The sequence below is a fragment of the Garra rufa genome, chromosome 8 (genome assembly GCF_049309525.1).
Source record: "Garra rufa chromosome 8, GarRuf1.0, whole genome shotgun sequence".
NCBI lineage: Eukaryota > Metazoa > Chordata > Actinopteri > Cypriniformes > Cyprinidae > Garra > Garra rufa.
The window spans coordinates 37,155,981-37,228,069 of NC_133368.1; the positions used below are offsets into that span (position 1 = coordinate 37,155,981).

The following is a 72,089-nucleotide window of genomic DNA, read 5'->3' on the forward strand; positions in this document are numbered from 1 at the left end:
TGAATCAAATGACTGTTTTCTAAATGGCTTAGTGAATCAGTGATTCGCTCAAACCAACGCGGATTCGGATTCGAACACAGAAACGAAACAAAAACATCTTGCTCGTTTTGCTGAAGGAGCATTTATGCTCGCATATCTTGAAAGTTATCAGTTTGTATATTAAAACGTATTCATTTATAATGTTGAAAATATATATATACAATGATTGATAAGAACCAAGTGCAAAGCCACTATGTTCATGAATGGAATTGCATTCGTGCTTGCAAAGATGCTTCCAGAAACGAATTATTACACGTGTTCTAAGAGTGGGTAAAAGAATAAAAATACGAAAATACTTTCTTCTCTATCTAAATAATTGATTAAGCTGCTATTTTAAATAACTTAAGACGGTGTGAATCTGACCCTTTCTTCTGATAAACTGCAGCGTGAACAACGACGTGCGCGTGCAACTTCTCATTTCAAACTGAACTGAAGCGTCGGGAAACACTGAATACCATATAAAGCGTAGAGACAGCCTGTACTACACAAAGCACAGCAGAAAGACATTTTAGGAATTAACTTATAACCTAACGTTTCTGCTGGCGTGCATGTAAACGTTTTAAACAGTGTTCCAGCCGTGCATAGGCCTACAACATATCTCATGGTACTACCGTGTGGACGATACTACCATTTCAAAAATGCAATGGCACCCCGGGTATTTTTAAGCTTTAGTATTGCGATACTACCGTAGTACCGGTATACCATGCAACCCTAATTCAAACTTATTTTTTCATAAGAGTGGGCGTGGCCATTTGTAAATTTTATGGGTGTGGTTTCCGGTCTCATCCACCTCCAGCTATTTTTGGCTGTACAAAATATTTTGCTGCTTGATATTGTAAATTGTTGTGCATTACTGTATTATTTTATTCTATTATCTTAATTATGAACACACTGTTTTGTAGTGCCAACCAGGCGCGGCGCCAGGATTTAATCTTTGGATGGGGCGTAGTAATTTTGGGTGGGCCTTAATTTAACTAGTCAATATCTTCAATATAATATGTATATAACAAGCAGGTATACACAAACTATACCAAAGTTAAACTCCTTTTCCCTATTTTTGGATTGTGAATATTGTAGGCAGCAGTGGCGCAAGCACTGTTAATTCCCTGACCGTTCCATTCGGAACACGTTATTCTTTACCGGAATAAAATGAAACAGGAAGAAAATTTTAGATCCACTTCTTAACGTTGTTTATTTTTTTCCCAGCTTTCAGTACAAAATGCAATTAAAACAATCCGATGAGACAGTGAATGAATTTGCATTTTAAACACTCGGTACATGTTAAGAGGCAGGTTATGATTAATCGTCTATCTGCTTCTTTTGATCATGAAAAAAAAAATAGCGCTGAATGAAACTAACATGAACAATTTTGAATGGAATGAATGTTCAAAGTTAAATAGCATGCGTGAAAAACTGAACTATTGTGGGAAGTAGCCTATACCACATTTTTAAAACACAGGTGAAGTACATTCATAATCAAATCATATAACAGACTTTTAGCATTTAGAATAAGGAAAAAAACAGGCTAATAACCAAAACCTGCATATCGAACAGAGTAGCTAAACATCCGTGTCCTAACGAGACATTTTGACTTTTGAAAATCCTCCATGCCAAAGTTTTCACACTGTTTGGCCTAACAATAGCACCCAGATCACAAAAACAAAAAGGTAAAAATAATCAAAAATAAAAACAACAGGTGGCAACCAAGGAAGAAGAGAAACTTATGATCCTCCTCTCCATACTGTCATCAATAACACATCCCTGTTATGTGTTTCACAGAAGTAGTCGGCGAGGTCGCTTTTAAATACATCAATAATTTCATCGAAATCAAGAGTTGATGTAAGATCCCTCTCGAATGTTAGCAGACAGAGCGAGTTTAGGCGTGAGGTGAGCATAGAGCTCCTGCTGGCTGTTTTTATTCTCTTCACGCTGGAGAAGACACGCTCAACAGTACATGACGTCATTGGTAGCGTGATATGAGGGAAGACTTCTTCACTGCACACATCCAACACATCAATGAGAGTTTTAAAAGTTTCTCAGGGTGGGCCCAAACGCAAGTGGGTGGGCCCAGGCCCAGTAGGCCCACCCACAACGCCGCAGCTGGTCCCAACAGTTTTACTGTTTACTGCACGTTGTTATTCTTCTCATTATTTCCCTATAGCATTAAAGATACCGGAAGTCTCGCTTATAGGCTTACTTCCGCAATGAAAAATAAGGTGGATAGCATTGCTGTTAAAGAGTAATTAGCTGATGAAGTGGATTTACTTAGTGTAAAAAATTTAGTTAACTATAGTTACCATGTGAATTGTAATGTTCGAAGGTAATGTCATAACATATGTCAGTAGACTGCGAATTTACAAAGAGCAGTTCATTCATAAATTTGACTTTACCTTCACGCTATAGAAGTACAAACCGGAAGACAGAAGACAACGAGTGCATATCTATGTAAGGTTTATTGAGGGTTTGCACTTAAGTCACGATTTGATTAGTTCCCTGAATGCGTGGCCATACTGGCGATACTCAGATGTAAACAACAGCATGGATTGCACGGTTAGGCTATTGAATACGGTGTTCTGCTAATTTATGCTGTCTAAACCACAGAAAAAATGTGTGGAAGCTGCTAAATCATATAGAGAAGGACATAGTAAGCAGGAAAGGGAGCAATATTTTGACAAACTAAAGTTAATATGTGGTAAGGATATGTACAAGCATCCTAATATTTCACCTACCTGACAGGAAATGATAAGAACAAACACGAATGTTGTCAAGATTCTTGCCCTGGAAATCCTGGTTCAGTTTGGCCAACCAGAAACACCTTCCAGAGTGTCTATAGTCTAGCAGTCTATAGTACTCTAGATGTTTTTGTTGGTCCGACCGATTAGTACAGCCCAAAAATGACAATAATGGATAATTTTCAGCAGCAATAATCAGCTAAATATGCGTGTTTCGTTCAGTGCCACCAATATGGCCAATTGATGCAAGTTGTGAAAACACTATAGTGCACACTACTGCCATGCACTATTTTAGTGAATGAGTAGCCTAGACTAGTAAGCATTTCAGACCGATCAAAATCGAGGATGATTGTATCATCAAAATGATGATGATTGTATCATCAAAAATGTGTGTGTGTGTGTGTGTGTGTGTGTGTGTATATATATATATATATATATATATATATATATATATATATATATACATACACACACACAATAAACTTATACACTTATTAAAATTTTATAATATATGTATTATAATAATGTACTGTAAAGACAGATATCTGTGCTCCTCCTGTTGGCACTCATTACATAGCACGTAGATGGGGCTTCAGTGCGTTTACTCTTCTAATCTGTCATTCCCAATGATAGGAGGTGGGGGCGGGGCTCAGAATGCTTTGAACACAGATGCGGAGCGGCTCTTCTGCTCTGAGCGCCAGTGAGACGAACAGCACCATGACTGCGAACGCATACGACGTGATTGTGATTGGCGGAGGCATCTCAGGTTAGTGGCATTAAAATAGCGCTTAAAACTTCACATAATCTCATTGCAATTAACGCACTCTTGAAGTAACTTTATATCACCGAAGATTACAGGCTGCTGGTGGTAATGCTGAATTATGATCATCGTTATTGAGTAAAATAAGGCGAGCGACAGACCCGTGCTGAACGACTATTCCATTTCCTAAGAAGCTTAGACGCCGCGTAACACTGTACTATCGCTGCGTTTTAAAATTATAATGCATATTGACGTTTTAAATAGGAGTGTGTTAGTTTGCTAGAAGGACTGGTTAGTTCTGCAGACTTCTAGTGAATTTGTTCGCAGTGTCACCTGAGCTTGCTCTTCTACTTCCGTGACATGATGATTATTTCATATTCATAACGCCAGAGGCAGAGACAGTTAGGTGACATGCAACAGTGTATCCTGGTAGTTGTACTGTATATAACATGCACCATTAAACTTTTTCATGCTTAACATCAAGATTTTAGTTTAGTTTAGTTTAGTTTAAAATATACGCATATGTATAAGAGCAAGTGTATATGTGACCCAGCACGTGTCTATTTGTAGCAATAGCCAAAAATACATTGTATGGGTTAAAATGATCGATTTTTCTTTTATGCCAAAATCATTAGGATAACCAGTAAATATCATGTTCCATAAAGATATTTTGTACCTTTCCTACTGTAAATATATAAAAACTCATTTTTTTATGCATTGCTAAGAACTTTATTTGGACAACTTTAAAAGCAATTTTCTCAGTATTTTGATTTTTTTGCACCCTCAGATTCCAGATTTTCAAACAGTTGTATCTTAGCCAAATGTTGTCCTATCCTAATAAACTATAGATCAATGGAAAGCTGTTTATTAAGCTTTCAGGTGATGTATAAATCTCAATAAAAAAATGACCCTTTTAACTGGTTTTGTGGTCCAGGGTCATATATTATTTTAAAAATACATATTAAACTTTACTAGCTCATTTAGAACGGTCCTGCAATATGACATGCATTTATAATATTAGTCTAGCATCTCTAGCATCTAGTCTAGTCTGCATGTATAATACTAATTATAGAATTGTATATATTTTTTGTTTGTAATAGAATTAGATAAATTATGTCATCATGTCAACTACCTATTCTTATTACACATTCTCTGGAATACTTTATTCTGATTGGTCAATCACCTCATTCATCAAATATTTCTGAATAATGACCACTAATGTTGCATAACTGATCATTCATCCGTGTGCACTTGTTTTATGTCTTTAATCATTTTAACTGAATATTTTAGCTTGATCAATATTTCATGTCTGTATATTTATTTGAAAAAGATGTTTAGACATAATAGCCTTTTAGATGCAACAGGTTACCAAGACATGGGTTTTTCACACCTAAGATTATCTTGTGTGAAATGGCATTGTATACTCAATTTAAAACTGTTTTATATTTTATCATTTTATAATTATTATACATTATACATATACTTTTTCAAAATGTATTTGTTGCACTACAAGACCAGTCAAAATTAACTAGAACGCCCAAATGCTGTTCAAAACTGACTTCTAAAAAGAAAATTTCTTAAAAATACACCAACTACCCACAATATGCTACAGTCCTTGCATGCACATACTTGCAATTCTCTGTTGCTCTTCATAGCCGATGCTTAAGCCATACAAATTCATTGTGAAACATTGCTTTGAAGAATGTATATACCTTAGGGTTAAAGGATTAGTTCACTTTCATAACAACAATGCACAGATAATGTACTCACCCCCTTGTCATCCAAGATGTTCATGTCTTTCTTTCCTCAGTAGTAAAGAAATTATGTTTTTTTGAGGAAAACATTTCAGGGTTTCTCTCTTTATAATGGATATGGATGGCGTCCCGAAGTTTGAACTTCCGAAATGCACTTTAAATGCACTTTAAATGCAGCTTCAAAAGGCTCTAAACGATCCCAGTCGAGGAGGAAGGGTCTTATCTAGCAAAACGATCGGTTATTTTCGAAACAAATTGACAATTTATATACTTTTTAACCTCAAATGCTCGTCTTGTCTCATCTCTGCGCAGCGCATGCGAAGTCTGTGTGATTCAGATAAATACAGTTAGGGTACGTCTAAAAACTCCCATCTCGTTTTCTTCCCTAACTTCAAAATCACCTTAAATCGCTGAAAAAGTACCGACATAGTGTTTACAAAGTGAACATACAAAGAAACTCAAACTCCCTTTACAAAAAAAGGTAAAAACAGCATTATAGGACGATTTTGACATTGAAGACATAAACGAGTTGGGAGTTTTTAGACGTACCCTAACTGTATTTACCTCAATCACACTGAGTTTGCATGTGCTGCGCAGAGATGAGACAAGACGAGCATTTGAGGTTAAAGTATATAAATTGTCAATTTGTTTCGAAAATAACCGATCGTTTTGCTAGATAAGACCCTTCCTCCTCGGCTGGGATCGTTTAGAGCATTTTGAAGCTGCATTTAAAGTGCATTTCGAAAGTTCAAACTTCGGGGCGCCATCCATATCCATTATAAAGAGAGAAACCCTGAAATGTTTTCCTCAAAAAAACACAACTTCTTTACGACTGAGGAAAGAAAGACATGAACATCTTGGATGACAAGGGGGTGAGTACATTATCTGTACATTGTTGTTATGAAAGTGAACTAATCCTTTAAATAAGATGAGATAAGTGTAGTGTAAAAAGCCTAAACCTGTCAATCACAAAAATCCCAGTGAGAAAAGTAGTGTGCATTGGCTCTGAGGGAGATTTTAGTGTTATAACCCACACTTCCTTGGGAAGTTTATTTTGCAGTGAGTGCAAAAAGATTTATGAATATATTGCACTACAATAGGGTGCAGTATTGATTAGAAAACACTACGTGATAAAGATTCTGTTTCAGCCAGTCCTAGAATGAGACCTATTTTGTGTGGAGAAGTGTGAAAGCGGCAAAGCGCAGCCTAATGTCGTTACAGTTATGACCTGACAGGAAATTCCATTTACTTTGTGCAAACTGGCTAGTGAATATGCATTATAATATACAGGCGTGAAATTTAAACCCATCTCAAAGGGAGTGCATGCTGGATGAAATATGGCTTATGTAAGAACGGCATTCTTGGAAACAGAACCGAGCAAAACAGCATCAAGATGTCCTCCCGATAACATGCTAGAAACATTCTTTCTAGTCATACAGATGGGTTTTGATTCTTAATGTTATATGCAAGAAGACCACAAAATCAAGTCAGATATTTTAACCTGTATGCTGTAGTTAATTCTGTTACTATTTGCAATGTAGCTCACAGTTTAATTACTCTTTATTATAATAGGCTACTAATTAATCAAACTCAAACTTTGTTTCAGAAAATATAGGTGTGTGCTGTGCACTCAACCAGTCATACTACTCTGCCTGAAAAAATGTAATGAATGTAATCAGCCACTATTATGTAACAAGGCCACACATGGCACACTATGGACCCAGGATCACCCAATCCATTGCTGAACCTTGATTCCTTGCCAAGTTTATAGGAGTCAATGCTAAACAGACTGCACTGTTGAGTTTGTAAAACATGCCTGCGTGCAAGATTGCACGTCATTAGTAGCGTCAGGCTAGTTACATATTCACCCTCTGGTCAGAAGTACAGTGCAATTCATGCAATGACATGTACGTTATGTTTCATCATATGCATGATCTGATTTTGTGCAGTATTGCATTTCAAAATGTTGCAGTTTACTATATTTGACACATGGAGTGAATAGAAAGAAACAACAGATGTTTCCTCTCAAATTGGCTGTCATTGTACACCCATTGAATATGCAGATGTTTTTCACCTGTTGGCCTTTGAAGGAGATCAGAGTTTCTTCTTTTTCTAACCAAACCTCATAAAGTGGGTTGAAAAGAGATGCAACATTGCTTCAGGGACCTTTTAATAACGACCCAGCACTCCTTGCAAATCCAATTACTATTTGCAAAGCCACTGGAGGTGCTCAGGGAGACAGCATGTTGGCAGAGGTGGTAAACAAAACTGACAACTCATTTTTATGCTCCCTGGGATCCAAGAACACACGACAGCAAATGTGTATTTGTGTCTGTTGTCAAGTGCCACAGGGGCTGTGCTTGACATAGAAGAGACAACTGATGCCTTTAAGCTAAACAATGGAAATGACACCTTTACTCTTGTGACCTATTGTTTCACGCCAACAACGGAATTAAATTGTCAGGGTTTACATTTTGTTTCCGTGTTTAAAGAAGAAGTGTGTCATTTCCTGAAGCTCAAACAGAGTGCTTGCAACGCTAAGGTCATGGGTTCTATTTCCAGGGAAATGAAGAATTTGAGTACAATGTTTTAGTAGCTTTTGATAAAAGTATATGCTATATACATAAGTATTAGTGGCTCTTTTCCCTGTGGAAATGTTGCTGTCATGATCTTAGGATATTTTATATGGTTGTCAGCATGTTACCATTTGGTTTTTAAAGGGATAGTATACCCAAAAATGAAAATTCTGTCATTTATTTCTCACCCTCATGTTGTTCCAAACCCTTAAGACCATCTTCAGAACACAACTTTTTGATGAAATCCAAGAGCTTTCTGATCCTGCATAGACAGCAACGCAACTACCACGTTTAAGGCCCAGAAAGGTAGTAAGGACATTGTTAAAATATTCCATGTGACATCAGTGGTTTAACCTTAATTTTACAAAGCTGACTAACACAGAGGAGAAGAAATTGTTGAATAAAGCCATTATTTTTGTTTGTTTTTTGCACACAAAAAGTATTTCCATAGCCTTATAAAATTAAGGTTAAACCACTGATGTCACATGGACTATTTTATCACTTTTCTGGGCCTTGAACATGGTAGTTGCATTGCTGTCTATGCAGGGTCAAGCTCTCAGATTTTATCAAAAATATTTTAATTTGTGTTCAAAAGATGAACAAAGGTCTTATAGGTTTAAAACAAGAAGTAATTGATGACAGAATTTTCATTTTGGTGTGAACTATCTCTTGAAGTTGTTCTGGTTGCCAGTTGTTAGATGGTTCCATACTTGCCCAAAGCAAAAGAGCCCACGTCTCTATTGTATTCGGTCTTTAAAGGAGAGTCTCAAGCCATATATATATATAATGTAAGTTTATTGAATTTTTGCTCATTTTAAAATAAAAATCTCAAGTCAAGCTGCTTGGAAAAGGTACAGCATACCTTTTTTCAATACGTCCTATGTTTGAGGTCTCATAATGGTCTATAGCACAAATTGCTAGGCAAAGTATGTCACTGCTCAGAAAAACAACCCAGGCTCATTGGAAATACGTGCCTCTATATAAATGTCTGCAGTGCTGTAATTGCAGAACTTACTGCACGTTTCGCGGCAGTTTCAAAGTGCAGTGTCCAGGGAATGACGCTAAAACACACGTTCGTTTACAGAAAAACACATAGTCAATCCCCAAACTCATTCCATTGGGTGAACCATTGTTGGACTGGTCTTAGATAGCACCACTCAGTTTACACTTAAAGGGACAGTTCACCCAAAAATGAAAATTTGATGTTTATCTGCTTACCCCCAGGGAATCCAAGATGTAGGTGACTTTGTTTCTTCAGCAGAACACAAACAAAGATTTTTAATGAAAACCGGTGCAGTCTGCCAGCCAAATAATGGCAGTGGATGGGCACCAGACCTTTGAAATAAAAAAATAAAAAAAACATGCACAGACAAATCCAAATTACACCCTGAGGCTCGTGACGATACATTGATGTCCTAAGACACAAAACGATCGTTTTTTGCGAAAAACTGAACAGTAGTTATATAATTTTTTACCTTTGATACACAGCCACGTCCAACTGTCATGAGCACAAGTTTAGCATCAGGCACGTTACATGTGTACGCACTCATTGTTTACACAGTGCACAGAGATTGTGGGTATAGCGGCTATTCAAAATGGTGATTACTCGCGCTTATCCTGATTGTTCAAACCGATTTAAAGCTAACTGATTACGAAGTCTCGAAATTTTCACCGATTTCCCCTTATGGCGTTTACGTATACTATGGCAGAGCGTGCACACGTGTAACGAGCCGGACAAAAAACTCGGGCTCATGACAGTTGGACGTGGCTGTGTATCAAAGGTAAAAAATGATATAGGTATTTGGCTGGCAGACTGCACCGGTTTTCGTTAAAAATCTTCGTTTGTGTTCTGCTGAAGAAACAATGTCACCTACATCTTGGATGCCCTGGTGTAAGCAGATAAACATCAAATTTGTATTTTTGGTGAACTAAGGGAAAGTATTTTTACATAAAGTTACTTGTCTCTTTGTGCTTACATGTAGACATAGCTGTCAGAAACACAAGCATTAGGGAGTTGTTTTGCTCAGAACTCTAGTAGGTATTAGCAGCAGCTCTCATGGGGTGTACAAGTGGAGGGCAGGAATTCCACATGTAATTGCGGAGGCTGTTGACGCTGATGCTTCCTGGTGAGTGTCCTGCTCTTGCTAAAGAACTTTGGCATTCCTGTTTTGGAAGACAGCCAGAAAAGGCCGGATACATGGAGATTCACAGGCCTTTTCTGTGGATTCTGTCAGAATAAGTCACTTTTGCATTGTGTTTGTGTAAATACGTGTACGTGTCTTTATGTATACTACCATAAAGACATGATGTTACAGAAGATTTGGATTTTAAATAAATCCTTTGAACTTTCTATTCATCATCAATGAATTTAAAAAATGTGTCATGGTTTCCACAAAAATATTAAGCAGCACAACTGTTTTCTAAATTGATAATATGTGACCCTGGACCACAAAACCAGTCATAAGGTTAAATTTTACAAAACTGAGATGTATACATCATATGAAAACTCAATAAATAAGCTTTCTTTTGATGTATGGTTTGTTAGGATAGGACAATATTTGGCCGAGATACATCTATTTGAAAATCTAGAATCTGAAAAAAAATCAAAAATTTTGAACCATGCAATGTATTTTTGGCTATTGCTACAAATATACCCCAGCGACTTAAGACTGGTTTTGTGGTCCAAGGTCACATATGTGACCCTGGACCACAAAACCAGTCTACCGGAAGTACCAGAAGTAGCACGGGTATATTTGTAGCAATAGCCAAAAATACATTGTATGGATCAAAATGATCGATTTTTCTTTTATGCCAAAAATCATTAGGATCATTAGGATATTCATGTTCCATGAAGATATTTTGTAAAATTGCTGTAAATATATTAAAACTTAATTTTTGAGTAATAATATGCATTGCTAAGAACTTCATTTGGACCTCTTTAAGGGAGCGTTTTTTTGTTGTTGCAATATTAAAATTGTTTGCACCCTCAGATTCCATGCCAAATATTGTCCTATCGTAACACAACGTACATCAATGGAAAGGTTATTTATTCAGCTTTCACTTGATGTATGATGTATAAATTATGTATTTTGTGGTCCAGGGTCACATATGAAAATGTTTCAGGATATTAAAATAAATTCTAAAGAATCATGTGGCAGACTACAATAATGGCTGCTGAAAATTCAGCTTTGCCATCATAGAAATAAATTCCAACCCCAAACCTTTGAACAGTAGTGTACAAAACACTTTGGTAAGATGTTCTCTTCCTGTCTGAGTTAAGAAATCTTGCTCAGAATTAGCTGTAAAATAAACCAAACCTTATGCTGTTGCATTTGCGTAAAGTTAAACTTTTCTCAACTTTTTCGCCTCAGACGCGGCTACATTGCCAGGGGTTACGGTCACTAATGTTTCTGTAAATTGACAGCTGTCTTAGACAAGACTTCTGGTTGATTTATCATTACAGTTCACAAATGTGTCAACATCTCTTCAAAATGAAGGAAACCTTGTTTATTCCAGTAATAAATACAGCTGTGAAACTCAGATCAGTGTAAACCAATTGCAAACATTGATTTTTAGAGCTCAGCACAGTTTGATGCATTTAGAATCAGCTGTGCTTTTATTCTTTAAGATGTCCAGTCACTATCTTTATGATCCTTTTAAAAAAACGTAGTGGTAAACCAAACATCTGTTCTTGGAAAAACATGTCTACATAATCCTAGAGAGCTAGGGAAATACTCAGATGCCTAAATGCCTTTTTGCAGTGTCCTCTAAGCTTGTGTAAACAAACGTCATTGGCCTGTTTTTTTTTCCCCCTCTGCGCCGTGCAGAGAGGAGCCTGACTCCAGCTTGACTGGCTTCGTTATGCAACTTAAGATAATACTGCTCTGTTCCTTTCTAAGATGAACAACTGTCCTTGGGGTTGCCAGGAGAACATGCCATTTCGCTGATCTCTCTGTAATTGCTTTTCAATAATGCATCCAAACGTCGACGTTGCACCCTTTTGGAGAAAGCAATTGCTTCTAGAAGAGCATTAAACATCAAGAACTGTGTCACGTACATGTCTTTTTCAAGTAATTGTTTGCCACATTATATTCAAGAAAACCTCCTTTCCTTTGTATTGGATTCTCTTGGTGCATATTTAAGCCATATAAAGGAACTGAGACAGAAAAATGAATTAACATTCCTGTTTGCAATGTTTACAGGTCATAGGCCTAAGCATGTTACAGCTGCACAGCTGGGGTTAGAGAGCGGCTTACTTTATTATTATAATACTGCTAAAAAATGTTGCTTCTCTAGTTTATTTACCCCGTTCGAATGATATTTAGATATTTGTACTGGACAACGACACATGACGAATAATGAGTAAATATTTATTTTATGTAGTATGTGATATTTTCAAGTATCTCTGTAATGCTGTGAAGGTAGTTAACTGTTTTTAGGCTCAGTCACGGAGATGACTCAAAATATTGATTAAAGCAATTGGGTAAATTTAAGCCTTTGACATTGAAAAACAACATAGTATGGTGATTAGGGTTGTCACGATACCATAAAAATGACTTACGATACTATACCAGCTGAAGTATCACGATACCAAGTAGTATCACGATACCATGCAGTATTCTGTTAATTTAAAATTCAAATCTACAAAATGAATAAAAAAATTCATAAATAAAAAGATGTAAATGAAAACAGGCAAGATTTTTCTCTGAATACTTCACTAATGTGAATAAATGACTGGCTATTGTTATCCATGAAATCATGTCAACAAAAGTCATCTGAGCACTGCACAGAAGCTTCATAGAGTGACATTTAGATGTGGTATTTATGCATTTAGACTGTACTTATAATTCCATAAATAATGTTATAAGACAAATGTTTTAAATACAAAACTCTGAATATAGAAATATGTTGGAAAAGAATGGAACATGACGGGAAACTTAAAACCGCCAGCAGATGGCAGCAGTGTTCATGATTGAATCACTGAGTTGTTCAAACAATTCTTTCAAATGAATCAAATGACTCGTTTTTATGAATGGCTTAGTGAATCAGTGATTCGCCCAAACTAACGCGAATTCAGATTCGAACACAGAAACGAAACTAAAACATCTTGCTCGTGTCTTATTGCTGAACTGTCACGAGCATTTTTGCTGCCATATCTTAAAATTTCCAAGTTAGCAGCTTGTATATTAAAACGTATTAATTTATAATGTTAAAAATACATATATATAAAATGATTGATAAGAACCAAGTGCAAAACTACTATGTTAATGAATTCCATTCGTGATCGCAAAGATGCTTCCAGAAACGAATTATTACACATGTTCTAAAAGTGGGCAAATGAATAAAAATACGAAAATTCTGTCTAGTAAAATATTTTGATGTTTAATAATTGATTCTTGGGCTGATATTTTTTTAAATAACATTAGACAGTCGTCTGAATCAGACCCTCTCTTCTGAAACTGCAGCGTGAACAAGGACGTGCGAGTGCAGCTTCTCATTTCAAACTGAACTGAAGCATGGTGAAACACTGAATAGCATATAAAGCCTATACACTGCTTGTACTACACAAAGCACAGCAGAAAGACATTTTGGCAGTCAACTTGTAATGTTTCTGCTGGCGTGCATGAACGTTTTAAACAGTGTTCCTGCCGTGCATACAACATATCTTATGGTGCTACCGTTTGGACGATACTACCGTTTCAAAAATGCAATGGCACCGCGGGTATTTGTAAGCTTTAGTATCGCGATACTACCGTAGTACCGGTATACCGTGCAACCCTAATGGTGATTATAATAAAAAGGTGATTATATAAATTGCCCTAACAATTGTAAAAAATGTCCATTCCTACCTTTTTTTAATAAACTCTTTCAAAGTTCTGCTCACTTTTGTCTTGTAGGATGAATGTTAAATGAGCTGCTTGAGCTGCTTGCTAAAGCTGACATTAGCATTTTAATTGAGAAATTCCTAGAGGGATGAACCACTGACTTAAAGGTGGCTTGTGTCACCTCCAATCTGTGGCTTGGTGACTGTTAATGTGTTGTGATAATGTGATTGTGCAATTACCACCACAGCTGACAGACATAGCCTCTTAAATGTGATTCATCTTGGTCTGTAATTGTAGGTTTTATCAGGGTCCGTAAGAGTGCAAACAGAGCAATTAGGTTTAGGTTGTAGTATTAATACAAATGGCAGTTTGTAATTTGATAGAGTTCTAGACCTGACCTTTCAAAGGAACAAAGTTGTAAACTAATCCTGGCCTATTTTGGAAAAGACATTTTCTATTTTGATGCAGAGAAAAAGGGGTTTGTATGTAAATCAGTATCGGTATAAATCAGTATTGCTGATGTGAGGTTAATAGGTTTTATAATTCTCAACGTGACAATGCTCTTGCCAAACTTGTTTGAATTTTCATCAGTTGCATGCATTAATATTTAAAATATGCATGCATATTTTTAGTTTTAGATTTCAGTATGGATGCAAATGATAGACTACTTCATGAAAAACAGTTTTAATGCTCATTTTCAGTTAAATGTACAGTCGAAGGTTTGGTAGTCAGCTGGACCATAGTGTATAACCCTATTCTTACAGGACAAATTGATGCGGTGTAAAATCCAGATCTGGCCTATAAGCTAGTATGTTGTCTGATTTACTGTCTTTACTTTTAGTTTGATGTCTTATTGAAAAGCCTAACCTTGTTATGTCATGTCAATTAGAGCAAGAGTGCACAGCAGATTCTTGTTTCCAGTGAATACAGGGAGGTAATTGGTATAGATTTACCTTTGCCAAGCGACTGCATCTTTATATGTACTGTTACCACGGAAACCCCATCCACCCTCAGACTCTTGTTTCCCAGTAAATGGCCCCTGAACTGGCACCAACAAAAGGAGAGAATCATAAATATGTTGGTTTGTCATGACTAGCTAGATCTCTAATAAAATTGTACATGACCAGAGGAAGTTTTTAGACCAAAACACATCTGCATGTTATTCAATAGATCCTCAATTATAGTGCAATAATGAAGCACTGCTTGTGAAAAAATCATCATTAGAATAGATATATTTCTTGTTAGTACTTGCAAAAAATTCCCCAGATTCACAGATCATTTGTTTTTTAATTTAGTAATTTAAGTTTATTTATTTTAATCAAAAATAAATTGTAATCTTTTCATTTTGATGCTGTTTAACATCATATTGTTCAGTTCAGATGCAACAACTTAACCCTTTAATGCATGGTGTCCACATATGTGGACAGTTAATTTAACTCAATTTAGTGTTCATTAATTATGGTAATATTCTCCAAACCACTTCAGGGCAGTTTCAGTAGATGGACAACAATATTGTAACAGTGGCTACTATCTTCCATTCCAAATATTCATTGGTTTATGACATCATTAATCCAAGATGGCTGACAGAGGTAGCCATGTGCTAAATGCCCCAGACATATCTGTGAAAAACTTTTATACAAGGAGGTCAATTTGAGATAAAAAAAAATATCAGTGTGTACAGTAAAGTATGATGAATATGTTAGTATTTTATAAACTAAAATATAGAGTAAAATGTAGTTTTTATTCACCAAAAACCAACTGTCCACGTATGTGGACGTCATGCAACAGAGGAGTCAGATTGCATAAAGTCTGATTTCTGTAATCTGCTAGTATATCTGTTCTATTTTTTCCAAAGATGTTATGAGTTGTCTTATATTGTAATAAAACAGACATTTAACAAATATATTAACATAACCATTTAAAATGAATTATCACAGTATTAAATGGAAACTTTACACATATATATGGAGACAAATTTGCATTTTGCCTGCCAAACAGGTACAGCACAGGTCAAGGAGTTAGTACAGAAAAATAGAAAATAACTCAGATGACAGTGGAAGTAAGATAAAGATGAAATTATAATAAATTCTGTTTTTGATTCGATTTTTATATTGCTAATAGGTTTCTGCATACATATAACTACCGTTATTGTTCTTACAATATGTGTTTTATTGTTATTATATTGTAATATTATTGTTTTTATTAACTGACCTGATATAAATAGCATAACATGCCATTAAAAAAACACAATATTCCATATTATCAGCTGTGGCTTTATGTCCCATTTTACTCCTTTGTTGCATGGTGTCCACATACGTGGACAGTTAACTAATTTTTGAATAAAACTGAATTTAAAAAAAATGAAAATGGATTTCAATTTTAGCATCATATTAAAGTAATAAAAATAATCATGAAAACATCTAGATAATGTTTTTCATAATTTATGCATGAAAGGGTTAAAGGGGACATTGAATGCAAAATCAACTTTTAATCAACTTTTACATGGTCTTTGCATATAAATGTGTTTATCTCATTTTTTTTAATCCCAAGAAACCTAAACCTTCTCAATTATCAAGTCGTTTTGATTTTGTGAGCAGCATGATGCTCAGGCCCCGCCCACAACTGCTGATGGACTGTCCCATATTAGCAAATTTCCGCCCTCAGCCAGTTCTACACTGAAAATGTCCACCATTTTCTACACACTCATGCAATGCAGGTGTTTTGTAGTTGGATGTTAAAGTGAACATAAGAGTCTTCATTTTTGATGATAATGTGCCACAGAATACACAAAAAAAACATAAGAGAGAGGCGGGGTGAGCAGTAGCTCATTATCATTTAAAGAGACATGCACCAAATACAGGTCGCTGTGAACACAGCTGTTATTGACAGGGAAAAGGGGGTGTTGTTTTACTCTATCATTGAGAAATTTTAATAAAAGTGTGTTGCAGATATTTCATGAAGACCCTAAAGAATCTTGAAGAAATTGATGAATGGGGAATGAATTGAAGAAAACAAGTTTCTGAGTGTAGAAACAAGCTCTCTCCCAGAATTCTCTTTAAAGAAAGTTTGACCTTTTCCTCAGTTATTTGACAATCCAAATGGAGTCATTTTCTTTCTTTTACTGTGGTGAAAATTAAATTATTTATCATTTAAAATGAATTAGTTTTGCTAAACATACATCTTGATATACAGCAGTGATGTATATCGTAGTTCAGGCTTTATTTAGACCTACTTCCTATAAAAAAAGTAGCTAGCTATGCTGTGTGTCATTTTACACATTTATTACTGTATAATTTGGCTGAAAAGCTAGACTTTTCATTACTCCTTGGCTTATTTTGCAATCTTTATTTCTAAGCCTGGGTGTTTGGGTAGCAGTATCGTAATTCATGGCTTGATCTTTTAAGCTTATTTGGCTTGGCAGAACGTAACCAGATTGACCGCTTAAACTTGATTGTCTGCTAGATTTTCAGATACCGTTTTAATGTCTCTACAGTATTTTTGACCAAATTTAGTCTTTTTTGTTTAAATGAGCTGAACTACAACTTTGATACTCAGCCAGAAAGGATAATTCATCCAAAAAACTATCATTCTGCCATTATTTATTCACCTTCATATCATTGTTGAAATAAAGGAACTGAAGAACAAAAGGAATGATGTTTGTAATGACTATAGAACAATTATTTGTGTTTTTTTTAGGTTAATGCACAGTGTGTTTGATTTAATGGATGTGTGGTTAAAGCGATAGTTCACCCAAGAATGAAAATTCTGTCATTAATTGCTCACCCTTATGTTGTTCCAAACCAATAAGACCTTTGTTCATCTTCGGGGCACAAATTAAGATATTTTTGATGAAATCCAAGAGCTCTCTGACCCTGATAAGGTCAGTTTTTTAATGAAACTGAAGTACAGATGAATTGTTTGCACTAAGATCAGTAACATACATTTAGAAAATATATAAGGGTGGATCTTCATTACACGCTGTTTTTAAAGATCTGTAAAAGCACAAGACATGACAGTGAAGGCTGAAAACAGAGCATGAAGTTTAAGTGAGGAGGACTAGAATTGTGAAATACTTGAATCAACATATAAACTGGCAGGATGTCCAACTAAGAGACGCAGTTGAAAGATGCACAGATGTGGGCCCCTACCGGGAGAAAAAACATGAGTGTAACCAAATGCATGAGTACTTAGTCCAAAAGTCAAAATATTTTGCAGACCGAGTTGAAGAGCGTGACCTGTGTGAATGGCCCCGAGTCAACAATTGTGGTCTTATAAAAGTCAAGCACGAATCAGTCTTAAGCTTGACCACACTGGGATGTTTACTGTGCTTTTACTGTTACTGTCTCCAGTGTTTATTGTAAACATGTTGTTTTTAACAAACAGCGTTTTTGTATTCAGTTCCATATGTGTTTGAGGTTGTTTACTTGGCAGTGGCAGAGTCGAGTCAGTGTGGTCCCTTCAGTGCTGCACTTGAGTGACAAACACCATAGCTACTATTGTGTTTCTGCCAACTTCAAGTTTTTTTCTTCCTTTCCTGACCATTTTATGTCTAAGAAAGAAGAAAATATATCCTTCCAAGACAGCCACACATGAGAAACCAAACTTTTTTCCCATTAGAGCTTTTTGCTAAAGGAATATTTTTACATTTAACCAAGCAGTGACATATAGACAGAGATAGACATCATATAGAGCTCTTAGATATGTTTCTTTGTGAGTATGACTTTGTGTGACACTGTCCCTCATATGGTAGCATCAGATAGACTGGTAATCACATGCCAGTGTGAATTATGAGGTTGTGTTGGATTGGTTCTCCATCTCTTTGGGATGAGACTTGAATACCTCCTACTCATGCCACCTGGTTAAATAATCAGGTTTCACTGCAGCGTATCTGACTGCGAGCTTATAGACATTTAGTCTGCTTTGTTCAGACTAGCTTTTTTCTCTGTCTGAATGGTGGAAATATGTGTTTTGTTTTCTCCCATAATTTGGATATTAATGTTACTCCATGTAATTTTTTGTATTGTCTGACACTGTGTCCAAATGCACTTAATTTGGCACACCTTATTTTGGTAATCGAGTAATTGGTCGATTTTTCTCATGATTAATCAAGTGATCTGATAATTATAATATTTAGATTATAGCTTTATATTATAATAAAATAGACCGCTAACAAAAGCCTTTAAAATGACTTAAAATGCATATACACTACCAGTCAAAAGTTTTTGAACTGTAAGATTTTTAATGTTTTTAAAGAAGTTTCTTCTGCTTACTAAGTCTGTATTTATTTGATCCAAAGTACAGCAAAAACAGTAAAAAAATGTTTAAATATTTTTACAATTTATAATAACTGTTTTCTATTTGAATATATTTTAAAATGTAATTCATTCCTGTGATCAAATGTAAGTTTTCAGCATCAGTACTCCAGTCTTCAGTGTCACATGACATGCTGATTTGCTGTTTAAGAAACATTTCTATTATTTAACTTTCGACTGGTAGTGTATAATAGCAACGAGGCAATACTAATTTTTTCAAATAAAGTATCAAAAGCAAGTAATCATATGATTTTATTAAACAAAACTGTGAAAATTCATAATGTCTTATAAACCATAAAAGTAATGTACATTATATTCTGTTAAAGGTGTGCTGACGATTGTTTTTACATATTAATACGCAATCTAATCCTTGTTTATTATTGACTAAACAACAGTTAATTCAAATATCCACTTAATCTTTATTATTTGGCCATTTCTTTACAACAGAAATGCTACAGCCACTGTCATTTTATGAATAAATGAACATCAAAATGTGTCAGAGTGAGGGTTTGAGCTTTTATTTTGAAATCGTGATGAACAGTTAGCATATTGGGAAAGATAATGATGTATTCTCCTGTGTTTACATTTGTTTTATAAATGATTTGCCTTACATGTATGATGAAATGGCACATGTTGCATTCCCAGATGAATGTTATAATGTGCAGAGATGGAGATTGAGACGCCCCACACATGTAAATGAGAACTGTCTGTATGGAGCAGCATTTACTGTGAACTGAGCCGCTCTCAGACGTACTTACGTAACCTACTCGCATTTAAATAATTAAAGTGCATATATTAAACCTGCATCGCATATATTTATTTAATCTACTACTTCTGGTAGTTTGCCGGTTACTCGAGACGTGCAAATTGCAGTCAAGGATTTTTTTAAAATCAAGTACTCGAATCGAGGAATCGTGACAGCCCTAATGTGTTTTTGAGCATTGTATATGCATAAAGTTGTAAAATGTTGCTTATTTTCACCTTGAAAATCCAGCATCATGGTGAGATGTTATGATGGACATGAGCAGAGACCAAATGACCAGTTTTTATCCTCTTTTTCCAAGCTGCGAGTCTCTACTTGACATTGTGCCGGAGCATTTCTATAGTAACTGATGGATACATGTAATATTGGCTTCACTGTCTGAACAAACAGATCAGATTTAATCATTTGCTAAATGGACAGTCAGTCCTAAATATTGGATTTAAAACCCGAATTGCCTTTGTGCGTAGTATGAACAAAGCCTTAGAGGTTCATATTGGAATTTTATAGCTCTGTGGCTGAGCCAAAACATCATAAAGTAGAACAATCATTTCAAACTTGTCAGGTAGACTACACAGCTGTGTCCATGTTTTGCAAGCCTCTGCAGTTTCTTTTGTATCTGTGCTGTTGCTGAAGTGTGCGTTAGAAGGACTGTGTGATGTAGGTCACTGTCGGACACAGGACCCAAATGATGGAGAGTGTTTCAGATGTTTGGCCCTTGTGTTTGGGTTAGCTGTTTGTCTGGGTGTCTGCCACTTTCTCCGCTTATCAAAGGCAGTTTGTGGTATTACATAAGCTTCCAGGGTCATGCTTTGACCTCAGATGCCCTCTGCTGCATTGCCACATCACTGTGGCTGTAAGCACTCAGAATTTGATAAAACAGGTAAATCTTTTTATTTATTTTTTGTTTGACAAGCAAGCCATGTTAAGCAGTGACAGGACTATTTAGATGTGCGATGTGGTTAAACTCCATCTGAAACTGTATTGCACTTTTATCTAAATGATTTTAATATTAGCTAGTTTTAATTCCAGTATGGTAAAAAGTCATTACACCATAATGAAATTCACAGGAGCAGTTTTACTTCCTCTGTATGGAAAGGAAGTGCTTATGTGTGTGTGTTCAGAGACAGGAAACTCCTGGTGTTTGACTTGTGATTTTTGCTTGCAGGGAACCAAGTTCTCACTTGTGGCTTCTAGTTTTGAGCAAAACATTGGAGGAATTGTTGATTTATTGCTCTGACACTATAATCACTGCACAGCCTCAGGGTTTAAACACGAATCTCAGTGATTACAGGGAAGATGCAAAGATTTATTAAAAGATATGAGTGGTTTTATACTCATAGGGTTCCCTAAGGGACATCTTAGATAATGTGAAGATTAATTTTTTTTTGCTTTCTCATTTAGCCATGCCACAAAGCCTTCAACTCTAAAGCCAGACTCTAAGACTTTCTGGCTGGTTGATGGAGATATCACTGTATTATTGGCCTAGTGTTGTGTTGTCAGTATTAGATTTGTTGATCATGTTCGTGGGTTTGTATGTCTTGAAACTGTAACACTTGACTTTCTTTAATAGACTAAATCTTGTTATTGTGATATTGGACTAAAGTATTTATCTTGCATGCTGTAATAGATAAGGTGCTGTCGAATTGCAAGAATGACTTGTGATAGTTTAGGAGGAGGCATCATATGAGACTGGAGTAATGGCTGATGAAAATCAAATTGCTTTGTAATCACACGAAATAAATTACATTTTTAAATATGTTAAATTAGAAAATAGTTGTATTCAATTGTAAAAATATTTCACAATATTACTGTTTTAACTGTGGCGCAGATAGACTTGTGGGCAGTGTGCCGACCAGTGATGCGCGGGTTGATCCAAAATGAGCGGGTGCCCGCGGTTACGAGTCATCCAAAAATATTTTTAATTCGATTCGGGAAAACGTCCCCCCCCCACCCCCCCGGGGTAAAACGCCCCCCACCTATTTTTCCCAAAATAAAAACTAGAGGGAGTCAAGATACATTTTCACAGTTGCTATGCACTACGTTGACAACGGGGATAAACAAATCTACTTGGAGAAGCTGACACCAGCGACGTGTTTGAACGGAAGAGGATTACATATTAAGTGCTATAATTTTCAGATATTAGTAAACAAGTGTTTAAGAGAATATTGTTCTGTAGGATACCACAATGATGTATGATAGATGAATAGTGAAGTCTGTAGTTTGAGAGGATATGTTATTTATAAGGAATATAATTGTATTTTAAAAATTAAACATTTTTTAAAAGACATAGCTTGTGGGGCAAAACACCCCCCAGAGGACATAGTTTCTCTCTATCATAATTACTTTAATAACATATTTCTCTCTATCAAATCCTTTGTTTTACACTTAATGCAGTATAACTAGGTGGTAAAATCAAAATATTTGAACAAAATTTAAAAAAAAATTACCTCAACATACTTGTTTGCATGGCTTAGTTATATGTATAAATATAAATGTTAAAAAAATTGGATATTTTGGACATTCCTCAAATAAATATTAATATATATACATGTTGATACATTACTTGCCTTTTACTTTTAGAGATTAAAAACTGTAGTCTGTTCATTTTGCTGTTGATCTATGAAGCAGCTGGTTGGTAAGAAAGGAGGCATTTTACCCCACTGCTGGGCAAAACGCCCCCCTTTGTACAAAAATATATTCAGTCAAAATACTAATTAATTATGAAGGCTGAGCAATTTTAATATTTGGTGAATAACTCCTGCCATAGTCACTCAAAACCGGGATGGCAATTCTAGTCACATTTATGTTTTGTTTCACTTTAATGTCACATTTTCCTTAAGGGGGTCGTTTTCCCCCACTCTACCCTAAACCTTTGTAATTTATATAGTACTAGACACAATACATGAAATGTATGAAATACATAGGCCTACACTTTATTGGCTGAATAATATTTACCTTTTGAATGTTGAGCGTTATTAACTGTTGAATAAATGCTGACGCGGGACAAAATGCCCGATTTCCCAACACGTTGAACTGAGCAATGCCGTTGTACCATTTTAATAGGCTACTTTTAAACACATATAGCTCAGTAATGTCAGCTTTATGTATTTTCTGAGAGGGGGTGGGATTTTTGTTGGGAAAGTCGGGGGAGAGACGCACACTTCGATTAGACTGGATAAACACAGCATCTTAATTGTTAAAAAAATGGTATTCCTAATAAATGTCTCGAATATTTTGATTATGTCCAATGCTTCTCTTTCTTTTTGGAATTATTAGACACATTTCACTATAGCCGCTTTTCCACTATCGGGCCGAACCGTTCTTAGAACGGTCGGGTACAGTTCCAGTTGTGTTTCCACCTGAGCCTGGTACGGCACGGAACGATTACAAACCGTTCTCGGCCCGGAATTCTCGGCACGGTTAGACAACCGTGCTGAACCGGGCTGATAAAATGCGTTTGCATGGCGTCGCCACTCTGTTGCTTGGCTACCAGTTTCTCTATGGCAAAGCGGGAGCGCAGTAAACAGATATGGTAAATATAAATACAAATGGCTGAGACACTTTGGTCTGTGGATGAAACATTTGCTCTAATATTGATATTTGGGAAGAAAGAAAAATTCAACAACAGCTGGAGGGTGCAAAGAGAAACGAAAAAGTTTTTTTTTTTTTTTTTAAATTATAGTGCAGTGTCTTTCAGAGAAGGGCATTAAGAAAAGTTTCAAAACAGTGTCGGGAAAAAAAAAAAAAAAAAAACTCAAACATACATATCGCGTCCAAAAGGACAATAACAGTAGAAGCGGGGCTTGCATTACCAAGGCAACGACTGACGCATTTGTATTTACATTCCAAATAGTTCCGTTATCTGCACCGCAGTGGAAAATCAAACCGTATCCGTGCCGACTGGCCCGAATCGGCACGGAACAGAACGGTTACGCATTGAGAACGGTTCGGCCCGATAGTGGAAAAGCGGCTTATGTCTTTTCAAATGCTAGGTCTGTTTAATTTCCTTAATTATAAAATTTCTAGCACTATTTTTAAACGTTTATTCAAGCAATAATATATAAATTATCTCATGTATATGCTTGTTTAAAATCAGGGATTAAAAACGAATTCCAAGTAAAAACTGTATTTTTTCTTTACATTTCCAGAGAGCGAAACGAACAAAATTAAACATTACTTAATAAATTCAAGGCACTATAATTTCCTTATTCATTTGATACAACTATTATAGCTATACAATTAATATATATAAAATAATATTATTTTGTCATATTCCTGAGTTTATATATGAAAACTTTGTTGTGTTTGTATAAGAAAATTTGTTAACCTAGCCTATTAAGTTGATTTAATATTCTTGATAATTTTTAGAAGAAGTTAAAAGTTAAGAATAAAGGAATTAGCTTGTAGTCTATATATATTTAGGGCTATAGGCTAATCCTTTTCTTAACTTTTATTACACTGTAAGTCGAAATAAAATAATTCTTGATCATATTTAACATCGGAGAATCACTGACATAATTTAGAGTACTTCGAAAACGAAAATATTTAAATCTGTATAAAGGAAAGACAAAATTAATCACAACAAGAACAATCTGTAGTTTTCTTGTAATCAAGAACATTTCTTTTGACAAAATTACCTAATTAATGCCGAATGATGTTTGACAGTGAACGCATCTCCACCGCATATAGCCGCATATAATCGCTGGTGTCAGTCGCAAATATTAAACATGCGGGTCGGGTACAATATTTACTTCTTTTTTTTTTGCGGTCCGAGTTGCGGGCGGGTTAGTTGAAAACGTCGGTCGGGTTCGGATTGTTTATACATTGACCCGCGCATCACTGGTGCCGACATATATAGGTTTATTTATTTTTAAACATATGTGTTTTTGTTTTCTTAATTATTTTTGTGGCAGTTCCTGGGAAAAGTTTGCAGGGCAAGTGAGAACTACAGGCCAAACCAGGTCTGTCTTTAAAAAAAATAATAAAAACATTGTTGAGCCCTTGAGCCCTGCAGATTTCCACAGAGTTGGAAACGCCCACCATTCACAGTTTTGCACATCTTCTACTCCTTGCGTGTTCATCAGATGTTGTGATTCATTTACACTGCCTTGGCGAAAATATTCATACTCCTTTCATTTTGTTCATGTTTTGTTATGTTATACTGCTTTACTTTCTTTTCTTTTTTTTTACATCAATTTACACCTCATGCGCCATAATGACAAAGCAAAAACAGAATTGTCACAACTTTGTAAATTTATTAAAAATGTAAAAAAATTAAATGAATACATTGCATAAGTATTTATACCCTTAGCTCAGTACTAAACAACCTTTACAGCCTCAAGTCTATTTGGGTATGATGCGACAAGCTTTGCACATCAGCATTTGGCAATTATCTGTCATTCTTCTCCTAACCTCTTTGTCTTTCAAGCTCTGTCAGATTGTATGGGGGCAGACACATTTTCAGGTTTCTCCAGAAATATTTGACTGGGTTCAAGTCCAGGCTGTGGCTGAGCCATTCAGGGACATTCACAGAGTTGTCTAAGCCACTCTTGCTGTGTGCTTAGGGTCATTGTCCTGTTGGAAGGTAAACCTTCTGCCCAGTCTGAGGCTCTGAATGCTCTGGACTGAGTTTTCATTGAGGCTATCTCAATATTTTGGTTCCTCAGTCCCTTCTACTGAAAACAGCCCCACAGCATGAGGCTGCTACCGCCATACTTTACTTTTGGGATGGTACTCTGTAGGTGATAAGCAGTACCTGGTTTCCTTCATGACGCTTATAATTGAGGTTCATCAGACCAGAGAATCTTCTTTCTCACAGTCTGAGGGTCATTTAGGTGCTTTTTTGCAAATTCCAAGTGTGTTTTCATGTGTCTTCACTTAGAAGAGGAATGAGTCTTGCTACACACCGCCATAAAGTCCAGATCAGTGGAGTGTTGCAGTGATGTTTGTCCTTCTGTAGGTTCCTCCTATCTCCACATATGATCATGAGGTTCAACTAGAGTGACCATCAGGTTCTTGGTCACCACTCTTACCAAAGCCCTTCCCCATCAATTGCTCAGCTCTAGGAAGAGTCCTGGGCTGCGTTTCAAAAAGCATTGTAAGCCTAAGTACACTGTAGACCCATTGCCACCAATCAAGCTATAATTAATTTTAAGATGCTTTAGGGAAAGGCATCCCTGGTTGTTTAAAAACTTCTTCCATTAGGGGTTACAGAGACTACATGCTTCTGTGAACCTTTAATGCAGCTGATTTTTTTCTGATGTCTTCTCCAGATGTGTGGCTTGATGCAATCCTGTCTCTGAGCTCTACAGCCAGTTTTTTTTTTACCTCAGGGCTTGGTTTTTGCTCTGATACGAATTTTCAGCTGTTAGGCCTTTTATATTGCGATGTGTGTGCCTTTCCAAATCATTCCCATTCAATTGAATTTGCCACAGGTTAACTTCACTCAAAGTATAGGAACTTCTAAATTTGAGCTAAATTTCAACTTTCACAGATAAGGGTATGAATACTTATGCAATGGAATCAATTAAGGTTTTTTTTACTGTACTTTTTTACTGAACAGTTTTAAAAATAAGTATTTTAGACTAGACCGCAGGCTACTGGGTCTTAGCCAAAGTAATAAGCTGTGCTCATACTGTTGACACAAGTTCAAATTCTTTTCCTTCTCTCTCCTCATCATTTCCTGTCATCTCCTAAATAAAAACAAGACCAATATAGCAAATATTTTTACATTTGTCTACTAAATCTTACAGTCTGCATTCTTACATTTCCAATTCACAGGTCTGAGTGCCGCCAAGCTGTTGGTGGAGAGCGGCCTGAATCCTGTGCTCCTGGAAGCCAGAACCCGTGTTGGTGGAAGAACCTACACTGTTCAGGTAAAATACTAATCTGAAGCAAATTAAATCACTTCACTGAATGACACTTGGTTTGTTTTTACATGTGTGATAGGAACATAAGTCTGTTGACTATTAGGGGTGTGTGATATCTATTGTCTATGATAATTGATGAAATGTAAGAATTTGACAAAAGATAATGCATACATCCAATAAAGTTAGAAGAGGTGCCCCTAAAGTTAAAAACACCCCTTTTTAACCTTAAATCTTTCTGCTCAAGTCAGATGTTTGCCACCACAGTGAGTATGTCGAAACATGAGTAGAACAGTCGAAACCGAGTTTCAGGTTGCCAAGTGGGACTATGCCTATACATGGAAGAGAATCTGCTGTCTTTGCATGCATATTCTAACACTTCCTTTTTGTTTTTCCTTTTTTTGGTCTCAGTGTGGCTTGTAGAAATTTTAGTGACTATTTCATTATGAATCTGACACAAATTTTGTGTGTTTTCAGAATAAGGAGGCCAAATGGGTGGATCTGGGAGGTGCGTACATTGGGCCCACTCAAAACCGCATCCTAAGAATAGCCAAACAATACGGCGTGAAAACGTACAAAGTCAACGAGGAGGAGTCTCTGGTTCACTATGTGAAGGTAAACCTCAGCGAAGGCCTACACATATAGCAGCTTAGACTTATTACCAAATCAACTGCAAAATTCGAACAAGATTTTTCCCCTGCCTCAAAATCCAGCTCTCTTCACAGCCTCAGGCCAGAGCTTCGGCTAATAATATGGCCTTTTGTTTGAGCACACTCATGTCTTAATGCACAGGAAGTCAGAGCTAGCCCTGGTGTGTTCAGCCGAACAGGACTGAATACAGAGTCCCTCCTTCACATTAGTGTGCTGCGCTCAAGCCTGGAGATGCTAATCGCTGCCTGAAGGAAATGTGTAATATGGTTTCAGATGCTTGGAGTGGGTAAGAAGGGCGGAACTCAAGAAACCAGCCTCCCCTCCTCCTGCCCCATATCCAATTTGAGTAGACGCATCACTGCCCTTAGCACATGCACGCTGCATGACCTTATTAGATTTGGCTGTAGATTCAGTGTCTTTTCTGCTTTCTATGTTCATATATCAGAAGAAAAATGCAGGTTGTTTTAAAGTTATCATAGTAAATCAAAGGGATTCTTGAGATGGAGACCAGCACACTGACAAGCTCACACATACTCAGGAAGGCGGTGTGCATGAAGGGAAAGGTCATGGTAGAGATTCATTGGTGTGTTCAATGCAGATTATGTGAGGAAGGAACTGGATTCCAGTTTCTGTGGAAAAGGCCTTTGGCATGTTTCCCATAATCCTTCACTTTGCCCAAGAAGAATGGTTTACTGTGTACCACCATACCATCACATCTATACATTTTCAATGTATATATTTTTAAATCAAAATTTTTATTTTTATTTTTATTTTTATTTTTGATTTAAAAAATTTATATTTATAAGATTTTACATTTTTATATTGCTTTCGGAATTAGGATTAGGAAAGGATTAGTTTACTTCCAGAATCCAAATTTCCTGATAATTTTCTCACCCCCATGTCATCCAAGATGTTTATGTCTTTCTTTCTTTTTTGAGGAAAACATCCTAGGATATAGTGGACTTCAATGGGAGTGAATGTGTTGAAGGTCCAAATTGCAGTTTCAGTGCAGCTTCAAGGGGCTCTACGCGATGCCAGCCGAGGTCTTATATAGTGAAACGATCTGTCATTTTCTAAAAAATGAATAAAAATAAAATAAAATAAAAATGTAAAGTATATACTCTTGCACTTGCATCTTGCACTAGCTCGACTTCATGCATTACGTAGTTAGGTAACATAGGCAGAAGTACTGACTGAGTGATTGCGTAATGTGTGAATTTGCAGATGTGCATCACAGAGCTAGTGCAAGATGAGCATTTGTGGTTAAAAAGTATATAAATTTTAATTTTTTTAGAAAATGACCAATCGTTTGGCTAGATAAGACCCTTATTCCTCGACTGGGATTGTGTAGCGCCCTTTCAAGCTGCATTGAAACTGCAACTTGGACCTTCAACCTGTTGGCTCCCATTGAAGTCCACTTGAAATCTAGTTTTGTGAACTGAATTTAACAATTCGTTGAAAGCACCAGGCTCTATTGAATAATTAGGGACTTTTCTAAAGATTTTCAGCTAATAACTCTGAAACAGAAGTTGCACTTTAGATTGTAAGTGCCTTTACTGTCAGTTTGATCAGTTTAATGCATCTATCGTGATTGAAAGTATAAACAAAAACGTACTGCCCCCAATTTTGAACAGTAGTGTACGTGTCAGAAATGTACTTTTTGTATTCCATAGAAGAAGGTAAGGATGAGTAAATGATGACAGAATTTTTATTTTTGATTTAACTAACCCTGTAGTGTATACAGTTGAGGTTAAAAGTTTACACCCCCCTTTCAGAATCTGCAAAATGTTAATTATTCTACCAAAGTAAAAGGGATCATACAAAATGCATGTTATTGTTTATTTATTACTGACCCAAATAAGATATTTCACATAAAAGATGTTTACATATAGTCCACAAGTATAAAATATAATATAATAGTTGAATTTATAAAAAAATGACCCAGTTCAAAAGTTTACATACGCTTGATTCTTAATACTGTGTTCTTACCCAAATGATCCACAGCTGTGCTTTTTTGTTTAGTGATAGTTGTTCATGAGGCCCTTGTTTGTCCTGAACAGTTAAACTGCCTGCTGTTCTTCAGAAAAATCCTTCAGGTCCCTCAAATTCTTTGGTTTTCAGCATTTTTGTGTATCTGAACCCTTTCCAGCAATGACTGTATGATTTTAGATCCATCTTTTCACACTGAGGACAACTGAGGGACTCATATGCAACTATTACAGAAGGTTCAAACACTCACTGATGCTCCAGAAGGAAAAACCATGCATTAAAAGCCAGGGGATGAAAACCTTTTTAATTTGATGATCTATTGATTAATTTGATGAACTATTTCCTTTAGCCTCTGAAGGGCAGTACTAAATTAAAAAAATATGATATTTAGGCAAATTAATAAAAATGTACACATCTCCATTCTGTTCAAAAGTTTTCACCCCTGGCTGTAAATGCGTCGTTTTCCATCTGGAGCATCAATGAGTGTTTGAAACTTCTGCATAGAGTCCCTTAGTTGTCCTCAGTGTGAAAAGATGGATCTAAAAATCATACAGTCATTGTTGGAAAGGGTTCAAATGCACAAAAATGCTGGAAAACAAAATAATTTGTGGCGCCTGAAGAATAGCAGGCAGTTTAATTGTTCAGAACAAACAAGGGATAAATTCAGGATTTTATAAATTCAACTATTATTTTCTTTTGTGGACTATATGTGAACATCTTTTATGTAAAATATATCTTATTCAGGTCAGTACTAAATAAACAAAAACATGCATTTTGTATGATTCCTCTTATTTTGGTAAAATTAATGAACATGTTGCAAATACCTTTGACCTCAACTGTTTATACTGTAGGCTATATATTTTTGTTTGCTAGCATGTTTTTGATCTGTTAAGTTACTATACAGTACCTCATATTCCTGCTAGAGTTATTTCTGTAAAAATTCAAACTGTTTAAAAAACAACCCTTGGTTCCCGACTTCCCATTCCTTGGTTTGTGCAGTTTGACAGCACAATCATTGTCAAAGTCAATGTCAAACCAGATATTCCATAACAGGTTTTGTCAGAATATACCCAAAGGCACTAATGCAGAAAGAGGCAGAAAACCAGGGAGAAGCTATGAACCTATGTAGGCTTATCTGATTGATTTCAGGGCTTTATTTGTTGAAGAATGTATCAGCACGTATTCAGACATCTGTAAGAGACATGCTGTTCAGAGGCTCAATGATATTACTTGAAAATAAAAGAGAGGCTCAGAGCTGTCCTACACAATTTTTCACATTTTCATTTGGCTTCTTCGTGCTGTTATGGTCTGTCGCTATAGGCTGCTTTTTGGTACGTGTTGTGATTTAAATAAGCTGAATGTGACTGTGTCTGTCCTAATGATTAATGATGTGTGTATTTGTGTTAGTGTATGTTCTGAAGGAGCCGTGCGTCCCCTCTCTCCTCGTGCCATTATCTCCTGATCGGAGCATCCCTGTGGGTTACCATGGCAGCACTCCTCATCAAAAGACAATCGCTATCAGAATTGAGGGGACACGCTGTCTTTCTCTCTGTCTCACTCTCTCACGTTTTCTCACACCATGATGTCTGGCTCTGTCAATGGGATCAGGGGCGTTTCCCTCTCATAACCAGATCGCTTTAATCCACAGTCAGGTTTTTAGTGTTGAGCTATGCAAATGTTGCATCAGAGAGCATTTTTACTGGTAATTAACCCACTAATGAAGCCGGTGTACATTTTCCAGCTAAAACTGTGGTCACATTTACCACTGTTCTGCATATTTTGGTGGTAAAAATCCAGTAGGAATCCATGCAATCTGTAATTTGGCATCAGTGCGAAAGGTTTCAGGTTAGTCATGGGGATTTACTGTGTGGAGCAACAGAAAGCTGCTTGGTTTGAAAGTGACTTTTGTGAGAGCTGTGCTTTTTACAAAGCTACACTATCGAAAATTGACAAACCTTTTTTGTTTGTGAAAATTTGCCACAGTTCACCCATTACCCCCATGAATTTTCATTTTTGGATGAACTATTTCTTTAATTGTTACAGGTCACTAACACTAGCAATGAATGAATTAATCTTTATTGGTCTAGTCTGTTGTTAACTTTAACAACAGTGGCGTAATTCACCTTTTGATTTTACCTTGGATATTATCAGTGTTTTGCTGAACTGTGTCGTAGTTTTATGAAAGTAGTTTTATCAGCTGCTCACGTAGTCGGTTGAATCTGCTGCTGCACACTTTGTTGAAAGTTTTACAACCGCTTTTATGGTATCACCTGTTACACAGCAATCATGTATTGGTCTTGAGCCAGTATTAGCCAATAAGGGCCTTACAACGAGCAGACCATTTTATAATTAAGGTGAGCGTGCAGCCAAGGCGCCCATGTAATCAGCTTTTCTATAGCTGTAATCCTAAAGGCCAGACCCAGTTTCCTCTGCCTCGGTCTGTGAGTGCTCTTTCAGGCAGCTGTAGCATATCAGTATGCTTATGATTGAATAGTTGGGCAAAGGGAGTGTTGTAAAAAATAAACCGCCTGTACAGTGTTTGCATTGCTGTGCATTTACATTAGCGGTTTCTGTGCAAGACTAATAAACCACATATGCTTATTGTTTACTAATGTCGTTTAACTACTTGGAATTGCACTGTTATTGGTATTATTGCAGTTAATTATAATGATGTGTAATATGTGTATAGTTTTACTGCTCATAGCTAAAGATTGGTATTTCCAAATTTAAAAATGCTGTAATTTCTAAGCAAAAATGTATCAGTATGATACATAATATTGACATTTTATGGGTTAAATGTAGATTAATTTTGCCATTGTTTAAAGTAAATATCCATTTTATATAAAGATACAATTGAGCTCAAAAGTTTACATACACCTTTGCAGAATCTGCAAAATGTTAATTATTTTACCAAAATAAGAGGGATCGTACAAAATGCATGTTATTTTTTATTTAGTACTGACCTGAATAAGATATTTCACATAAAAGACGTTTATATATAGTCCACTATTTACAAAAATGGCCGTTCGAAAGTTTACATACACTTGATTCTTAATACTATGCTGTTACCTAAATGATCCACAGCTGTTTTTTTGTTTTGTTTTGTTTTGTTTTTTAGTGATAGTTGTTCATGAGTCCCTAAAGACCCAAAAATTCTTTGGTTTTTCAAATTTTTTCTGTATTTGAACCCTTTCCAACAATGACTGTATGATTTAGAGATCTATCTTTTCACACTAAGTTCTCTACAATCAGACATTGGTACAAACTGCTGGTTTCGTCTGGCCAGAGGAGAACTGGTCCCCCGACTGAGCCTGGTTTCTCCCAAGGTTTTTTTCTCCATTTCTGTCACCTGTGGAGTTTTGGTTCCTTGCCGCTGTCGCCTCTGGCTTGCTTAGTTGGGGACACTTTCCAGCGATATCATATACTATTTGAACTGAACTGGATGATGATATCACTGAATTCATTGATGAACTGCCTTTAATTGAAAATTGATTATTTACAATAATGCGTTACTTACACACTATGGTGCTGTTTAAATACTGTGCAGTTGCTTTGACACAATCTGTATTGTTAAAAGCGCTATATAAATAAAGGTGACTTGTTTCCTTCTGAAGCATCAGTGAGTGTCATCTTTATAAATTCAACTATTATTTTCTCTTGTGGACTATATTTAAACATCCTTTATGTGAAATACCTTATTTAGGTTAGTACTAAATAAAAAATAAAATGCATTTTGTATGATTCCTCTTATTATGACCTCAACTGTACATTAAAAATTAAGCAATGCTTATTAAATAGTGTAGGACTTAATATCAACATAACATAAAAACAATTAAAACCTTATCTGTATCAGCTAATATTGGTGCAAAAAATGCAAAAACATTGTGCACAACTGCTTATTGTTACGTTTATGTCTGTTTTTGTTCATTGGTTTCACCCATTGTCTCCCCCTGTCTATCTGTGTGTAATGGTTTACCCTCATCACCGTCATCTGTTTCACCTGTCTGTAATTATTAGTCTGTCTTTATAAGTCTGTTTGTATCTTGAGTTCAGTGTCGGTCTTTAATCGTTTGATGTCAACGTGTGTGGATGTTCTTCGTGTTCCTGCCTGTTATTCCAAGAAGATATTAAATATAGTGTTTATTGTAATCTTGTCTTTTGTCTCGTCCGTCCAGCACGTCACACCCATAACACTTATTTCATCAAAAGAATATATTTTCATTCTGTAAAAAGTCTATACTGTAACATGCAGGCAAACAGAATGTTACTTCGGAGGAGGATACATTTGCGTTGGACAGGATGTGGTCTCATTTCATTGCTTTAAACCTAGAAGGTGGGTGGCAGTGTGGATATAAAGCGGTATGCGGTTAGTTAGTAGAGAGGCTTAGGTTCTGCTCTGGCTGAAAGGATATCATAAGAGATGCACTCCATCTCTCTACCTCAATTCGGTCGCCATGGGAACAGACCTGTTGCTGGATGCTGAGCGATCCAGTGTCCTCTCCTGCATTGGTCTGGCAGGCTGGCAAATTATATGGAAATGTCATGGTCCCTTAAGCTGAACGTGTTTTCCTGTAGTGTTAGTTGGCGTAGTAATGCAGATGGCCAAGTCACATTAAAAAAGATCATAAATTATGAAAGAGCATTATACATATGGATTTTTTAAACCAAGAAGACCATTATATAGTAAGATAGACGGGTTCAAGCAACATTTCTGTAGAAATGTCATGCATGTGCCTCACCAGAAGTGTATTTTACATTTAAAAAATATATGTTTTATAATTCCTGTACCTCAAACCATGGAGCATGGCGCAAATGCAAAGGTCATGCAGAGAATTGACAGATTTCTTTCTATTTTAGTCACATACTATCTTGTTTAGGGCACCAGGTGAACCTGAACCGCCTGCTCAAAAAATAGGAGGCGGTGGTTTGCCATTTGAAGTGTTCAATCATTTATCTGTCCTACTAAGTGCATTCTAGTCCTACTCAAAAACCACTCTAGCTCTCCTCTGTGGGCAATAAAATGACAGCGTTTTCCAAAACGGTGTGCTGAAAATGCACAAATCACTATGACATGACAAATTGTTCGGAAGTGAACACTGGACATCAAACTCAGGGCTGCGTGAGAGTCCTTCTAGGTGACAGGTCTTTGATTTTGTCAGCAGTTTTGACTAGGTTGCCTCATTCATTGCTGCCGTATAGTAACCTTTAGCATGTTTTCAACTGTCCATCTAGAGTCTTCTTTATCAGAGATTATATTTTCATTATCATTATGGGTTTAGCAATCATTAGTGGCTTCATGTTAAAGAACAGCATATTGAAACAGCACTTTGATGTGTAGTTAAACATTAATCAATCAGCCCAACGGGGCTTATTTAAGAGCCCCACAGCAACAGAGCAATCCAGGTATGAAGTAATGTCTGCATATAGTTACCCCATTGGCCAGCCGCAGAGAATGATCATACTGACTAAGCGTTTCCACTACTGTGGGAAGCAAGCGATGTGTGAACAGCTTGTGTCATATAGCTGCTGTTTGCCAAAGACTAATATTGTCATTATCTGTGATTATGAATTTTCTTTTTACTGTGAAATAGCGTTATTATTAGTGTCTATTTATAGATGCTTCATCATTACTGTATATTTCACTCCAACCCTCTAAATGAGCATATATATCTTTTTCCTGCTCTTAATGAAGAAGATTGTCACATTTTATGTGAAAATCATAAAATCTTGCTGAGATTTGATAAGGTCGAGTTGTTTGTGATCTTCTGGTTATATTAACGCAAACTGTAAAGGCTGTGAACAGAGGCCCTCCATTAACTGATTTGATTCCAAGCCAGGCGAAATGCAGTTACGTATATTTTAGGCAGCAAAAACCATTTTCCATTCCAGACTAGTTACACTTCTAATGATAATGAGGTCATGATGGCTATGATAAAGACATTACGTCAACAATGACAAAATAATAATCACAATTTTCATTATTTGGTGATAAGGTAGTTACAGACACTGTTGTTTTAATTCCCAGGGCAAATCATATCCATTCAAAGGGTCTTTCCCACCAATGTGGAACCCACTTGCCTACATGGACTACAACAACCTCTGGAGGACAATGGACAAGATGGGAATGGAGGTAAAGGCCATTTTTATTCACAACTGACTGACATTTAAAAAAAGTTCCATTAAACTTTCTCCTGGAGACTTTCCTGCAAAATGTATTGAATGCCGCCACAGCACTGCTGCTGAATCTGCATCACAAAACAGACACTAAAACACATACAGTACTCTAATCTGATTCCCAAATGAATGACTCTCATGAGTGGATTCATTGTAGCGAATCAAACACATAGAGCGTGACAGTCTGATTTCCTAAACAAATGACTCTCGAGTTGGTTCTTTTTAATGAATTGAACATAGAGCACGACTAGTGTAGTCTGATTTCTGAACAAATTACTCTAATGAGTCTACTTTTTTGTTAATCAAATGCATACAGTGGAACACATGTAATCTGATTCCCAAATGAATGACTCTCATAAATCCATTCATTGTAGTAAATTAAACACATACAATGTGACAAGTATAGTCTGATTTTCCAAACAAATCACTTTCAATGTGTTTCATTTCAGTGAATTGAACACACACAGCACCACCAGTGTAGTCTGATTTCTGAAGAAATGACTCTGAGTATGTGCTTTGTTTGAATCTAACCCATACAGTCTAACACACGTAATGTGATTCCCAAATAATTAAATTTCATAAGTCGATTCATTGTTGTGAATCAAACACAAACACTGTGACAAGTATAGTCTGATTTCCCAAACAAATGACTCTCAAATTAATTTTTTTTTGTGAACTGAACACACACAGCATGGCCAGTGTAGTCAGATTTCTGAACAAATGACTCAAATGAGTCTGTACTTTTTGTGAATCAAACCCATACAGTGCAACCCGTGTAATCTGACTCCCAAATGAATGACTCTCACAAGTTGATTAATTATAGTGATTCAAACAAATACAGTGTGACCAGTATAGTCTTATTTTCTGAATTAATGACTCTCAACTATGACTATAAAAAAATATGTAAATGTGAACACACCTTTTCCAAGAATTGTTTTAAATTAATTTTCAAATTAAATTCTCTCATAATTTGGCAACATACTTTCATTCAGATCATTTGTTTCTTAAAAATAATCATTAATGGAACTTTTAAGTATCCGGAATCAGAATTCATTCAAGTGAATGAACCGACTGAGTGCCTAATCACAAATATGCACTTTAGATTCCTAAAGAAGCTCCATGGAGGGCCCCTCATGCAGAAGAGTGGGACAAGATGACTATGCAGCAACTGTTTGACAAGATTTGCTGGACAAGGTACAGAAAGGGAACTACAGTCGTGGCCAAAAGTTTTGAGAATTACATAAATATTGGTTGCTGCTTAAGTTTTTATAATAGCAATTTGCATATACTCCAGAATGTTATGAAGAGTGATCAGATGAATTGCATAGTCCTTCTTTGCCATGAAAATTAACTTAGTCCCGAAAAAAAACTTTCCACTGCATTGTTAAGAAGGCTTCAGGGCGTCCAAGAAAGTCCAGCAATCGCCAAGATTGTCTCCTAAAGAGGATTCAGCTGCGGGATCGGAGTGCCACCAGTGCAGAGCTTGCTCAGGAATGGCAGCAGGCAGGTGTGAGCGCATCTGCACGCACAGTGAGGCCAAGACTTTTGGAAGATGGCCTGGTGTCAAGAAGGGCAGCAAAGAAGCCACTTCTCTCCAAAAAAAACATCAGGGACAGATTGATCTTCTGCAAAAAGTATGGCGAATGGACTGCTGAGGACTGGGGCAAAGTCATATTTTCCGATGAAGCCTCTTTCCGATTGTTTGGAGCATCTGGAAAAAGGCTTGTCCGGAGAAGAAAAGGTGAGCGCTACCATCAGTCCTGTGTCATGCCAACAGTAAAGCATCCTGAGACCATTCATGTGTGGGGTTGCTTCTCATCCAAGGGAGTGGGCTCACTCACAATTTTGCCCAAAAACACAGCCATGAATAAAGAATGGTACCAAAACACCCTCCAACAGCAACTTCTTCCAACAATCCAACAACAGTTTGGTGAAGAACAATGCATTTTCCAGCACGATGGAGCACCGTGCCATAAGGCAAAAGTGATAACTAAGTGGCTCGGGGACCAAAACATTAAAATTTTGGGTCCATGGCCTGGAAACTCCCCAGATCTTAATCCCATGGAGAACTTGTGGTCAATCCCCAAGAGGCGGGTGGACAAACAAAAACCCACTAATTCTGACAAACTCCAAGAAGTGATTATGAAAGAATGGGTTGCTATCAGTCAGGATTTGGCCCAGAAGTTGATTGAGAGCATGCCCAGTCGAATTGCAGAGGTCCTGAAAAAGAAGGGCCAACACTGCAAATACTGACTCTTTGCATAAATGTCATGTAATTGTCGTTAAAAGCCTTTGAAACATATGAAGTGCTTGTAATTATATTTCAGTACATCACAGAAACAACTGAAACAAAGATCTAAAAGCAGTTGAGCAGCAAACTTTGTGAAAACTAATATTTGTGTCATTCTCAAAACTTTTGGCCACGACTGTAATTAAAATAAGGTATTGTTGTGACATATTGGCTGTTAATGGCATATCCCTTTGCCCACGGGTTTCTTGCAGGGCTGCTCGTCGCTTTGCCACTCTGTTCGTCAATGTGAACGTGACCTCGGAGCCCCATGAGGTGTCTGCTCTGTGGTTCCTTTGGTACGTCAAGCAGTGTGGAGGCACTATGAGAATCTTCTCTACCACCAATGGAGGCCAGGTAAGTCTTTATACAACAGATATGCTTATAGAAACTATAGGCCTATTGCATAATGTTTGTATACTATATTATCTCGGTTGGTTATTTCTCTGTCGAAGGGCAGATTTAATTATATGCCAAACATATTAACTCCACGACATTAACGCTTTCGCAGCATGTTTGTGCACATCTCTTTCGGCTTTTTCACGCCACCAGTGCTTGTGTTTACAGTATAATTAACATCTGTGGGAGAACAAGAAAAAAGCAAGCTGAGGGAGTGAGAGATGGGGGGTTTAGCGACCTCACACAACAGCGTGTTTTTTGAAATATTGGCAGTCCAGGAAAGCAGGTGGTAGAAATAGTGATATAAATCAAGCTGCGGCTGTTCAATCCAATGTTCCTGCCAAGTCCAATAGTCATTGTCACTGTTCAGCCTGTACCCCTAATTTAGTTAACCACTGCTCTCAAAATGGGTCTTGTTGCAAGGCAAAAAAAATTTTGCCTTGCAAAAGACTTTCTGTGGAAGAAAGAGAAATGTTTTGCTATTATGTTTACTGAGGAAGGGTTACATATGGTTTAAAACGATAATTTACCCAAAAAATGAAAATTCCGTCATTAATTACTCACTCTTATGTCGTGCCAAATCCGTAAGACCTTCGTTCATTTTCTAAACACAAATGAAGATATTTTTGATGAAATCTAAGAGCTTTCTCACCCTCCACAGACAGCAAGGGCACAGAAATGTAGTAAGGACATCATTAAAATAGTCTGAAATCCGTGTGAAATCCGTGGTTCCGTAAATTTACAAAGCTACTGTCACAGAGAGAGTCAGAGACGTGCGGATCCAATTGCAGCATTTATTAGAATCGTCAACAGGCCAGAATCATCACCAGAAAACAGGAACAACGTAGGTAATCCGGGAAACAGTTCGATAGACAGGGAATGGTCGCAATGGCAGGAAGCAGGAATCGTCAACGGGGTACACAGTCCAGAGTCATACACAGATAATCCAACACAGAGAAAAACGCTTAGAATTACGACCAAATGGAACAATAAGACTTCGCAAGGTGGCTGTGTGTGTGAGTGGCTTAATTGCAGTCAGACTGATGAGGTGCAGCTGTGAGATCTAATCAGTGCAGTGAGAAACAAGGGCCAGGTGAATGCAGTGATTAGTGCAGTGGCTTGTGGGGAATGAAGTCCATGAAGTGTGGTGCAAGAGTTCATGATGACAGGGAAGACCAGATACGTGACAGAGCCCCTCCCCAAGGAGCGGCTTCCAGACGCTCTAACCACCTTATACAACCTGGAGGGTGGTGGAGCGGAGGCGGAACAGGGGGAGGGATGGAGGGCCAGGTCCATGTAGGGGTACTGGAACCACGAAATGAGGCGGAGCCGACGGAGGGAGAAGCCATGGTGGAGGAAGGGTTGGCTCCTGCATGGGGCCGACCGACGGAGGTGGAGCCGGTGGAGCCCGAGGCGGAACCGGAGAGTCGATGGTCCTGGGCGACACAGAGGATCCGGAGGGCCAAGGCGGAACCCAAGGCTCTGGCGACCCCGGCGGAGATGGAGGTCCGGAGGTACGCAGCGGAGCCGGAGTGACAGAGGATCGAGGCTGTGCCCACGGGAGGGAGGAGGTCCACAGAGCCGGCAGGACGGAGTGACGAGGCGCAGCCGGAGGAGTAGAGTCCAGAGGCGAAGGTGGGGTGACGACTGACCGGGGCGGAGCCGGAGAGACGATGGAGCCCGGAGGAGCTGGTGGGCCGACGGCCGACAACGGAGACGAGGGAGCACAGAGCCGGGGTGGAGCCGCAGGGTCGGAGGGCCGAGGTGGAGTCCAGGACTCTGAGACTGGAGGTGATGGTGAGGGATCCCTCAGTCTGGACACCGATGGAGACTGGCAGTCCCACGGCAAGTCCTCTGCACCGAAGGTGGGATGTGGGTGAGCAGAGGGACTGTCAGGAGACAGAGGTGGCGGGACTGGAGCAGCAGGGAGGGTGGGTGGGAACAGTCCATGCATGAGCTCCGTGACCAGAACCGGGCAGACAGGAATCTCAGGACGACTGGATGGAACCAGCGGAGTCTCTGGAAGACTGGGCGGAACCAGCGGAGGCTCTGGAAGGCTGTCTTGAGGAGCGGGCTCTGGACGACGCTCTTGTGAAGCGGGCTCTGGACGACGCTCTTGTGAAGCGGGCTCTGGAGAACTGGACGACCACAGCGGAGATTCAGGAGGGCTGGGCGTCTCCAGCGGAGACTCTGGAAGAGCAGGCTCTGAGCGAGCGGTCACTGGAGGGCGCTCTGGCGGCGCAGTCACTGGAGGGCGCTCTGGCGGCGCAGTCACTGGAGGGCGCTCTGGCGGTGCAGTCACTGGAGGGCGCTCTGGCGGCGGAGACTCTGGAAGGCTGGGCGGGACCAGCGGAGACTCTGGAAGGCCGGACGGGACCAGTGGAGACTCTGGAAGGCCGGGCGGGACCAGTGGAGACTCTGGAAGGCTGGGCGGAACCAGCGGAGACTCTGGAAGGTCGGGCAGGACCAGTGGAGACTCTGGAAGGCTGGTAGATATCTTACGCTGTGGCTCTGAGCAAGCAGACATCTTAATATGCTGTGGCCCTGGACTAGCAGACATCTTGTGCTGTGGCTCAGGGCTAGCAGACATCTTGTGCTGTGGCTCTAGGCTGGCAGACGTTCTGTGCTGTGGCTCTGTGAGTTCCATCATACATGGAGAACCAGATAACAACAGTGCATATTCAAAAAAGTCCTTCAGTGTACATCTGAATTCCCCTCCAGGTAGCATTGATTTAATTGGTTCATTCAATCCTATACGGAATAAGTCCTTGAAGTAAACCTCATCAAAAAATTGTATTCCATACAACAACTCACTGAAACGGTGAATATATTCCTCGACGGGGCGATCTTCTTGTCGGAGGAGCAGAAGTTGGTCGAACGGGTCCATGTTGAGATGCTGGTGGATAAAGCCGCTGGATCCGGGTGCGGCGAAGTCTTCTGTCACAGAGAGAGTCAGAGACGTGCGGATCCAATTGCAGCATTTATTAGAATCGTCAACAGGCCAGAATCATCACCAGAAAACAGGAACAACGTAGGTAATCCGGGAAACAGTTCGATAGACAGGGAATGGTCGCAATGGCAGGAAGCAGGAATCGTCAACGGGGTACACAGTCCAGAGTCATACACAGATAATCCAACACAGAGAAAAACGCTTAGAATTACGACCAAATGGAACAATAAGACTTCGCAAGGTGGCTGTGTGTGTGAGTGGCTTAAATGCAGTCAGACTGATGAGGTGCAGCTGTGAGATCTAATCAGTGCAGTGAGAAACAAGGGCCAGGTGAATGCAGTGATTAGTGCAGTGGCTTGTGGGGAATGAAGTCCATGAAGTGTGGTGCAAGAGTTCATGATTAGGGATGGGAATTGATAAGATTTTTACGATTCCAATTCCATTTTCGATTCTGCTTAACGATTCGATTCTTTATCGATTCCCTTATCGATTCTCATCTGGAAGAAAAGGGACAACAAATTGTTGATTAGCATAGTTAAACTGTCTCTGTTTGGGGCTTTGTACTTAGGGCTGAGAATCTTTGTCATCTCCCTAGAAAATATATAATGGGAATGAATGAGTCCTGCAGCTTTATTAGCCGAGGACAGGCTAACGTTGTTGCTGCTGCTGCCGCTGCTGGGTTGAGAACTGTTAGTCCGGAGCGGATCGAAAACGCAACATTCTTTTATTGTTATTGCATGCTGTGTGCGCAAATGTTTTAGCATGTTAGTGGTATTTCCTCCCTTTGAGGAAATATCTACGCTGCGAGTATTGCAAGTTGCCCTATTTTCGTCTTTTTTGGTGAAATACTACCAGACTTTTGAGCGTTTGTTCCGCTTAGGCGCCAGTGCTTATTGACTGAGCGTAAGCTACGCAATGCGCGTGATGACGTCATTCGTGCCCACTGGAATCGTTAAGGGAATCGTTTGCAAATTTTGCAAACGATTCGATGGAATTGAAACACTGGGAACCGGTTCTCAACAAGAACCGGTTTTCGATTCCCATCCCTATTCATGATGACAGGGAAGACCAGATACGTGACAGCTACGAGAATAGCTTTTGTGCACAAAGAAAAAAAAAAACTACTTCAATGATTTCTTCTCTCCCTGGGACAGTACTTTGCCATTATTGAGAGTACCACAATGATTATTTAAATGATTATTGTTTTTTTTTTTATGTCTGACACAATAGATTTTGTTTAATTATCCAATAACTGATATACAGAACCAATTTTTGTTTTATTTTTGTTTTTTGACACAATAAGCAAATCATTACACTACATTTTATGCAGCATATTAGTATATTATTATTACTAGTATTATTATTATCATTAAAAAAGATCACTTAGTGCCATCTATTGGTAAACCCAATATTAAACAACCAGTAACAAAAAGTGTGAATACTTGTAAAACAGTATTGACAAAATTATCAGTAATATCTCCCAGTCACAATGTGTAAAGTATTCACAGTAATTTCCTTATAAAGGCATATATTCAGTTTGTTTATTAATAATTATTAAAGTTAGTTGATTATAGTAACTAATTATAGTATATACTTCTCAAGAGAGGCTACCTTGTGTCATCATACCCATTTATTTCTGAGACACTGAAGTGATTATGTAACATACCGAAATAGTAGCCACTGTATCTGGGTCACATTTACAGCAGGAGCCTTCTAGCAAGTGTGTCCTCTTATAGAACACAAACAAATCAAATATCAGTTGTTTATTAAATTGATAACAAACTGTCACTTCTTGTATCTTTAACTCCCTACGGTATGACATTGTTAATAAACAGTTATGATCTGCCTGTTTCTGTTCTTTAACCTGTTTTATATTCCTAACGTGTCTGATAAGGTATGTGCACGTTGGGCAGTATTATACAACTCTGTCATAATTCTATCTCTGAGAGACAGAGACACCTATTGGTGAATTAAAGAAGTGCAGTCCTTTTTGAAACAGTAATGTTTATGTCAAAGACTGATCAAATCTGTTACATACAAGATCCAACCATAGTCTGAAAAACTGTTTTCTGCTCCCATATGACAGGAGCGCAAGTTTGCCGGAGGTGCCAATCAAATCAGCGAGGCGATGGCGAGAGAGCTGGGTGACCGTGTGAAGATGGGCAGACCTGTCTACAGCATTGACCAGACTGGAGACCTGGTGGAGGTCAGGACGGTTAATGAGGAGATATACAAGGTGAGAATGTGCTCTCAAAACTCTCCATGGCTGTGTCCTATTTGGCATTGACCACTAGCATACTGCTTACTGCATATGTGACCCTAGACCACAAAACCAGTCATAATGGTAAATAAATTTATACATCAAGCTGAATAAATAAACTATCCATTGCTGTATGGTTTGTTAGGATAAGGCAATATTTGGCCGATCTTTGGATTTTGAAAATCTGGAATCTGAGGGTGCAAAAAAATCTAAATACTAAGAAAATCGCTTTTAAAGTTGTCCAAATAAATTTTTCAGCAATGCAAATTACTAATCAAAAATTAAGTTTTCAAATATTTATGGTAGGAAATTTACAAAATATCTTCACAGAACATGATCTTTACTTAATATCCTAATAATTTTTAGCATAAAAGAAAAATCGATCATTTTAACCCAAACAATGTATTGTTGGCTATTGCTACAAATATACTTGTGCTACTTAAGATTGGTTTTGTGGTCCAGGGTCACATATTACAAAGTACACAGTGCCTACTAATAATCTAAACATAGTATGGGAAAGAACGCATTATGCAAAATTTTAAGTACTGGCTAAAAGTATGTAACATGTCCCGTTGTTGTCCAAGGAAAAAATTGTGGCAAATCATACCCTATATTCAAATGTGCATAATACACAATATACGTACTGCATAAATGGCAATATGTTAGTGTGCTAGCTTTGAGTAGCCAGTGATGAAACTCCTCCTGAGTAGGCAGTATTTTACATTTCCTGCTAAATCGGCTAATTTGAAGGACAAATGTCCCTCTTTGAAGAATGTATCACCATGTTGTGTGTAAGCTTGGTGGATTGTTATCAGTAAGCCGCTCTTCATCCCCCTGCCCTGGCCACATCCTCTTTCCTGTACTGAAAGCTTATTAAAGGCTGCTCTAGAGCTGCTTAACCCTCTGAGGAGGAACAGTGGGGGCGACACTGGAACCTCTATATTCAACAATATGTCCTTATATACTGTACATACACTACTGTTCAAAAGTTTAGGGATTGTAAGATTTCTCTTGTGCAGATGTATTAATAGAGTTTAACATTAAATTAATTCCTGATTATGTTTTTAGCACATTTGTTGCATGCAATTGCGAGTTCCAGATTTCTGAGAGGTTTTGATATTGTAAATCCATTAAAGTAAAAAAAACCTATGGGTGAGACTTCCAGTTTTTTATCTGCTATAGGGAAATAATGAGAAGGATAGCAAAGTGCAGTAAACGGTAAAACTGTTTATACTACAAACCAGTGTGTTCATAATTAAGATAATAAATTAAAAATAACATGGTAAGACACACCAATTTGCAATTTCAAGCAGCAAAACCTGCTGTTTTGACCCATTAGACCATAAAATTTACAAATGGCCATGCCTGCTCTTATAGGAAAAATAAGTACAACAGTCAATTTAACACAACACTATTTGAAATGATGATTTCTTTTTCTCTGTTCTTGTAGGCCAAATATGTTATACTTGCCATACCACCAAGCCTAAATTTGAAGATTCATTTCAACCCTGAACTGCCCCCTCTGAGGAACCAGCTCATTCATAGAGTACCCATGGGCTCAGTCATCAAATGCATGGTTTACTACAAAGAGAACTTCTGGAGGAAGAAGGGTCTGTACCACTTGTCCACTTTCCATTACATAAAATACACTTGAAAGCCAGTTACAAAAGAATCTTGGGACTAACGTAAGATTGGCTGCACTGCATGTAGTTATTGTAAACTAAAATGATTAAAAATCTGTTTTGTTGTTTGAAAATAAAAATAAAAGCTAATTTGAAATGTTATTAAAGGGATAGTTCCCCCCTGTCATTAATTACTCACTTTTTTTTGGGCAGCCGTGGCCTAATGGTTAGAGAGTCGGACTTGTAACTCAAAGGTTGCGGGTTCGAGTCTCAGGTCCGGCAGGGATTGTAGGTGGGGGGAGTGAATAACCAGCACTCTCTTCACCCTCAATACCACGACTGAGGTGAGTCCCTTGAGCAAGGCACCGTACCCCCAACTGCTCCCCGGGCGCCGCAGCAATGGCTGCCCACTGCTCCGGGTGTGTGTTCACGGTGTGTGTGTGTGTGTGTGTGTGTGTTCACTACTGTGTGCGTGCACTTGGATGGGTTAAATGCAGAGCACAAATTCCTTGTATGGGTCACCATACTTGGCCTCACTTCACCTCCTTTCCTTTCCTTTCCTTTCCTTTCCTTTATGTCGTTCCAAACCCGTAAGATATTTTTGATGAAATCCGAGTGCTTTCTGACCTTCCATAGACAGCAGTGCAACTACCATGTTCAAGACCTAGAAATGCAGTAAGGACATTGAGGATGTCCTCTCCTGAACACATGGCAAAGACTGACTCGATTTAATTTATTTTTGTTTTCTTTGCACACAAAAAGTATTTTTGTAGCTTCATAACATTACATGATGTCACATGGACTATTTTAATGATGTCCTTACTACCTTTCTGGGCCTTGAACATATCAGTTGCATTGCTGTTTATGCAGGGTCAGAAAGCTCTCGGATTTCATCAAAAAGGTCTTAATTTGTGTTCCAAAGATTATGATGAATAAAAATCTTACAGGTTTTGAGTAATTAATGACAAAATTTTCCATTTTGGGGTGAACTATCCCTTTAAAAACTATCTATGTAAATACTACTGAACTACCTATGTGTATTCTAACCTAGACTCTTTTATTTCTTCAGGATACTGTGGTACCATGGTGATCGAGGAGGAGGAAGCGCCTATTGGCCTCACTCTTGATGACACTAAGCCTGATGGGTCTGTGCCTGCTATAATGGGGTAAATAAAGCAAAAAGCTTTCTATGCTAGGATGAACATACACTACTAACAAAATAATTGAGATGCTTGGGGTGACAAAACAGTAAGCAGGCTTCTTCTCTTTACAGTTTCATCCTGGCACGAAAATCCAGGAAATTAGCAGGCCTGACGAAAGACGAGAGGTGGTTATTTCTTTGATTTTATATATTGGGTAAAATGTCACAATACCTGTGCACACTTTATGCTGAAATGATTATTCTTACAACAATGTTGTCAACCATTTCAGAAAGAGAAGGATCTGTGAGATTTATTCTCGTGTGCTCGGCTCGGAAGAAGCGTTACATGTGAGTCTCTGTGACCGGAAGTCATTCTTTAGTCTTATGATTTTTTTAAATAATAACTTTTATGCTGGTCTCTTTTTTAGCCTGTACACTACGAGGAGAAAAACTGGTGCGAGGAGGAATATTCCGGTGGCTGCTACACTGCCTACTTCCCCCCTGGTATCATGACACAGTATGGCAGGTTAGTGCACCTCTGGATGGCAGCATTATGCCAGCCTGCTGATGGTAAACTAGGGCATGAGTTGACATGAGAAGTGACCGTTTCTCTCTGTTTCAGGGTCCTGAGAGAGCCAGTGGGCAGGCTGCACTTTGCAGGAACTGAAACGGCAACAGAGTGGAGCGGTTACATGGAGGGTGCTGTGCAAGCTGGAGAGAGAGCCAGCAGAGAGGTGCGTTTTTAGCCAAACATGGTTTAGTTACTAAGCTCTAAGATATTTATAACAAATATTCTGCCTAAAATTTCAATTTCAACAGGAAATATATCAATAAAGGAAACATTTTATTTTATGGCGTCTGTTTAACCACGTCACAATCTGCTTCATTTTATGCATGTATTCATGCTTAATTTTCTATTTTCAACACATTTATGAATATTTGGAAGTTTTTTTTGTGTAATTACTGCGTTGAATTGTTATATTAGCACAAGGTTTTGTTGTATTTGTATTAGGTTGTCCTAGTTTAGCTCTTGTTTGTATAAAAGTTTGGGGTCAGTAAATAAAAGTTTCATATATTTGCGTTTATTAATATTGTAAAATATTTTTACAGTTTAAAAATAACTGTTTTGTATTTTAATTAGGGGTGGGCATAGATTAATTTTTTTAATCTAGATTAATCTAGATTAAATCTTGGAATTAATCTAGATTAATCTAGATTAAAATGGCTAATTTGAATTCTGCTGAAGGCATTCAGAATATGTGTGCTACCCAAATAATGACTAAAAGTAAGTCTTTGAGAATGGATCATAAAGCTCATAAAGCTGTTCTATGATAATTTGTTGATGAAAATAAATTATGTTCAATTAGATGTACTTGTGTTTACTAAATAACAATGAAATAATTTTTTCTACCTATTAGATTGCGTTTTTTTAACGTCAACACCTACCCAACCCATTACATGTTACACCGTACTTTTATTTTGACAGGTTGCCATGAAGTTTCTGTGTATACAGTATGATATGATGCTAGTTTTCTCAAATGAAACGGTAAAAGTGACACTCACAGCAGTTTGGGAGATTGAGTTTATCTGTTCATGTGAGATGAAAATGCCAAAAATTACCGGGAGCGTCACGTGTGTTTCAGTATGCGTGTAGTAAAAGCTCGTCTCCATCATTCATACATACAGCTAGGCAAACGGAACATATCGGATTCATATTAAAACGGTCTTTTTGCATTTCAGTTTTCACATACACTAGTCCATATCGCGATTTGAATTAAGTGACAGACCAACATTTGATTTATGAATCCAAAAAACGAAAAATTTACGTGGCATTTCGCTATAGTAGATTCGGTTTTTATGAATGGAGGACGACGCGATCCCGTCTGTGTTTTGGCGGAGGAGACATAAACGCGCGAACATATTCTATAGTCTTCGGTATACATCCGCGTTAAACTATCAAGGTGAAAGTCATCATAGCTTGCGTATAGACCCAGCTCCCAACCCAAATTTGAGAATAGATTAACGGCGATATTTTTTTTTATCGCACGATAAGAGTTTCACGTTAACGTGCTGCGTTAACGTGAAACTCTTATCGTGCGATAAAAAAAAATATCGCCGATAACGGCCCACCACTAATTTTAATATACTTTAAAATGTTGTTCATTCCTGTGATGGCAAAGCTGAATTTTCATTACTCCAGTCTTCAGTGTAACATGTTCCTTCAGAAATCATTCTAATATGCTGATTTGCTGCTCAGTAAACATTTGATGTTATTATCAATGTTGAAAACCATTTGATATTGATATTTCATATTTTTTTATATTTATTGTTTTTATATATTTATTTGATATGATTTAAAATTTGTGGGATTTTTTTCTTATCTTTTGGTGGAAATGGTGATTTTTTTTTTCAGAAATATTTGATAAATATAATGAAGAAAATCAATATTTTAAAACTATAAATGTCTTTACGCTCACTTTTGATCAATTTAATGTATCCTTGCTAAATATTAACAGTAAAATTTTGAAATATTTTTACTATTTAAATGAACTGTTTTCTATTTGAATTTATTTTAAAATGTAATTTAATCCCGTGGTTTCAAAATTGCATTTTTAGCATCATTACTCCAGTCACATGGTCCTTCAGAAATCATTTTTAATATTCTGATTTTCTGCTCAAAAACATTTATTATTATGTTGAAAACAGCTGAGTAGAATTTTTTTGAGGTTTCTTTGATGAATAGAAAGTTCAGAAGACCAGCATTTATCTGAAATAGAAATCTTTTGTAGCATTATAAATGACTATCATCATTTTTGATCAATTTAACGCATCCTTGCTAAATAAAAGCATTAATTTCTATTTTTATTTAAGATAAATGCTGGTTTTTGGATCTTTCTATTCATCAGAGAACCATGAAATGGACTCAACTGTTTTAAATATTGATAATTATAATAATAATGATAAATGTTTAGAAAACAGCAAATCAGCATATTAGAATGATTTCTGAAAGATCATGTGACACTGAAGATTAGAGCAATGATGCTCAAAATGTAGATTTGATCACATGAATAAATTATACTTTAAAATATATTAAAATGGAAAGCTGCTACTTGAAATAGTAAAAAATATATTTCATAATATTAATGATTTTGTATCAAATAAATGCACGCTTGATGAGCAGAGAAAAATCTTACTGTTCAAAAACTTTTGACTGGTAGTGTATACTGTACTAAATTAAAACTGTATAAAAAAAAAAACATACTATACCATTTGTCTTGTATGTAAACCGAAAGCACTTTTTGTCATTTGCTCTAAATAGGACCGGCTGCTAAATGCCTTAAATATAAATGTTAATTGAAGTTTATGTCCGATTTTAAATATTGCTGTCTGTTACTTGAAAGAAAAACTCAAAACACTATATACTTCTTTCTTTCAGATTTTGTGTGCAATGGGAAAACTCCATGCGAGTCAGATCTGGCAGTCAGAGCCTGAATCCTTGGTATGAATTGCACTTTTGAACACGTTTGAATCCACAAATATCAAAAAAGTACCTTTTGTTCTGGATCTCAAACTAATTCCAAACACTTTCTCTCAGGATGTCCCGGCCCGGCCGTTTGAAACCACATTCTGGGAAAGAAACTTGCCATCGGTTGGAGGATTCCTCAAGTTCATGGGCGTGTCCTCCTTCCTGGCTCTGGCCACAGCAACAGGAGTGGTCGCCTACAAGAAGGGGCTCCTCCCACATTGCTAAAGCCCCTCCCACTTTCACAACCTGTTCTCTGTGAGCCGGCGCATGTGATTGTGGCGCTCGATCACCTAATCACGGTCATAACGCTGCCTGGGTATGTGGCCGAGTTACTTTAGACGAGATTTGACACACAATTGCTCAGTCATTGTTAACATTGTTAAACAAAGTGATTATAATGGCATAATGAGTAGCTACTAATTGTTAATGTGGGAATTGCCCTGTCAAAGAGTTCACAAACTAGCCAGATTAAAGGAAACCGAAGGTGTGACATTCCACAACCATTCATCGTGTGTGTGTGTGTGTGTGTGTGTGTGTGTGTGTGTGTGTGTGTGTGTGTGTGTGTGTGTGTGTGTGTGTGTGTGTGTGGGCATGTTTTTGTGACATATCAGGACACAAATGTGTGTAATAACATGGGTATGACATAGGTATTACAAGGAGAGGGTGACTTATGAGGACATTGCCCATGTCCCCACTTTTCAAAAGGCTTATAAATCATACAGAATACGTTTTTTTGAGAATGTAAAGATATGCACAGTCTCCTGTGAGGGCTAGGTTTAGGTGTAGGGAAGGTGTAGGGTGATAGAAAGTACGGTTTGTACAGTATAAAAACCATTACGTCTATGGAATGTCCCCACAATTCACAAAAACAAACGTGTGTGTGTGTGTGTGTGTGTGTGTGAGCGTATGTGCGTTTTTCACCAGTCTTATCGATTACCTCTGCTAATTTCAGGTGCTGTTCTCAGGAACTCATTAGTTAGCCTTCCGAAATAGTAGTAACATTACAGAGATTAGATTAGCATTTAGCAATGCAGTTTATTTTACTCTATAACAGAGACCTTGAGAATATCTTCTCTACACCACAACACAGAAGCTGTATTAGCTTCAGCACAATTCACTATATCATTCATGAGAGAAGCAGAGGCTGTTCATATCACTATCATTCTCCATTCTCAACTTGAGGCTTGTTACTCTGGTAGTATGATGAAGTGAAGTCTATCAGTCATAGAGAGCTGATTTAAAGGTTGTCCCATTGTTCAATGTCATTTCAAAAAGCTGCTGTGCGACTGAATCATATTAAAGCATTTGAATGTACTTTTACATATTAGAGTTTTTCGTGTAACAGACCAGTGTATACTTGAAATATTAATTTGTTTTTGGACATCATCCATTGTTTAACAGTCCACTAATGTAATTAATTTGTAGGTAATTTGTAGACAAATATAAAGGCTTTCCCAGTTTATCTAAACGGTTTAATATGTTTTTTTCTTTTTCCCCTTCTACCAACCTTATGACTGATAGATAGATAGATAGATAGATATTATTTACAGAACAATTGTAACATTATGTATGGTGATTCATTAAAGTTTTTCAGATTGTTATGGTCTTCAGTTATTTAATTATATCTAGCAAATATATACATACTGTAACTGCCGTTCAAAAATTTGGGATCTGTAAGATTTTTAATGTTTTTTTAAAGATGTTTCTTATGCTTATCAAAGCTGCGCTTATGTGATTAAAAATACAGAAAAAATAATAATATTGTGAAATATTTTTACGATGTAAATTAACGTGTTTCTATTTTAATATACATTCAATTATGTAATTTATTTCTGTGATTAAAGCTGAATTTCCAGCATCATTACTCCAGTATTTGGTGTCACATGCAGGGCCGCCAGGTTTTTACAACAAATCCCACCCAATTGCATTTCAAAGGTGGTCCCTTCCGTGTTCCAGAGGGTAAAATACCCATTTTTGACTGGGTTCCCCTGGTAAATCTGAAAATTTTGAAAAACAACCCATGGCAACAGTGTTAAAATAGCCCAATTCTTCAAGCAAGCCATGGACTTGGCAACACTGTTCATAGGAACATTCAGAAATCATTTTAATATGCTGATTTATTATCAATGTTGAAATCAGTTGTGCTGCTTAATAGTTGGTTGGAACCTGTGATACTTTTTACGGTATGCTTTGATGAATTTCAAGTTTAAACAAACAGCATTTATTCAAAATAGAAATCTTTTCTAACAATATACACTACTGTTCAAAAGTGTGGTCGGTAAATTTTTCTTTCTTTTTTTTTTTAACGAAATTAATACTTTTATTCAGAAAGGATGTGTTAAATTGATTAAAAAAAGTGATAGCAAAGACTTATATTGTTGGAAAAGATTTATATTTTAAATAAACGCTGTTCTTTTTAACTTTTTATTAATCAAAGAGTCCTGAAAAAGTATCACATGTTTCAAAAAACAAAATTGGCATCACAGCTGTTGCCAACATTGATAATAAATCAGCATATTAGAATGATTTCTGAAGGATCAGGTGACACTTAGACTGGAGTAATGGCTAATAAAAATTCAGCTTTGCATCACAGAAATAATTTAGAGTTTAAAGTATATTAGAACAGAAACCATTGTTATATATTGTAATAAAATTTTGCAATATTACATTTTTTTTCTGTATTTTGATCAAATAAATGCAGCCTTGATGAGCATAAGAGACTTCTTTAAAAAAGCATTACACGTCTTGCTATGCATAGTTCATTGTCTAAAATTGCAATTATTGAAAAGGAGGTGATGCAGCCCCAGACAGATTTGAAAATAAAATGTAGTAAGTGTGTAAACCTTAAGTGTGTACATTTTGTTGCTCCAAAGATGAGTTGTAACTGTTGTTTGTGGTGCCTTAATCTGATGTAGTATTCCTCATTTCTCAAGTGCCTCTGTGCTGAGGAGCTCCTCCAGTCTTGAACATTGTCCCTGGGTCAGTCACTGGCTGCTTTAGGTGATGCTTTCTAAAAACAAGATCCATTCACAAGAGTTAGACCCAGAACTGCATTGCAGACATCTTCATTGATCTACTCTAGTCTTCAACAGCCAATGAAAAACTATCACAACAGCTTCCTGAAGAAGTCACTGATGATCCAGAACTGACAGAATCAGAGGCAAAGCCACTCCTGACTGTTGACTATAATGTTTGATAAGAAAGCTTTCTATCTGTGACCTATATCTTGGTCAGAGTCTGGTCCACTGTGAACTTAGTAATGACGTGGTGACACTTTTGTCCTGACATGTTGTATTTGCTGTAACTCCTCCACCTGGTGTGCTAGTGAATTGTGCCTCTGTGTGTGCTGCTAATGCTTTTCCGAAACCACATAACACGGCCCTGTTTACCAGATCTGTCGTCGCCTGCTCCAGTTTGCATAGCTGCCCTGCTACGATCAGGACCCTTTGTCCGATTTTGTGTGCGTATCACAATGTCCAATGGTCTAGTCTTGTAATTGCATAATTTGATCTCTTTGTACAAATTCGACAACTAAGCTGATAATAAAAGTGTGTGATTTACCACCAGACCCTGTGTATGCCATTCTTTTGTTATCAGTGTACATACATACAATGCTCTCATCTCAATTACTCCCTTTTAAAGTCACAAGCTTCTTGATAGGCATGACGTCCTCATTCAGGGAAGAAAGCAGATGAGGATCTTCCAGCAGAGATGAACTCATTTCAGCCACAGCAGGCTATGAACTGCCTCAGCCACTTATTTAAGTTCCTTAGGTTATAGATAGATAGATAGATAGATAGATAGATAGATAGATAGATAGATAGATAGATAGATAGATAGATAGATAGATAGATAGATAGATAGATAGATAGATAGATAGATAGATAGATAGATAGATAGATAGATAGATAGATAGATAGATAGATAGATAGATAGATAGATAGATAGATAGATAGATAGATAGATAGATAGATTGATTGATTGATTGATTGATTGATTGATTGATTGATTGATAGATAAATACATACATAGCTAGATAGATAGATAGACACACAGTAGTATCTTTTAAGATGGTCACCACTTGTTTTGACCATTAGAGGGAGCCAATGTACCACAGTTATAACTATAATAGATCTCTATCTGTCTACCTACAGTTGAGGTCAAAAGTTTACATACACTGAATCTGAACAATTATTTTACCAAAATAAGAGTATCATACAAAATGCATGTAATTTCTTATTTAGTACTGACCTGAATAAGATATTTCACATAAAAGATGTAAACATATAGCCCACAAGTGATAGTTGTTTGTGAGTCCCTTGTGTCACCTCCTTTCCTTAATAAAAAATTAAGTAAAGTCAAGTCAAGTCAAGTTTATTTATACAGCGCTTTTTACAATACAAGTTGTGTCAAAGCAACCTTACAGTATTAAAATAATAAGATAAAATGTCAATAAAAGTGCAAGAGTTCCATATTGCAACAAAGTCAAATTGGAGAGGACTCATCTGGTTCCCATGGCCTTGTGCCGGTGGCTGTTTAGGGTAGGAGTTCTTTCTGATGATCTGTCCCTGGGGCTCATCTAGTTGACACGGTATCCGCTGACATTCGGCTGTAGGTGTTTATCCACCTCTTGGTACGGACTGGATCCGGGGGACTGCAGTGACCATCTGATCTGGGTACGGACTGGATCTGGTGGCTATGGTGACCTGGGAATAAGAAACAAACAGACTAATATTAATGTAGATGCAAGAGTTCCAAGTTGCCACAAAATCAGATTGGAGAGGACTCATCTGGTTTTCGCAGTCTTGCGTCGGTGGCCGTCTAGGTGATGAGGTCTTCACTGATGATCTGTCTCTGGGGCTCATCTAGTTGATGTGGTCTCTGCTGACATTCAGGGCTGTAAAGGATATCTCTAGGTGCTGATGGGTACAGACTGGATCCGGGGGACTGCAGTGAACGTCTGATCTGGATACATGATCGGTGGCTACAGTGACCTCGGAATAAGAAGGAAAGATACTAGTGTTAGCGTAGATGGCATTCTTCTTCTGATGCAACGAGTACATCAGGTGTTTTGGGAAGTGTCCCTGGTTCCGGTTGACTTAAATAATGCAGCCTAACAATCCTTTAACGGATTTGGATTGAAAAATGTATTAAGTGTAGGCCAGGTTAAAGAGATGGGTCTTTAATCTAGATTTAAACTGACAGATTGTGTCTGCCTCCCGAACAGTGTTAGGTAAATTGTTCCAGAGTTTGGGCGCTAAATGTGAAAAGGACCTGCCGCCCGCAGTTGATTTTGATATTCTAGGTACTATCAAATTGCCGGAGTTTTGAGAACGCAGCGGACGTGAAGGACTATAATATGATAAGAGCTCGCTCAAGTACTTAGGAGCTAAACCATTCAGGGCTTTATAAGTAATTAGCAAGATTTTAAAGTCTATACGATGTTTAATAGGGAGCCAGTGCAGTGTTGACAGAACCGGGCTAATATGGTCATACTTTCTGGTTCTAGTAAGAACTCTAGCTGCTGCATTTTGGACCAGCTGGAGTTTGTTTATTAGGCGTGCAGAGCAACCACCCAATAAAGCATTACAATAATCTAATCTTGAGGTCATGAACGCATGGATTAACGTTTCTGCATTTGACATCGAGAGCATAGGTCGTAATTTAGATATATTTTTTAGATGAAAAAATGCGGTTTTGCAGATGCTAGAAATGTGGCTTTCGAAGGAGAGATTGCTATCGAATAGGACACCTAAGTTCCTGACTGATGATGAAGAATTTACAGAGCAGCCATCTAGTATTAGACTGTGTTTTAGGTTATTACTTGTAGAGGTTTTAGGTCCAATAATTAACACCTCTGTTTTTTCAGAATTTAGCAGTAAGAAATTTCTCGCCATCCAATTTTTTTATTTCAACTATGCATTCTGTTAGTTTTCCAAATTGGTATGTTTCACCGGGCCGCGAAGAAATATAGAGCTGCGTATCATCAGCGTAACAATGAAAGCTAACACCATGTTTCCTGATGATATCTCCCAAGGGTAACATATAAAGTGTAAAAAGTAATGGCCCTAATACTGAGCCTTGAGGTACTCCATACTGCACTTGTGACTGATATGATACCTCGTCATTTACTGCTACGAATTGATGCCGGCCAGATAAGTACGATTTGAACCAAGCCAGTGCACTACCACTAACGCCAACATAATTTTCAAGTCTATTTAAAAGAATATTGTGGTCAATAGTATCAAATGCAGCACTTAGATCTAGTAGCACTAATAGAGAGATGCATCCACGATCAGAAGACAGGAGAAGGTCATTAGTAACTCTAATAAGAGCAGTCTCAGTGCTATGATACGGTCTAAAACCTGACTGGAAATCCTCACAGATACCATTTTTCTCTAAGAAAGAACACAATTGTGAGGACACTACCTTTTCTAGTATCTTTGACAGAAAAGGGAGATTGGAAATTGGTCTGTAATTGTTTAATTCATTGGGATCAAGTTGAGGTTTTTTAATTAAAGGCTTAATAACAGCCAGTTTGAAGGTTTTGGGGACATATCCTAATGATAATGACGAATTAATAATATTCAGAAGAGGATCCATGACTTCTGAAAGCACCTCTTTTAGTAACTTAGATGGAATAGGGTCTAACATACATGTTGTCGGTTTAGATGATTTAATAAGTTTACACAGCTCTTCCTCTCCTATAGTTGAAAATGCATGGAATTTTTCCTCAGGAGATCTATAGCATATCTGATTTGATACTGTAGCGGATGGCTGCATAGTTAAGGATAGTAAGGATAGTGCATAGTAAAGGAGGTGATGTGAGGCCAAGTATGGTGACCCATACTAGGAACTTGTGCTCTGCATTTAACCAATGAACACACACAGTAGTGAACACACACACACACTGAACACACACCTGGAGCACACGGTGGGCAGCCCGGGGAGCAGTTGGGGGTTCAGTGCCTTGCTCAAGGACTCACAGTTGTGGTCTTGAGGGTGGTGGACCCCTGCTGGACCTGAGACTCAAACCCGCAACCTTTGGGTTACAAGTCTGACTCTCTAACCATTAGGCCATGGCTGCCCCTTAATGGCTCTTAATTGATCGTTTTTTCTTTCTGGAGCAACAGTTAGTGTTTGAATCTTCTGTAATAGTTGCATGTGAGTGCCTCAGTTGTCCTCAGTGTGAAAATAGGGATCTAAAAATCATACAGTCGTTGTTGGAAAAGGTTGAAATACACAAAAATGCTGAAAAACCAAATAATTTGTGGGACCTGAAAGACTTTTCTAAGAAATGGCAGACAGTTTAGCTGTTCAGGACAAACAAGGGACTCATGAACAAATATCACTAACCAAAAAAAAAAAAAAAAAAAAAATGGCTGTAGATTATTCAGGTAACAACACTGTATGTAAACTTTTGAACAGGGTCATTTTTAATAAATTCAACTATTATTTACTCTTGTAGACTAAAAACGTATTTTATGTGAAATATCTTATTCAGGTCAGAACTAAATAACTAAAATAAAAAATAACATGCATTTTGTTTTATCCCACTTATTTTGGTAAAATAATTAACATTTTTGCAGATTCTGCAAGGTGTATGTAAACTTGTGTACATCTAGCAATCATTCTATCTGTATTTTCGTCTGTCTTTGATATTAGATATTATTTCAAAATAAAATGAGCGCATTTGTTGTGTTCCTCAGACAAAGAACTTAAAATTGAGTGTGTCCTTTTGTTTCGGCAAGGTAAATGCAAATTCACATTTCTATGTATGGACATTTAATTAGAAAACCTAGCACTGTTTGCTCTGTGAAAACACTGAGAAGCGAGAAATTGGGAATCGAGACGTTTACCTCGTCAATCTGCCAAATGTTATCGCCTCGCCGTCACTCCCTTCAATGTCTCTCACCATCCCAGCTGAAAGTTGAAAAGCAGCATCAGTGTTGTATAGAGATAAGGGATGCTGGGATATCATATCGCCTAATGATACTTTGAAGTTGTGAATGCTGAAAATGGGCTGAAGTGCAGAGAGGGAGGAAAACACGAATAAATTTGTGCGATAAGCACTGGATAAGACTCTCCTCCCGAGCGGAGAGGAGAGAGAAGAACAGAAGCTGCAACACCAAACATCATCAAACGGGGGAGAGCAAATCCCACATGAAAGGAGTATGAAAATATCCCCGAAAACACAATTTAGAGATGACCAGGGGTCCTTATAGAAATTAGCGTCCATGCTAAACTGTTGTGTGCCACTGTATTAAGGTATACGAGGCGCTTTAATTCGCTCAGAGAAAAGCCTGGAACCCATTCAGCCTTGCCTATTGAGTATACAGTAGTCAACATTCGAAGTGGATCAAAACCTTTCATCAAATTTGTCCTAAAACCAAAAAGAATACCCGTTCTTATCTTAGGACAACTTTGATGAACTTTTTTGATCCACTTCTAATGTTGACTGTATTCAGGACTGTGGGATATTAAAACATCCATGTTAGTGACTAGATGAGGACATCTTATTTTGAAAGGATATTATACAAACACGAGCATCAGTAAAGCATTTTTAGGCTTGCAGCCTTCATCTTCTATAAAATATTGTAACCGAGCGTTCGTATTGGGTTCGCCTAAACACTTTTATGATAATAAAATAATGAAAACGAGACCAAGAGGTTCACTGAACGGTGCATACTTTTTATTTACCTTCTTCACATATAACACCCAAACGCGGGGGCGCCCTCATCTCACCATGCGCGTGCACTTTTTCTTGCCTACGGCAAGCCCCGAGGGACAGAATGCCTTCCACACACATACATGTAACATCTCATTGCCTAAACTTAAACTCAGGAATTTATCTGTTACAATATAATCAAATAGATAGCTCTGGCTACATTCTAATTGGATAGGTAAAGTTCTGTGATGACCTGTAATACTAAGTGTATACAATAAGCTTCAAAGGGCTCTACACGATCCCAGTCGGGTCTTACTGTATCGTTTTTACCTTTTTTAAAGGGGGGCGTCCAATGCTGTTTCATGCATGTTATGTTATTTACACTGTTAAAGAGTTGGATTCAAAGTAAAGTTTCAAAAAACGATTTGGACGTATAACAGAGTATTCCTGTGCCAAATACACATTTTTTTTTTTTTTTCACAAGTTTCCTATCATGGTTCTTTATGATGCATTTCTTTCGGAAGAGGGCGCCCGCGCACACATCGACCAGAGGGGGCGCAAGAGCGCGCTTCATTCGGCTGCACCAGACTCAGGAAGAATAGGTGCGTTCCATTTGACCGTGAGTGGACTGCGAAGTGGACTTCACAGGGTATTCCGCCATCTTAAGTGAGATTCCAAACCGAACATGTTCAGTTCGAAGGGCACTGCGAACGGCATAGGTAATAAGGGAACATCGGTACTTCACTTCACAGGAAGTGGACGGGGAAAACGACCCAACTGTCATTGCGCACCGCGTCACCAGTTAGAAGTAATGATGGAGCAGAGCCATTGAAGTTTTTTTTAAAGGCTCTGAAATGGAGCGGTTGCAATAAATGTTGTTATTATTATACAAATTAGAATGTTTATGAATGGTTATGGCGATTCATGTTACATCAGAATCAGAATCAGAATGAGCTTTATTGCCAGGTATGTTTACACATACTAGGAATTTGTTTTAGTGACAGAAGCTCCACAGTGCTACAGAATGACAGTGACAAGACGATACATATTATAAAAAGAACAATATACAAGTATACAAGACAGACAATGTGCAAAAATAGCAAAGACATTTGAATGGAAGTAAGTATGTGCTTTAAATAAATAACGGAAAAATGAATAAAGAGTGTATAGTGTTGTATGTTCCGCGATCAAGTGTTCATGAGATGGATTGCCTGAGGAAAGAAACTGTTTCGGTGTCTGGTCGTTCTAGTGCTCAGTGCTCTGTAGCGCCGACCAGATGGTAACTAGGGTTGGGTATCGTTTGGGGTTTATTCGATACCGGTGCCAAATCGATACTTTTAAAACGGTACCGGTGCCAAAACGGTGCCTGAACCGATACTTTTAAAAAAAGCCACAAAATGGTGGATGACACAAGAATATCTTTTTATTGGACAAAAAAGGTTCTTTAAAATGAAAAATGTATTAAAAGTTTAAAGTATAAATTAATATATAAGTAAATACAAAACACAACAATAAAATCTAAGCCACCTAACCCAACTACAATAATTTAACAGCTTCAAATTTCAGCAATTCTTTTGCAGAAATATTACCATATTTGCCTTCTCTGGCAAAATAGAACACCTCTCCTGACTTATTGCATGTCCTGGTAAGACTAGGGCAGGGGGCAGGGTTGTGGCTAGAAGGGGTACAGCTCTGACCTGAAACTAACAATGAAATTAATTGTTCTACCTAAAAGATTGTGTTTTTTTTATGTCTACACTTAGCCCTTACTATTATACATAAAACAGTATTATTGTTGTACAGTGTGATAAAAATAACGTTAGATTGATGTGCGCATGCCCAGTGTTCAGATCTGTCTCCATTCTAGTCTAAATCTTTGGACTAGTCTAGTCTAAATCTTTGGAAGGTTGACCAAATTGTTAGTGTAATCTGTTACGTGTCATGTCATGAAATGTTTTTAATACAAAAACTGTCTAATGTGATCACAATTTCATAAAAAAAAATTAAGTTTAGTAAGTTAGGTCTATTAATTATAATGATTTAATTTCAGACAACAAATAAATTATATAGAGAAAGTGAGCAAAGTATAAACAGAGCTTTTTGAAACTATTTGAAACTATTTACGAATTAGTAAACCACTTGTAACGGTCTGGGTGTCTGTCCCTTTAAGGCTCGGGTTTCGGGGTATTTCCCTTGCACTGCACTCAAATGTATATGCGGGAGGAATCATCCTCCTAATCGTTTTTTTGTTGCTTCTTCCTTTTAATAATAACCCCTTTGTTAATGGTGACTGGCTTCGTGTGGTTATTAAGTAACGCACAGTGATTCACTCTTTCGAATCGCTCCAGTCGGATCGCGAATCATTTTATTTGTTTGATGTTTGAAAAGTATAGAATATATAGTATATAAATTCGTATTACAAGAAAAGGTGTCTTGAACACTCACCGTGTCTATCGGTAGGCTTCCTATACAGCAGACTGAATTTTCCCGCTTAGGCTGCTGGGGCGATTGGTATGAACCATTATAGGGGTGGTCACAGGTTAATTTTATATTTATATTAATTTACTATTTTTACTATGAGTAATATTTAAGATACAGATCAGTGCGAACTATTTACCACTATTTAAAAGGAAGACCCCCCCTACATCTTGTGTTTATGTCCTTCAGGGGGGATAAAGCATTAATTAGGGGGGTCAGACCCCCCCAAACCCCCCGGTAATTCGCACCCTGGGCAGGGATGCATAGACTAGAGCAAATCGCGCCCTGCTGATAGAGCCAGCTGATGTCCACAAACTGTCAAACACTGTACAAAGCAAGAGTAACGATAGGTTCTGAATTCACGTGCTTCTTGGATGGTTTCATTTCCCGACGATTTGTGCTTTTAATTTGAAATGTGAAAATGGCCAGATGTCTTGGATTTGTATCATCAAAGCTTTCCGACGTTCACGTGAGTTTTCTCATTCAGGAAATAATTTTTCCGATCATTCTGACACCCCATGAATGCTGTATTTAAATTTAACTAGCGATCATGCATGTTGACAAATCAAAGCTTCTTACATCCGTGTCATAGCACCAGAAGACAAATATTTCAAAAGACAGTTCAGGCACTTAACCCTCTGGGCCTCTTCGGTCATTTTTGACCGAAAAATTTTATGTTTTGAATTTTTAAAAATCGTAGCTTCATCAGAATGAGATGACACTTGGTGACTTTTGTTGCATTAGCTATGTGAGTACAAAAAAAAATCAGTGACATGATTCGGATATGTTAAAGTGTCAAAAAAAAAAATAGTCACACTTGGCTCCTTCGCGGTCAAAAATGACCGACATAGGAAATGAATGGGAAATACGAAAAAATGTGATAATTCAGATAATCTTTTGGTAATACAAGCTACAAATGAGCAACTGTGCTGAAAAGAAGTGTTCAGCAAGCAAGGACTGACACTCTAAAATAACAAAAGTACAGAACTGACACACACACGCACACACACGCGCGCGCACACACACACAGAGACACACAAAAATAAGCAGAAAAATGCAAAACCTGATATTTATCCAATCAAAAAAATATCTAAACCTTGCCAAAATTGATCTTTTAGAATGTCTGAATATATTTCTAAATGCAAAGCCTAATAAAATGAAGAAACAATAAAAAGAAAAAAAAACAATAGGAATCCCAAAGCCCCTGTATATATGTATATAGGGAGATACAGGAGTTTACATGGCATTATACAAGTTTTTATTTTTTATGCCACTAGATGGTGCAATTTTCACTTTAAAAAAATGGATTTTAAATGCTTTTACTCTATTTTAATGTGAAATGTTGTATTTATTGAAAAATAATAAATACATAATTAATTAAAAAATACAATATAAAATATAAATCTACTGGGAAAAAATTGCTCATTAAAACTGTATATATATTGCATAGATTCATAAAAAATGCTCAAAATTCTAAATAATAATTACAAAATATTATTGAACAAAAATATATTTAATTGATTTTCCTGAAGAAAAAAAAAAGTTAATTTTTAAGGCTTCGGTCACTTTTGACCGCGAGGGAGCCAAGTGTGACCCCTTAATGAGGAGGCCCAGAGGGTTAAGTGGCACCGAAATGAGGCACCGAAATTCGCGTTGTGTTTCGGTCCGGTACATACCGGTTATATGGGTACCGGTGCCGTATTGGCACCGGGTTTCGGTACCCAACCCTAATGGTAACAGTTCAAAAAGTGAGTGTGCTGGATGTGAGGGGTCCAGAGTAATTTTGGCAGCCCTTTTTCGTACTCTGGATAAGTACAGATCTTGAAGGGTAGGGAGGGTTGTACCAATGATTCGTTCAGCAGTCCGGACTATGCGACATAGTCTTCTGAGATCAGAATTGGTAGCTGAGCTGAACCAGATGATAATTGAAGTGCAGAGGACGGATTCAATGATGGCAGAGTAAAACTGTTTCAGCAGTTCCTGTGGTAGGTTGAGCTTCCTCAGCTGGCGGAGGAAGTACAGTCTCTGCTGGGCCTTTTTCACAATGGAGTCTATGTGAATGTCCCACTTCAGGTCCTGAGAGATGGTATTTCCAAGGAACCTGAATGACTCTACTGTGTTTACGGTGCTGTTCATGATGGTGAGTGGGGGGAGAGCGTTTTTTTTCCCCCTGAAGTCTATGATCATCTCCACAGTTTTGAGCGTGTTGAGCTCCAGGTTGTTATGACTGCACCAGACAGCCAGCTCTTTTACCTCCTGTCTGTAAGCAGACTCGTCACCGTCCTGAATGAGGCCGATAAGTGTGGTGTCGTCTGCAAACTTCAGGAGCTTGACAGAGGGGTCTTTAGAGGTACAGTCATTCGTATACAGGGAGAAGAGCAGTGGGGAGAGGACACAACCCTGAGGGGCGCCAGTGCTGATAGTACGGGTGCTGGATGAGAATTTTCCCAGCCTCACTAGCTGCTGCCTGTCTGTCAGGAAGCTGTTGATCCACTGACAGAGAGCGGTGGGCACAGAGAGCTGAGTTAGTTTGGGCAGGAGGAGGTTTGGGATGATAGTGTTGAAGGCTGAACTGAAGTCCACAAACAGGATCCTTGCGTAAGTCCCTGATTTGTCCAGATGCTGCAGTATGAAATGTAGACTCATGTTCACTGCATCATCTACAGACCTGTTTGCTCGATAAGCAAACTGCAGGGGGTCCAGTAAGGGTCCGGTGATGTCCTTCAGATGAGCCAGAACCAGTTTTTCAAACGACTTCATGACGACAGATGTTAGCGCCACAGGTCTGTAGTCGTTAAGTCCTGTTATTTTGGGTTTCTTTGAATGGGGATGATTTCCGAGCGTTTCAGAGAGGCGGGGACTTCACACAACTCCAAAGACCATTTGCATATTGTATTTTATGAATGAAAGTAAAACTGGCGAGGTGAAGATCTGTCTTGTTTTATTTAATGTTACCACAGGATAGTTAAATATAGGCTGTATGTGGGGGGAAAAAAAGTGCGTCAGATAAGACCACAAAAATCTGTTAATCTGTTAACGGTCTAAACATATACATTTGGACTATATTTTTTAGATACATACGTTTATATGTATTTTATATGTATTTAAATTTGAAAGTAAAATAAATTACAATATTTATTAATGTTAAATCATAATCTGCGTGACCCTGTCGTTGATTTGCTTTGATGACGTTCCAGGGCATTCCAAATGAGCGATTATTGTCAGCGAAGTCAGCGGAGCAGTGAACACTGCGTAGGGACCCTGTCGATCGGAACGCACCTAATGTGTCTGAAGATATTTGGTTTTGGTTGTAAGGCAAAAATAACCTTGCTCAGCTTCCCGAAGAACCCAGCGTTACGTGAACAGTAGATGCAGTTTGTTTTTTCAGAGCAGAAACGGAGTTTTGCGAGTGTGTTTGTTGAGGAACGTTTTATAAACAAGGCCTAGTTCGACGCTGATTATAGCCTACATCGTTTGATACTGAAAAATGGAGCGGTCCTATAGACCATTTTCCTGAGTAAAGGATGAGCGGTTTCTAACGTCAGATTGGATGCTCTTCTGGTCTCCATAAGAACCTATTCATATAGTGTCCATCTGTTTTTAATGTTGCTAACGTTGGCAGCTTCGTGTCGGCAGCTACGCGCTGCCTCTGCTCTGCTTGCGCATCCAGTGTGAAGCCGGTGTCAGGCGTGATTTCCGCGTTCAAGAAAAACGTCTATAAAAGATCCTGTGCATGTTTCCGAACTGCAGCTAGTAAATGAAACTGAATCAAATTTATGTGTTTTGTTGGCAATCAGCCAGCGAGTGCTCGTCAATCTTTAGCTCCGCCCACGGCGCGCCTCCAGGAGCTCAGCTGTTTTCGGAGAGAATCATAAAGCTGTGTCTTTCTTTTGTAAATATGATAAAACTAAACACTTTTGGAAATATGAAGATTGCAGTACTACTCTAAATGTACTCAAGATTAACATGAGATTGGGTGAAACTGTGTGTCATGCCCCTTTTAAAATAATAAAAATTAATTTTTAACCCCAAAGGCTCGTTTTTCCTAATGATGCTGAAAAGGTCACTTGTGTTTACAAAATGAACGCACAAACACCATTTACAAAAAAGGTGAAACAACCATGTCGAATGATTTTGAAGTTGAAGGAGAAAATTAGTTTTTTTGCCCTACCCTATCTTTTCAAAAGTTTGTGGACGCGCATCGCAAAGCTAGTGGCTAAAACGTATATACATGTTCTGTTTTTTTTTTTTTTTTTTCCTTCATAAAATGACCAAACGTTTCACTAGATAAGACCCTTAATTCTTGGCTGGGATCGTGTAGAGCCATTTGAAGCTGCATTGAAACCACTGAAACTGCAATTTGGAACTTTAACCTCTTGGCTCCTATTGAAGTCCACTATATGGAGAAAAAAATCCTCAAAAACCTATTTCCGACTGAAGGAAGAAAGACATGAACATCCTGGATGACGGGGGGGGGGTGAGTAAATTATCAGGAAATTTTTATTCTGGAAGTGAACCAATCCTTTATTTATTTATTGAAACTATTCATAGAAAATTGTTTCTCTGGGTTTCTTTTTCATATTTTAGTATGATTTTACCAATGTTATGGGTTAATCACTATACAAATTTCTTAACTTAATTTCTCTGCTAATTTTCTATATTAATTTGCATTGTTCATTTTAATGCAGAGCTCATATTATAAATTGCTTGCTAAACTAAACATTATTTTCAGAATTTACACAAATTACTCTTGACAGTTGATCATAAAATATTAATGAAATTAACTGGTGAGATGCTGATTTGATCCTCTAATATTTTGGAGAGCTTCAACCTCAGAATTAGAGTGATCTTTGAGGGTTTATATCAATGGAAATGGAAGCAGGCCTCTAAATCCTACCACCATCTTTTCAACAGCATTCACAATTTAGTCATGTATTATTTATTTGCTGAATAAGTAGGCAAATGTCGGCCATTCAAGGTCTATTAAAGTTCAATTGTGTGTTCAGTGGATTGATTTTATTTAGGCAGTGAATTTAATTTAGGACTGTGAGAGACCGCAAACCAGTGTCTGATTGAATTGAGACTGTTCATTTTTAATGCATCTCATGACCTGATTGACCGAGGAATGGAAAACGTGCCCCCAATATTCAAATTATCTAATAATCTTCTACAAAAGCCTGAGCTGTGCCAGTTGAGTCTCCTTGAGAATGAATCCTCTTGTTTGTTTGTTTGTTTGTGTGTGCATGCATGTGTGGGTTAGGCCGTTTCTTAATTTATGCCAAGTGAATATCCAGAGCCTGTCTAAATGTCCCAACGCTGAACATTATGACATTTACCATCTGCTGTTGAATCAAACTGTGTGCTGGTTGCTGAGATAAATGGATGATATCACACCTAAATGTTGTGGTTCAGTCCATCATTTCAATGGCTCCTAAATTATCCATACATGCCCCGTAACATACATGACACCATCTGTGTATGAATTATTTTCATTGAGTATGGAGTGAAAGAGACCATAAAAGTAAGCTATAATGTGAATGCACCAGCCTGTCTTAATAAATATTTAGTATCATTTCCTGAGCCTTTCCTGAGCCCAGCCTGATAGTTTTCATTCATTCAAGTGGTATGATCAAACATACAACCCATGTACTCAAAGGCTGGAGATAACCCATAATGCACTGTGAGAGTCAAGTGGCGATTGAATTCTCGCGTCTCGCCAGAAGATGGCGCCCGCAGCTGAATCATCCACCGTTCATTTTACAACGCGCTCGTCCACGGCATAATACAGCGTACAACACAGGTACAAATTCGTTGTAAATTGATTATACGTATTTTCTGTGACAAAGTTACAGAAGTCCTTTAATCTTACTACTGCAACTGTCCGTTTTAAATGATTATTAAACAGCAAGCAAACTATGTACCAGTGGACTAATGTAGGGAATACTGCCCTCCAAAGGCAAAGTGCAGTAACTACGTCAACACTGAAACTGAGAAAAATGCCTTTAAAGTTTTTATGCCAACTAGTCAAACATGTTGACACTCTTGTTTCTCTGAAACACTCTCGTTTCTCTGGGACAAAATTGAACCAGGGGACTTTGCCACAAGACAAAACAGTTGTCACAAAGTCATTTTAAGCCTTAACTCAATTTTGACCAAATGTGTAGTTACTGCGCTTTGCCTTTGGAGGGCAGAATAGTGTAGGGGACGATTATTTGTGAACTTAGTTAACATTTAAATATTTTGTATTTTTTGGATCTTCACTAAAAACTTACACAGATCATGTTTTAGGTCATTTCAAGTCTTATTTTTATGTAACAAAGTAGTTATATCTAAGTGTGTGTTGTTTACTTACTTTTTTAAATTAGTCTTCCATAATTCCATAATATTTAGACTGATTTGCGAACGCACGCAAGAGGCGGGATTTATCGCATGAACCAATCACAGTCGATCATAACTAGTCATTTTCAATCATGTGAGAGAGACGCGGACTCCCGCTTTAACTTTACCTGCTGGTGTCGCTGTTGGACAATGTTTCTTTACACAAACGAGTGATTTATTCACATTTTAATGTTATATTTTGTAATAATGGCGTTGTTTTACTTTTGTACTAGGCTTTTTTTCTCATTTAATATTTTTAATTTAATATTTTGGAGGTAACGCCCCTGATACATACGTACATAAATATTTTTCTAACTAAATAAATAAATAGAGTGTTTTCACCACACCTCATCAGTCGGCCATATAGCGCCACTGTACGTAAACAATGCAGCTAAACTGAACGAAACTTAGATATTTTGCTGATTAGTGCTGCTGAAAATTCAATTATTGTCATGTTTTGGGCTGTACTAATCAGTTAGACTGGGAAAAGGTATTTGGAGTATTATAGACTGCCAAAAGTTATAACAAATCAAGGAAAAGAGTGCAAAAAACTGTCTGAGGAATAAAAGGCGTTTGTGGTTGGCCAAACTGAACCAGGATTTCCAGGGCAAGAATCTTGCATTTGTGTTTGTTCTTATCATTTCCAGTCAGGTAGGTTTAATATTAGGCTAATATCTTAATTACTTCTCCTTGTACATATCTTTACCACCTATTAACTTTAGTTTGTCAAAATATTATGCCCTTTCCTGCGTGTACTAAGTTCTTTTCTATATCATTTAGCAGCTTCCACTTTTTTTCCCGTGGTTTAGACAGCATATGAGCATAACAACGTATTTAGTAGTACATTAACCGTGCAATCCATGCTGTTGTTACATCCAAGTATCACCAATATGGCCGTATGTCCGGGTAACTGACCAAATCGTGACATAAGTGCAAATCCTCTGTTGAGATTTTTTGATGAAACACCATTGTGACAGACAGACAGACAGACAGACAGATAGATAGATAGATAGATAGATAGATAGATAGATAGATAGATAGATAGATAGATAGATAGATGGTTCACGGTTGGATACTGTACAGTTCATTCCACTGGAGATACGCTGCAGGCATGCTTTAAGTCACATTATTGTTGGGCTAATGAAGTCTATTCAAATCTGGTGTCTCCAGAGTGATTCTGAATGAAAGAGGCAAACAAAGGAGGTCAAATGTGACCTGCTAATAATCTGGCCCATAATGAGAATGTGAGGTCTATAATAAAGAAAACAGAAGCACAGGCACTGTGCGAACCCACTGGGGAAAGGGTCAGCAGTGCCACAGACAAACTGAGTTGCTGCCTTAGAATAAAGTGTGTCAAAAGCAGCTAGCACAAAAAAGGTATCTGCTCATTCATTTCTATTTAAAAAATGCTTGTAACTCATTGAGCAAGATTCAGCAGCAGTATTTTCTCTTAAAGGAGACCTATTATGCCTCCTTTTACAATTTTGTAATATAATATGTTTAAGGTTCCCCCAGAATGTGCCTGTGAAGTTTCAGCTCAAAATGCCCCTCAGATCATTTATTATATCATTTTGAAAGTGCCTATTTTGAGTGGAAGCAGAAACACGTTATTTTCGTGCATGTCTCTTTAAAAGCAAAATTTTAAGACTCTAATTTCTAGAATAGGGCTGTGCCCTTACAGCTCGTACCTCAAATATTATGCCAAAAAACATGTTTGGTTTTGATTATGTCTATCGTACTGAAATCATGTGCATATTAGTTTGACCTTATGATATATGGTTTTCTAAGCGCACATATCTGAAGCACTTGCACAGAAAGCAGTTGTAACACAGCATGTGAGTACTAAACTCTTTCTCTTTCATGTCTTATTGCGCTTAAACTGTCAAATACACACACACACACACACACACACACACACACACACAAAAAAAAACACAGGAGTTACAAAAACAGTCGGTTATGTCTGTGAAGGTAGAACAGCTGGAAAAGAAACTGCATGTATATTTTAGATCTGTGAGGCTGGGACTCTAAATAGTTTTCTGTGCTTGAACTTTTGCAATGGCGTTAGAACTGGTACACTGTTGTCTTGTGAAAACAAATTGCTGGCGTCGTGTGTGGAAACGTGCAGATTAAGCACAGTAATATTATAATAACCTTCCCTTTCTACATCACGCAGGAGCAAAATCTGAGCGGCTTGTTTTTTTCACATGCTTGCAGAAAAAGGCTTACCAAAACAAAGTTACTGGGTTGTCCTTTTTCACCTTTTCTGGGCTGGTAGCCTTACAAAACATTTTCATGATATGTCACCTTTAAATAACGACTTTTGTGTTATCATATTAACCAGACATCTCTTATACAACATGTTTTTCCCCCACTGTTTTCTGGTTTTATTTGAAATAGTTGTTCTGGGTCATTTACAAATGTAATGCACTAGCTTCTTGATTTGAACACGTCCACAAGTGAAAAGTGGGGTAGTCATTCATTGTGTGTCCGTTACACATATGTTTGAGCAAGTCTTAAGCAGCTCACTGACAGATGAGAGCTGTGAGTGGGAGTTTAGAAATGACAAGACAGATAGAGATGTGTGAAGGCAACACCAGTGAGGAGTTAATCACAAGCGCAGTGTGAGGGCAGACAGCTGAACATTGGCCAGCGGCTGCAGGGGGAATCCTCACTTCTTGCCTGGACTGCTACCCCGAGTCTGCAACTATATGAATAGAGATGTTGCCAGAATCCGTCAGACCAGCAGGCCATTAGCGACTTGACCATAGACACAAGAAATCATTTTCACATGCAAACAGTGAAAAAAAAAAAAAAAATTCTGTCATTGCTTACTCGCCCTCATGTAGTTCCAAACCTGTAAGACTGTTGTTCATTTTCAAATCACAAATTAAGATTTTTTATGAAATCCGAGAGCTTTCTGACCCTGTATAGACAGCAATGCAACTATTACGTTCAAGGCCCAGAAATGTAGTAAGTTATTCAACAGTAATGTAATGAAGCTACGAGAATACTTTATACGAGAAACATAGCACTGACCATTTGTTTCTCAATCAGTTATTAAAAGTATGAATTTCAAGCACCAGTCAGGGTTCATGCAAAAGCTGACAGCACCAGACCACATCACATTCTGTCCACTGCTGTCTGACAACATTCATGCTAAATGCTCCTCTCTAAAGAAAACTGGATTGTTTTCCTTTGGCCGGTTGAGGCCTCTTTGGAAGTAGCCCAAAGGAGACTCCATCCAAGAAACAAATCTCATTGTAAATGCGCTGTGCACCCTCAGGAAAGAGTGTGAAATAAAGTTTGATCTGCACTCTCTGTAAAACCATTCCAGGTATATCCACGATGAACCAAAACACAGTTTCACTGCGACATCAAACTGAACGCTCACAACGGGTCAAGCCTCCTGAAAAAGAGAACATTACTGAAATAGAGTGGATGAATCTAAATTAACAAATCGTGACATTGCCCTGGAGATTGGATTGGTCTGAACGATGCAGATTCACAAAGAAACAGAAGTAATCAAAGTGAAAAAAAAGAAGCTGGAGGAACAGAAATGCTCATGAGGAAAATAACAATCTCAAGGAAACAATAAAGCAGTGTAATGCAGGCGGAAACATTGAAAATGGAGTGCTGCTGCAAGCAGAAGAACAATGCAAATGTAACAATGTATAAATGTGTATCATTAGGCATAAAAGATGTCTTAATAAACACATTCCGGTCTTTTGACTTATAATGTGAATGCCCTGATGTTGCACTGCTTTTCATTTGGAAGCAATTACGTCTTGCTCCATTAGTTCGATGTTTTTAGCCTGAATTACATCTAGCAGTAGGTGAGACCCTCCTGATCATCAGAGAAAAATGATCAACATCAATCAGGATGAGTTACGTGTCAAACTGTCTCATTTACTTCTCAGTCATTAGCATCAGCATATCAGTGGGTGGATAATTGGTTTTCTGTTGATGGGTTTTTATGTCAAAGGACAAACACAAGTACGATTCATTGATATCACAGAGTGATGTTCATTGGCAACAAGAAAATGTATTTTCCTTTTTTTTCAGGTTTCAGGTCAGGTTTCTAATTTTCTAGGTGGGGACTGACTATTTTAAAATAATTTGAGCTTTTAAAGGAAATTTAAATGCCTGTTAATTGATTACATGTAAATATAAATACAGTTTTTACAGGGTTATTTGTTATATGTGATCCTGGACCACAAAACCAGTCACAAAATGAGCTTTCCATCTATGTATGATTTGTTAGGATAGATGAAAATTAGGTGGAGATACAACTATCTGAAAATCTGGAATCTGAGGGTGCAAAAAAATTGCCTTTGAAGTTGTCCAAATGAAGTTCTTACACTGTAAAAAGTTTTCACCAGTTTCAACTTAAAAACTTAAGTTTAGCAGCTGCATTAAAATTTTAAGTTAAATCAACTTTAAAGTACAAGTAATTTTAACTAATTTTATTGTCGTGAGTTGAGATGAATAGTAGTTTTAAGTTGATTTAACTTAAAATTTTAAGGCAGCTTAAGTTGAAACTGGTAAAAACTTTTTACAGTGTAGCAATGCATATTACTAATCAAAAAATAAGTTTTGATATATTTAAGGTAGGAAATTTACAAAATATCTTAATGTAACATGATCTTTACTTAATAGCCTAATGATTTTTGGCATAAAGGGAAACTCATCATTTTGACCAATACAATTTTGTTGGCTATTGCTACAAATATTCCTGTGCGACTTATGTCTGGTTTTGTGGTCCAGGGTGACATATTATTTTCTTATTCAGTTTGTTTTATATTTGCTATATGAAAGGCATTTGAGCACCACTGCTATAGTACAGCACCTCTAGCAGCTGTGACTTTTGTTTGTTTGCATCTATTTGGAGTGAAATATTCCAAGGAAATATTTCTTTGGTAAATAGAGCACTGAACTT

General features: G+C 37.6%; 1 protein-coding gene across 1 annotated transcript; it reads left to right on the forward strand.

The window, feature by feature from the left end:
• Nucleotides 1–3,412: 3,412 nt before the first annotated feature.
• Nucleotides 3,413–53,194, forward strand: mao (monoamine oxidase). Its single transcript, XM_073845788.1, has 15 exons — nt 3,413–3,537; nt 26,542–26,636; nt 27,105–27,242; nt 35,293–35,397; nt 36,544–36,635; nt 37,944–38,085; nt 43,164–43,313; nt 44,788–44,947; nt 46,029–46,125; nt 46,233–46,286; nt 46,391–46,448; nt 46,529–46,626; nt 46,723–46,834; nt 49,537–49,599; nt 49,696–53,194. The coding sequence occupies exons 1-15, from the start codon at nt 3,441–3,443 to the stop codon at nt 49,849–49,851; spliced, it is 1,617 nt and encodes a 538-aa protein (XP_073701889.1). The 5' UTR covers nt 3,413–3,440; the 3' UTR covers nt 49,852–53,194.
• Nucleotides 53,195–72,089: the final 18,895 nt, after the last annotated feature.

Coding starts and splice junctions, on each gene's coding strand:
- mao (XM_073845788.1), top strand. CDS start 3,441: ATGCGGAGCGGCTCTTCTGCTCTGAGCGCCAGTGAGACGAACAGCACC. Junction 44,948..46,028: donor GAACTTCTGGAGGAAGAAGG/GTCTGTACCACT, acceptor TTATTTCTTCAG/GATACTGTGGTACCATGGTG. Junction 46,835..49,536: donor GAGAGAGAGCCAGCAGAGAG/GTGCGTTTTTAG, acceptor TCTTTCTTTCAG/ATTTTGTGTGCAATGGGAAA.